Source organism: Aegilops tauschii, chromosome 3 (assembly GCF_002575655.3).
Source record: "Aegilops tauschii subsp. strangulata cultivar AL8/78 chromosome 3, Aet v6.0, whole genome shotgun sequence".
Taxonomy (NCBI): domain Eukaryota; kingdom Viridiplantae; phylum Streptophyta; class Magnoliopsida; order Poales; family Poaceae; genus Aegilops; species Aegilops tauschii.
Window position 1 is genome coordinate 493,900,344 of NC_053037.3, and position 71,796 is coordinate 493,972,139.

The 71,796-nt window shown below is 46.9% G+C and overlaps 4 protein-coding genes and 1 long non-coding RNA gene across 6 annotated transcripts; 3 read left to right on the forward strand and 2 right to left on the reverse strand.

Annotated features, from left to right (window-relative positions):
- The first annotated feature begins 27,424 nt into the window (after window positions 1-27,424).
- Window positions 27,425-29,984, forward strand: LOC109741469 (uncharacterized). Its single transcript, XM_040404473.3, has 2 exons — window positions 27,425-28,690; window positions 29,760-29,984. The coding sequence occupies exons 1-2, from the start codon at window positions 27,988-27,990 to the stop codon at window positions 29,780-29,782; spliced, it is 726 nt and encodes a 241-aa protein (XP_040260407.1). The 5' UTR covers window positions 27,425-27,987; the 3' UTR covers window positions 29,783-29,984.
- Window positions 29,985-30,637: 653 nt separating this feature from the next.
- Window positions 30,638-31,843, reverse strand: LOC109741535 (septin and tuftelin-interacting protein 1 homolog 1-like). Its single transcript, XM_020300628.2, has one exon. The coding sequence runs from the start codon at window positions 31,841-31,843 to the stop codon at window positions 30,734-30,736; it is 1,110 nt and encodes a 369-aa protein (XP_020156217.1). The 3' UTR covers window positions 30,638-30,733.
- A 416-nt stretch (window positions 31,844-32,259) lies between these two features.
- On the reverse strand, window positions 32,260-32,613 carry LOC141043046 (uncharacterized). Its single transcript, XM_073511964.1, has one exon. The coding sequence runs from the start codon at window positions 32,611-32,613 to the stop codon at window positions 32,260-32,262; it is 354 nt and encodes a 117-aa protein (XP_073368065.1).
- Window positions 32,614-35,431: 2,818 nt separating this feature from the next.
- LOC109741457 (uncharacterized) lies at window positions 35,432-38,742 on the forward strand. Of its 2 annotated transcripts, none has more exons than XR_002227606.4 (2): window positions 35,432-37,422; window positions 38,520-38,742. XR_002227606.4 is itself a non-coding variant. In XM_040404472.3 (2 exons), exons 1-2 carry the CDS (start codon window positions 35,518-35,520, stop codon window positions 36,621-36,623), a joined length of 741 nt encoding a protein of 246 aa, XP_040260406.1. In that variant the 5' UTR covers window positions 35,432-35,517; the 3' UTR covers window positions 36,624-38,742. The 2 variants fall into 2 exon arrangements, 1 of the variants encoding a protein (XP_040260406.1); XM_040404472.3 differs by having other exon boundaries at window positions 35,432-36,199; window positions 36,565-38,742.
- A 455-nt stretch (window positions 38,743-39,197) lies between these two features.
- On the forward strand, window positions 39,198-42,593 carry LOC141042471 (uncharacterized). Its single transcript, XR_012205429.1, has 2 exons — window positions 39,198-41,074; window positions 41,241-42,593. It is a non-coding gene; the product is annotated as an uncharacterized lncRNA (long non-coding RNA).
- Window positions 42,594-71,796: the final 29,203 nt, after the last annotated feature.

The following is a 71,796-nucleotide window of genomic DNA, read 5'->3' on the forward strand; positions in this document are numbered from 1 at the left end:
TCACAGCTTCGCAAGTGCTTCAAGACTCCCGAGCGCACCATCAACTTTGAAGAGATTGACCTCCAAGAAAATCTGTCTGATCATGAGCACCCCGTTGCTATTCTTGAAGAAACTGAGCGCAAGACTCGCAACAAGTCAATCAAATTCCTGAAAGTGAAGTGGTCGCACCATTCCGACCGAGAAGCCACCTGGGAACGCGAGGACCATCTCCGTTCCGAATATCCGGAGTTCTTTCAGCCCTAGATCTCTGGACGAGATCGTCTCGTAGTGGTGGAGTGTTGTAACACCCCGGATGTAACTTTCCATATTTGTAACTCCAACTCTTGCCATTTTCGGCTACGTGTTATGATATTCCATTCGTGGTCGGGTTTTTGTTTTTTGTTTTGCATTTTGTTCATGTCATGCATCTCATTTCATGTCATCATGTGAATTGCATTTGCATACGTGTTCGTCTCATGCATCCGAGCATTTTCCCCGTTGTCCGTTTTGCAAACCGGCACTCCCATCTCCTCCGGCGCACCCCTCTTGTTTTCTTTTCGTGAGCGGGTGTTAAACATTCTCGGAATGGACCGAGGCTTGTCAAGTGGCCTTGGTATACCACCGGTCAAGTTTCGTTCCATTTGGAGGTCGTTTGGTACTCCTACAGTTAACCGGGTAACCGCAAAGTCCGTTTGTGTGTTGCAGCAAAACCCCTCTCTAAACAGCCCAAAACCCCTCTAAGTCACTTCCATGCTCTAGGTCGTTCGATCACGATCGTGTGGGCGAAAACCGTGCTCAATTTGGACTCTCCTAGCTCCCTCTACCTATATATACACCTCCCCCTCCGAAATTCGGGCGAAACCCTAGATCATTTTCCCCTCCGCGCCGCCGGACGCGTCTTCCTCAGCGCCGGACACGTCCGCCGCTGCCTCCTCGTCCAATCGCACGCTGCCACGTCCCCCGACCCGCCGCCCGTACGCCCGCGCCGCCCGCGGCCCGCCGAGGCCCGGGGCCGGCCCCCGCCTCCTCGACGGCGCCTCGCGCACCCGCCTCCTCCGCCGGCGCCGCCGCACCTCGCCGCCCTCTGCCGTCCCCGCCGCCATCGTCGCTGGCCAGAGCCGCACCACCGCCGCCGCGGATCCAACCGCACCGCCGCCTCGGTGCCCGCGCCGCCGCCTCCTCCTCCGCCGTTCGCCGGCGCCGCCCCTCCTCCGAGCTCCCCTCCTCCTCTCGGCCCGAGCCGGCGTCTCCCCGCCGGCCGCCGCGCCTTCGAACTCCAGCCAGATCCCGATCCAAAGCCCTCGGTGTCGTGGAATTGTCACGGCAGATGTCCTTAGTGTCAGACTTAGTCGCGAGGCCAACGCATCTATGTGGTAGCTTGAGAGGGGTTGAGCGGAATCGAGAGACGCAACACAAGACAAGGATTTAGACAGCTTCGGGCCCCGGGAAACATCATCCGGTAACAACCCTACATGCTGTTTGAGGCTAGGTCTCATTATGATCACGGGAGAGTCGCTGGGGACCGGCTCTCGATGTCTAGCCCTAGAGATTGTTTCTTGTTCCCTCTTTGGGGTGCCCTGCCCCTCCTTATATAAGTTAGAGGGGCGGGTTACATGCGGAGTCCTAGTAGGACTAGGACTAGTCTATCTTTTCTTACAAGTTGAATACAAGTCCGGGTCTTGCTTCCTCGTAAAGGAAATATCCGTCATCCCTTTCTCCTTAAGCCGGCCCACCATAACATGAGCCGGCCTTCTCGGCCTTGGGCCTAGTCCTCTATCTGACCACCGTCTGGGCCATCAGTGAGTCACCAGGCTCGTGATTCGTCAGACCAGTAAGCCGCCAGACTCGTGAGTTGCCAATCCTCCGGCGGGTTACCAATGAAACGCCAAGTCCCAGCCGGGTCATATATCCGGCCGGGTCATACCGCGGGGTATATTCCCGACATTAGCCCCCAAGTTTAATTTGGATTTATCCATGTTAAACTGATCTGCAACATAAACACAAGAACAAATTGACAGGTTGTACTCCGGGTTAAATATTCTTGTAAACCGGCACCTGATCATCCTTGATTCCTTGACATTTTCTCCTGGAATATCCGGGTCAATAGGCCAGCTTAATAACCCATTTTCTGATATTGGCTCTTGTAAATAAAGAATCCATTTGAATCGGCCTTCAATGCTCTGACTTGACAAAAATATTAGTCTCTGAAATATTCAACTAATATCCAGCCGGCTTGAAGATGTAAAACTTGCCGGTTTATGATTCCAGCATTGTCGGGTTATAAAAGCTGACAATTCCGGGTCATGATTGTTGCCAACGCCGGTTCATGATTATTGATGACGCCGGGTTGTAGACACAGGGTCATAATGATTGGTGACGCCGGGTCAATCTGGTTTGCTCAAAATAGAGAATTTGAAAATATTTCTTTAATAATAATATAATACCTGTAGCCCCCAAGTCTTGAGTAGAAGAAAGTGATGGCTTAAGACTTGCTTCAATATAAATGCTGCCACTTTGAAGAAATCCATATTGTTCATCTCAGTCACTAGTAAAAACTGAATACTCCATATTATGTAGCCCCCAAGTGCCGGGTTGTCATGCTTGCAGCAACCTGGGACTTGTAATTGCCTTATGCTCATATAAACTTCAACCAGCGTAGCCCCCAAGGGCCGGGTCATTATGCAATAATGAGCAGGGACTTTGTAAATATGATCATGTAAACTTGACCAGCAATGTGTAGCCCCCAAGGGCCGGCTTAGTAAGATAATACTGAGCTGGGACTTTGTATATAATTTATTGATAATAACGTCATATAATACAATCTCCACCATGGGGCTTGAACCCACGTCCACAAGGTTAAGAGCTATGTACTCTACCAACTGAATAGTGGACAGTTCAATATAATGGATTAATGCTTGTGTACCTTGAACTTTTGACAGGACCAATTGGTAGCCCCCAAGGGCCGGCTCATTTAGAATGTGATGGGTCGGGTCTTCAATAAGTTTGAGCAAAAAATGTCTTTGCATTAGCCCCCAAGTGTCATGGTGCATGCTGGCAGTGACATGGGACTTTGCATATTCGATGTAATCTCAATTTGAATAATGTAGCCCCCAAATGCCGGGTTGTAAGCCTGCAGCGACTCGGGACTATTCCTTTCATTGTAGAATAAATCATATCCATTGATAAAATAATAGCCATTGCGCCAAAGCGACTTTGAAAACCTCAATCATAATATTAGTTACTGATAACCATAATAAAAATCCAGCCATGTTGGCTATTAAAAATTTGAATAACCCGGTTTGTGAAAATCTTCAAATTCAATATCATAGTGAAAATCCAGCCAGGTTTGGCTATTTGAAGACAAATACCTTATCTGTTGATAAGTAAATCCGGAGTTTTAAATACCGGGGGCCCTTGGCCGATGGCGATTTAATACGCCTCCATTGTAAGCCGGAATTTTTATAACCCGGCGGTTTATAGCCTTTGAGAAAATCCAGAACGGATAATCATTTTGAAGCATCGATTTTAATGATGAGCTTGGACTTGAACATTTATATAAGTCATAGTTCTACAAATCCTGCACAGAGTTTAAACAACATACGCCCTGGCGACTTAATGTCAAAAGCCAGGGCGGGTAACTACCCAAATGTAGTCTTATCCTGCACACAAGTAGATCACAAGAACCCTTGGCGGTTTACCGCAGGGCGGGTCATAATATCTTACATATGACCACTGATGTGTAAAAAAGGAGTCACAGATAAGCCTGTTATGAATCATAACTTTGAAACATAACTATAATATCATACTTGTGATATTGAATTTGCATTTGTCGGTTTATATGACCTGCACAATAAGGGTGATAACCCAATCTTTAATACGCGCATGATTCCAATGGCGCAATTCAAAACATACCGGCGGCTTAAAGTCCATAGCCAGGGCCAGTTTAAACATAATCATGTATAAACAATATCATACCTGTGATATTGAATTGTACTGCCGGCTTATGATACCTGTGTAGTAAGTGTGATAACCCAATCCTTAGAAGCCAATGCTTCCACATAGACGATGATTGTCATAAGGCGGCGACTTATCATCAAAAATCAAGCCGGTTTTAAATAGAAACCACTCATATACACTTTAGATGTGTTCAAAAGAGGTTAAAATAAAATCCCAAAAATTATTTGCAAAAAGAGACTTAAAAATTTTTGAGGCTTCTGATTCGAATACGATCAGAAAACCGTCCCAAAGGGGTTAAGCTAAGATTCGGATACGATCATATAGCCCCCAGTGGCTTTGGCGTTGCCGGTCAAGAGGGTACCGACAGCTATGTTCTCTTTGGTTCGAATACGACCTATGTTTGAACAGGAAGCCCCCAAATGACCTTGAGAGTTGTTTAACGACGCTGATTCGAATATGATCCATGTCGGTTCCCAAGAGGGGTTGAGCTATGATTCGAATACGATCAAGAAGCCCCCTAGTGAGCTCGGCAGTGTGCCGATCAAGAGGGTACCGACAGCTATGTTCTCTTTGGTTCGAATACGACCTATGTTTGAACAGGAAGCCCCCTAGTGATCATGAGAATATTTAACGACTCTGATTCGAATACGATCAGGGTCACACCCAAAAGGTTAAGCTAAATTCGAATACGATCAGCTCCCAATGGTCATTAAAGCAGGGTATCTATATTTGAGTTGTGCTTTGTAACAGACTCTCTTTGGTCCCTTTAATTTTTCCTGAGAACTCGAACTTTGCGAGAGACAACTTCTTTTTGAACCGGAAATTTGTAAACCGGATATTGAGAGCTTCAAAGCTTTGTAAGATATAAACTTACCTTGAGCCGGATGTTTGAACCGGATTTGAGAGCTTCAAAACTTTGCGGGAGAGAGATATCTCTTGAACCGGATTTTAAACCGGAATCTTTATTTTGAACCGGCAATTTTCTGACGGCCTTCAAATTTTCATCAATATGGTAGTAGTCTCCAGAACCGGGTTATCATTCCCTCCAATGACTCGGAATTCCCGAGTCATGCCATCGTAGCCCCCGAGTCTCAAGACGACTCGAAGTGTTGGCTTAAGATTCTCCATATTTGACCATAGCAGAAGGTGTATATCATTGGCATTGATAGCATGATGTGAATCCACAGAAGGTTGAGGTGACTGCGGGGGGTTTATAAATGATCCCGTATGAGCCGTGTCAGCAACTCGGCCAATGGTTCCTTCCAACTGGCTGTTTGAAGTTTAACCAAACTATAGTGGCGGCGACTTGTGCGCCTGCCCATTGAGCCGTCCAGTGCAAATGGCGGCTGATAATACATGATAATTTGCCTCCAATTTGTTGGAAGAAAACCGGGCTTCCCAAGCAGTGACTTGCTCATACTCAATAAACAGCTAATGCAGACAGGTGCGGCCCGGTGTGTTGATGTAGACCAGGCCGCGGGAGACGGACGGTAAAGACGACCGCAACATCTGAGGCGGCACAGACAGATGAACCGGCCGTGGCGTTGTAAGCCGGTGTGGACGGGCAAGTTGTCCTCCTTGTTGTAAGCCGGCGTGGTCGCAGTTGACTGCCACGGCGTTGTAAGCCGGCGCGGTCGCGAGAGACGGCCACGGCATTGTAAGCCGGTGCGGGAGTCCGTTGAGTAACGACGACCACCTATGCCCGAAGATGTTGGCACGCCTCCATCTCCGCAGTATAACATGTCATAAATAATTGCCCTGCATAAACAATATTGCAGACCAGGCAAAGACAAACTTGTTCTTTGACAAAAACAACATGTGCTAATAAAACAAACTCGGATGGATATCACCTGATTTGTTTGGACGACGGATGACCCGTTTATCGCGACAGAGGTAGCTCAGACAGACCAGCGATTCAATATAGTTCCGGCGGCTCAGGCAGACCGGCGACTTAATATAACCCCGGCGGCTCAAAGCGGCAAGGGCGGCTCAACGCGGCTCCAGCGGGTTGATGTAGATTAAGCTGCATGGGTGGCGACTTACGCACACCTGTTCCATCAGTAAGCGGGCGCAGACGCCGGTGCGTGATGGTGCTGACGTACACTTCAGAGGCACAACACGGCACCACCTTTGCTGCACATAAAAATATACAGACCAAAGTAATTGTTCTTTTGACAAAAATAAATATATGCCAGAAAGTATACTTAGAGGGATGTCACCGGATTCGCCCGGACAACAGATGAGTCGGTCGCGGTATTGTCAGACTAGTAAGCCGCCAGACTCGTGGAATTGTCACAGCAGAAACCCGCAGAAGGAGGCGAGGCACGCTCGGACGGGTAGATCGCCCATAGTGTTGTAAAACGTAGCGGACGAGCGAGTTGTCTTCCATGTTGTAAGCTGGCGCGGACACGTGAACCGGCCGCGAGGGCGGACGGGTGAGTTAATGCAGACCGGATCCGCAGATGTGGTGGCTTTGTGCACGTCCATTGAACAGCAATCAAACGCGATCCCGGCAAGTCGATGTAAACCGGGCTGCAAGGATGGCGACTTGTGCGCGTCCATTCAACGGGTAACATGTCCCGGACTATCGCCGGGCGGAACATTATCAGCTCGTGCTTCATACTCGTGGTATAAACCACATTTGTAGTGAATGATTGTCCTGTATATAAAAATACACAGATCAAAGTAATTTTTCTTTGACAAAAAATAATATGTGCTAATAAAATAGACTTTAGATGGATAGCACCTGGTAATTTTGTCGGATGAGCGCAGACGCTGATAACAAAAAGATGGATGAAATACCACTCCACTGGGACTCCTGCCCAGGGCCGGAGATCAATCATGATGGCAGGGTGCAGGGCACCGGCAACGACAGCCAGGTAATAGACCGATTTAACTCCTAGTAACAGAGGATGGAAACGACACGGCGGGTCTCAGCTGCGCCCGCTCAGCGCGTGGCGGCGGCGGCTGAAACAAAATTGCAGGGTGACCTCGGCGACTTAGCACAGTCGTAGCAAAAATCCGACTTTGTGTGATCCAATCCCTCTCCGGGTCATGGTCACATCCGCGGTAGTAGCGGAGTCTTCGACGCGATGACGGCTCGAAAGTGGCTCCGAGGCGCGCCTACGGCCACAATAGCAGAGGCAACAGGCACTCAAAGCTAGAGCATGGGCCTCAACGGCGGTTTAGGACGGAGGTGGCGCTACAACGGCTCGGACGCGGCCAAGGATGAACGAGTCTGAAGCGACGGCGATCGGGGCGGCTTGTAGTCCGGGTCGGAGTGCGTACCGCCGGGCGAATCCGAGGCGAAGTGCGTACGGCTTATCCGTTTACGGTCGTGGCCTCTGGCCCCCTCCCTTCCTTCTTTTTTGTTTAGTGATTTTTGTGAGCAGACCGAACATGGCTTTGGCAATTGAGGAATAGTGAATCACAGCCTAGTCCTTCACGTGAGATGAACTGTTAGGCCATAATTGGCCTGGAAACTCGTGCTTTTGTCGATTTGCCTCTCCTTGTAGCAGACAGATATATAAAAAGTGCAACTTGACTTTGCACGACTCGGTATTTACGCCAGGGAGCAGTACGCTCAGTTTTTTTTGTTGGTCTCAGCGATTTGATCCTTGCGCTGATCAATCTCAGATAGGTCCTCGACTTGCAGCAGCGACGGCGCATCTGATGCAACCCTAATTTTCCTTAAACTTCCAAACCATGAATCTGGACCGATGAACTCGAAACTGATGCAGATCTTTTTCAACCGACTCTTCTTCATCCGGAAATTATGAACTTCTCAATCCCTATAAGAGATCCCTTCAAGAACTCAACACCACCGTGCGCAAGCCCCACGGTGGGCGCCAACTGTCGTGGAATTGTCACAGCAGATGTCCTTAGTGTCAGGACTTAGTCGCGAGGCCAACGCATCTATGTGGTAGCTTGAGAGGGGTTGAGCGGAATCGAGAGACGCAACACAAGACAAGGATTTAGACAGCTTCGGGCCCCGGGAAACATCATCCGGTAACAACCCTACATGCTATTTGAGGCTAGGTCTCATTATGATCACGGGAGAGTCGCCGGGGACCGGCTCTCGGTGTCTAGCCCTAGAGATTGTTTCTTGTTCCCTCTTTGGGGTGCCCTGCCCCTCCTTATATAAGTTAGAGGGGTGGGTTACATGCGGAGTCCTAGTAGGACTAGGACTAGTCTATCTTTTCTTACAAGTTGAATACAAGTCCGGGTCTTGCTTCCTCGTAAAGGAAATATTTGTCATCCCTTTCTCCTTAAGCCGGCCCACCATAACATGAGCCGGCCTTCTCGGCCTTGGGCCTAGTCCTCTATCTGACCACCGTCTGGGCCATCAGTGAGTCGCCAGGCTCGTGATTCGTCAGACCAGTAAGCCGCCAGACTCATGAGTTGCCAATCCTCCGGCGGGTTACCAATGAAACGCCAAGTCCCAGCCGGGTCATATATCCGGCCGGGTCATACTGCGGGGTATATTCCCGTCACTCGGGTTGACTTTTCTCCCTCTCCCGAATATTCTAAGTCCTAATATTTTTACAATATGTGCACATGTTCATGACATCATAACTCTCTGCATATAGCTTCGTTTCGCGCGTGTAATATATCGAAATGTTCGCCTCGTGATGCTCTTCATTTTGTTCCATTATGCCATGTTCATTTGATTCCATCTTGATGCCCAAATCTCTGGTGCAAGAGTGCTAGTTGCTGTTATCTGTTGTTACTTATCAGAACTTGAGGATTTATTATTTTTGTTGCATTTAATCTGTGCATCTTATGAGTAGGAGCTCTACATGTGTTTTGATGTATGTCATGCCATCTTTACAGAGGTGTATGCTATGTATTTTTGTGATCTATGTGGTGACTAGCACAAGCATGCAAACTAGGCCTCGTGATGTTTCTGATTTCAGGGACTTCGTAATTTCTCTCTGACTTCTGTTATTTTGTTGCTATGTATCCATGTGGCTACAGAGAGATCCATGCTTATTTTGGAGATGTTCAGTAAGGATGTTTTGTAGATATTGATGTAGTTGATCCATTCATGCCCTTGTTTGCAATTATGGAGTGCCATAGCATGACTCAATCTTGCTCTACTCTTGCTATAAAATATTTCTGGCAGATTGTTAACATGATATTCAAATTTGCCAAGCTGGTTGTAGTTGTTTCATACATGCTATGTACTTGATCTTGCCATGGATAGCTTCATAAACATGCCATATTGCTGTAGATATGCTTGTTTTGTCATGCATTGATTTGTGGTGACTTCATCACGCTCACAAATATGCCCTCATAATGTCTATTTCTGCCATGCTCTGTTTTCTGCCAAGTCTGAAACCTGTTAACGGAACTTGCTATGGTTACATGGTTGCCATCATGTCTTCTGGTCCTTTTTGTCTTATGGTCAGTAAGGTACTTTTGTCATATGCATTTAGTAGATTCATGCCATGCCTTGTTTTGCTATGTTAAGTTCCTGTAGCATGTTGATTTCTTGCTCTTAACATTGCTACCTGATGCTGTTTCAGGCATGTCCAGTAATTTTCACCAAGTCTGTGAACCTGTTATCTGTTGCACTTTTGCCATGCTTGTTTGAACCTGCTGTGGTGTGATCTAGCCGTAGCTCAGTGTTCGTCTTTTGTCAAGCATCTCCTGTAGATTACTTCCATATGCTTTGTTGCTATGTTGGGATGCTGTAGCATTGTTACTTGTTGCTTTTTAAATGCTATCATGCTGTTAATCGCAGATTCGCGTCATTCTTGTTTTGCTTCCCATTTGCAAACCGTGCATTCGTTTCCGATGATCTTTATATCGATTTCGACCGAAATCATCTCATCTTTCCAGTGGCATCCTTGGTTTGCCAAGTTACTACCTTGTTCATCAATTTTCCTCCGGAGCACGCATATGCATCGCATATCATATCTTGCATATCATTCATGTATTGCATCATGTTACTTGTGCATTTCCCGTGATTGATTGTGGTTCCATTGCTTGTGTTCTTGATGTGGATAGAGCCGGGAGACGAGTTCGTGAACGAGGAACCTGTTGAGTACGCTTACGAGGATCAAGCTTTCGACAACTCTGAGAACCTTCCAGGCAAGATGACCATACCCTCGAGATCACTTCTATCTTTGCTTTGCTAGTTGTTCGTTCTATTGCCATGCTGCGCTACCTACCACTTGCTATATCATGCCTCCCATATTACCATGTCAAGCCTCTAACCATCCTTTCCAAGCAAACCGTTGTTTGGCTAAGTTACCGCTTTTGCTCTCTTTGCGTATGTTAGCCACCATATATGCTTATTGCCTGCTGCAGCTCCACCTCTTTACACCATCCTTTCCTGTAAGCTTAAATATTCTTGATCTCGCGGGTGTGAGATTGATGAGTCCTCGTGACTCACAGATTCTACCAAAACAGTTGCAGGTGCCGACGATGCCAGTGCAGATGATGAGATCGACCTCAAGTGGGAGTTCGATGAGGAACGTGGTCGTTACTATGTGTCTTTTCCTGATGATCAGTAGTGGAGCACAGTTGGGACGATCGGGGATCTAGCATTTGGGGTTATCTTATTTTCATTTGGATCTGACCGTAGTCGGTCTATGTGTGGATTTTGGATGATGTATGAATTAATTTATGTATTGTGTGAAGTGGCAATTGTAAGCCAACTCTCGTTATCCCAATCTTGTTCATTACATGGGATTGTGTGAAGATGACCCTTCTTGCGACAAAACCACAATGCGGTTATGCCTCTAAGTCGTTCCTCGACACGTGGGAGATATAGCCGCATCGTGGGCGTTACAAGTTGGTAATCAGAGCCATCCCCGACTTAGGAGCCCCCTGCTTGATCGAATCACTGGCGTTGTTGAGTCTAGAACAAAAATGTTCTGAGTCTTAGGATTATATATATCAGAGAGTAGGATTCTTTTTACTCCTCAGTCCCTTCGTCGCTCTGGTGAGGCCTCCTGACGTAGAAGTTTTGACTCTTCTCTCCTCAAATTTCACTAACAATTTTTTTAGGATCACGCGGGTATCTTGGAATCGTTCCGATGGTTTTGTGACGAGAACATTGTTCTTGGTGCCTCCTGACATTTAGGGGTTGTGGCAGTGTCCCGGGGAGTTGAGCTCCGAGCTGTTGTCGTCACAATTTTATCGTTGCAGTTCTGGAATACCTGAGTTTCGCCGACATCGAAATCTCTTTTATGCAGTTGTTGGTGAGATCACCTCGACGCCACCCAGTACTGGGGCGGGAGTTCGGGAGTATTGCCATAAATCGTATAACGGATGCTTTTCGAAGGTTGAGGTACACGATTTCCGAAGGTTTCTTGGTTATGTGTTGACGGATGGATACAGCTGGATCTAGGGATTGCTAGTTTGGGTGATATATTTTGTGTCCCCTATATCCCCAACACCAGATTGCATAACCAGAAAGTTTCGGGAGTTTATAAGTGGGAATTCAAGTAGCTCCTAGGATATCTTTCCGACAAACGCATGATATGAGATTGGGGTTCGACGTCTAGTGGTCCGCCTTTCGACGGTTGGTTTTACAGTGGTCTTGTAGTGTCTTAAAGAGTCCTTGGCTATGTCGACTCAGGGACGCTTCGTATGTCATGTGCACAGCCTTGTACATGATGGTGCTGTACGATCGAGCCCGTGTGGGCCCCACCACAAAAACTTCGGACGAAATCTCTATCATATGTTTGTTCCGGCTTATGCTGCAAGCCAATACTTTGTTTTGTTTTGAATTGTGGTATCCGAGTTGCTTCAAAGTCAAATGTTGATTCCACACTTTTTTTTCTAAGTGGCTTCTCAACTTAATGGAAGTGTGATGATTTACTATGGAATTCATTCGGCCATCCTCGTTCGAATGTTTATTGTGAAGACTATATGTTGCAATTTCTATCCGTTGATTCTACTTGTCTATTTGTCTATCAAGATGCTAACGGATGTCACCCTCTTTAGGATGGCTCCGCCAACGCGTCAGAATCCGGAACGCAATGATGGGAGTCAGGCGAACCCTCCGCCACCACCTCCGCCTCCGGAGGCATGGCAAGCTATCATGGCAGCCACCAACGCCAATGCTCAGATGATTCTGCAACTCTTGCAAGAACGCACCCAAGGGCAAGGCAATCAAGGAAATCAAGGTCAAGGCAACAATCAGCCTCACTTCGCTACCTTCAACCAGTTTCTCGCAAATCAGCCCAAGTCTTTCAGCTACTGTGCCGAGGCCACGAATGCCGATGATTGGCTCGTGGACATCAACAAGCATTTTGAATGTAGCAATGTCAGGCCTGAGGACTATGTCAAGTTCGCTTCTTTTCAGCTCAAGGACCAAGCTGCTGATTGGTATCAACAATACAAAGATTCCAGAGGAGGTCGTGTGATCACTTGGACTTAATTCTGTCGGGACTTCAAAGCGCACCACATTCCACAAAGTGTTGTTGAGAGCAAGCGTGAGGAGTTCCGCAATCTCAGCAAGGCAACATGTCTGTGTATCAATTCAACATCCAGTTTCAGAAACTTGCTCGCTTCACTAAACAAGACGTTCCTGATGAAAAGAGCATGATCTATCACTTCAGAGGTGGCCTTAGAGAGGATCTGCAGTTATCTCTCGTTCTTGTTGAGCCTACTCAGTTTGATCAATTCTATAACATGGCACTGAAGCAAGAAGCTGCTCAGCTCAAGTGTGAGGCTTCTAAGAAGAGAGTCAGGGACGCAGTTCAGTCTTCTTCTTCCTCACTTGTGGCAGCTAAGCAACAGAAGTTCTGGTTGCCTCCTCCTTCTCCGTTTCGTCAGCCTTACCAGCAGAAGAACAAAGGTGGCCATGGATCTTCCCACTCTTCCAACTCTGGCTATCAGAACAAGTCTCATAATCAAGCTCCAAAGTCGAATGCTCCTTATCATCGTCCACTCTCAGAGGTGACTTGCAACAAGTGTCAGCAGAAAGGTCACTATGCTAACAAGTGCTTCAATCAAAGGCACCTTCCGCCTCCTCCTCCTGTCAGATCTTCCAGCAATGCAGTGGTCAAGCATAATCCCAAGTCTGCAAAGGTGAACATGATGAATGCAGCTCAAGCAGAGGAATCTACTAATGTGATAATGGGTAATCTTCCTGTTAATGATATTCCTGCAAAAGTTCTTGTTGACACTGGTGCATCGCATTGTTTCATGTCAAGATCATTTGTTGCAAAGCATGATTTCATTTCGGAAATGTTGGAAAAACCCATGGGAGTTGTTTCTCCGGGTTCTTCTATGAGGGCTACTACAATGATTCCGGATGTTTCTATCAAGATGGGCAACTATAAATTTCTGTCTAAACCTTTTGTTCTGGGTGACTCGGATATTGATCTTATTCTCGGGATGGACTGGCTTTCTAAGCACAAGGCTCAACTTGATTGTGCTGCCAGGGAAATTCAATTGACACACTCTTCTGAGGATGTTATCATTTATGCCGCTCATGATGAAACCATTCGGTTGTTTTCTCTCAATGAGAAGGGCGAATTGAATGCCATCTCTCAGATTCCAGTCGTTTGTGAGTATCAAGATGTCTTTCCAGAAGAGCTTCCGGGTATGCCTCCTCACCGGCCAGTTGAGTTCGTTATCGATCTTGAGCCTGGCACTGAACCCGTTTGCAAGCGTCCTTACAAGCTTGGACCCAAGGAGCTGAAGGAATTGAAGAAACAGCTCGATGAACAAGAGCGTCTGGGTTTGATCAGACCAAGTTCATCTCCATGGGGTTGTGGTGTTCTTTTTGTCCAGAAGAAGGATGTCAATGCTCCTCCAACTTTCTCTCGGATGATGAATTTCATCTTCAATCCCTATACCAATGAATTCGCCCTGGTGTATCTCGATGATATCTTGGTCTTCTCCAAGAATAAGAAGGATCATGCCAAACATTTGAGATTGGTGCTCGACAAGCTCAGAGAGTATCAATTTTATGCGAAGTTTTCCAAATGTGAGTTTTGGCTTGATGAAGTTCTTTACCTTAGTCATATCATCTCTGCCAAGGGGATCGCTGTTAATCCCGAGAAGGTGTCCGCAATTGTGAATTGGGAACCTCCTCAGAATGTCAAGCAGCTTCGCAGTTTTCTTGGTCTTGCAAGCTATTGCCGAAGATTCGTTGAGAATTTCTCTAAGATTGCAAAGCCTCTTTCCAAACTCCTCCAGAACCATGTGAAGTATGTCTGGTCTCCTGAGTGTGACGTTGCTTTCAACACTCTCAAAGAGAAACTCGTCACAGCTCCTGTCTTAACTCCTCCTGACGAATCCAAGCCATTCGAAGTTTTCTGTGATGCTTCTCTCCAAGGTCTCGGTGCTGTGTTAATGCAAGAGAAGAAAGTTGTGGCCTATACCTCTCATCAGTTGAAGCCCAACGAAAAGAACTACCCCACTCACGATCTTGAGTTGGCGGCAGTTGTCCATGCATTAATAACGTGGAGACATCTCTTGTTGGGAAGACAAGTGGACATATTCACCGATCACAAGAGTCTCAAGTACATCTTCACTCAGCCCAACCTCAACCTCAGGCAGACTCGATGGGTCAAAATGATTCAAGAGTATAATCCGAGTATTGAATATACTCCAGGCAAGGCCAATGTCATTGCAGATGCTTTGAGCAGGAAGGCTTATTGCAACAGCTTAATCCTCAAGCCATTCCAACCGGATCTTTGTGAAGCTTTCCGCAAGCTGAATCTCCAAGTTGTTCCTCAAGGCTTTCTTTCCAACCTCATAGTCTCTCCTACTTTGGAAGATCAAATTCGTGAGGCACAACTCCTGGATACCATGGTGAAGAAGGTGAAACGTGGTATCGAAAAGGGTCTTTCCAAATACAAGTGCTATCGCATTGATGACAGAGACACTTTATTCTTCGAGGACCGGATTGTGGTTCCTAAAGGTGATCTAAGGAAAGTCATTATGAACGAGGCGCACAATTCTCTTCTTTCCATCCATCCTGGAAGTACGAAGATGTACCATGACCTCAAGCAGTCGTATTGGTGGACTCGAATGAAGCGAGAAATCGCTCAATTCGTGAATGAATGTGATGTCTGTAGAAGAGTGAAAGCAGAACACCAACGATCAACTGGTCTCCTCCAACCTCTTGCTATCCCAGAATGGAAGTTTGATCATATCGAAATGGACTTCATGACTGGATTTCCAAAGTCCAAGCGCGGAAATGATGCTATCTTCGTTGTCATTGACAAGCTGTCTAAACTGGCTCATTTCCTTCCAATCAAAGAATCTATCACAGCAGCTCAGTTGGCAGAGCTATACACCTCCAGGATTGTCTCCTTGCACGGCATTCCACAATTGATTTCTTCAGATCGTGGAAGCATCTTCACTTCTAAGTTCTGGGACTCCTTCCAGAAGGCCATGGGCACCACCATTCGCTTCAGCACAGCTTTCCATCCTCAAACTAGTGGCCAAGTCGAGCGATTCAATCAAATTCTTGAAGATATGCTCAGGGCTTGTGTCATTTCCTTTGGCATGAAATGGGAAGATTGTCTTCCATATGCCGAGTTCTCCTACAACAACAGCTTCCAAGCGAGTTCGGGCAAGGCCCCATTCGAGATTCTCTATGGCAGAAAGTGTCGTACTCCTCTCAATTGGTCAGAGACTGGCGAATGCCAACTTCTTGGCAATGACTTAATCACAGAGGCTGAAGAAATGTGTAAAGTCATCCGTGAGAATCTCAAAGCCGCGCAATCGCGCCAGAAGGGTTACTATGATAGTAAGCACCGTGATGTGGCTTTTGAGATCGGAGACCATGTCTACCTCCGCGTCTCTCCAATGAAAGGCACTCGTCGCTTCGGTATCAAAGGGAAGCTTGCCCCTAGATACATGGGTCCTTTCAAGATCGTTGGCAAAAGAGGCGACCTCGCCTATCAACTTGAGCTTCCTTCCAACTTCGCGAACGTGCACGATGTGTTCCACGTGTCACAGCTTCGCAAGTGCTTCAAGACTCCCGAGCGCACCATCAACTTCGAAGAGATTGACCTCCAAGAAGATCTGTCTTATCATGAGCACCCCGTTGCTATTCTTGAAGAAACTGAGCGCAAGACTCGCAACAAGTCAATCAAATTCCTGAAAGTGAAGTGGTCGCACCATTCCGACCGAGAAGCCACCTGGGAACGCGAGGACCATCTCCGTTCCGAATATCCGGAGTACTTTTAGTCCTAGATCTCGGGATGAGATCCTCTCGTAGTGGTGGAGCGTTGTAACACCCCGGATGTAACTTTCCATATTTGTAACTCCAACTCTTGCCATTTTCGGCTACGTGTTATGATATTCCATTCGTGGTCGGGTTTTTGTTTTTCGTTTTGCATTTTGTTCATGTCATGCGTCTCATTTCATGTCATCATGTGCATTGCATTTGCATACGTGTTCGTCTCATGCATCCGAGCATTTTCCCCGTTGTCCGTTTTGCAAACCGGCACTCCCATCTCCTCCGGCGCACCCCTCTTGTTTTCTTTTTGTGAGCGGGTGTTAAACATTCTCGGAATGGACCGAGGCTTGTCAAGTGGCCTTGGTATACCACCGGTAGACCACCGGTCAAGTTTCGTTCCATTTGGAGGTCGTTTGGTACTCCTACAGTTAACCGGGTAACCGCAAAGTCCGTTTGTGTGTTGCAGCAAAACCCCTCTCTAAACAGCCCAAAACCCCTCTAAGTCACTTCCATGCTCTAGGTCGTTCGATCACGATCGTGTGGGCGAAAACCGTGCTCAATTTGGACTCTCCTAGCTCCCTCTACCTATATATACACCTCCCCCTCCGAAATTCGGGCGAAACCCTAGATCATTTTCCCCTCCGCGCCGTCGGACGCGTCTTCCTCAGCGCCGGACACGTCCGCCGCCGCCTCCTCGTCCAATCGCACGCTGCCACGTCACCCGACCCGCCGCCCGTACGCCCGCGCCGCCCGCGGCCCGAGCGCCCCGCGCGCCCGCCTCCTCGCCGGCGCCTCACGCGTCCGCCTCCTCCGCCGGCGCCGCCGCACCTCGCCGCCCTCTGCAATCCCCGTCGCCATCGTCGCCGGCCGGAGCCGCACCACCGCCGCCTCGGTGCCCGCGCCACCGCCTCCTCCTCCGCCGTTCGCCGGCGCCGCCCCTCCTCCGAGCTCCCCTCCTCCTCTCCGCCCGAGCCGGCGTCTCCCCGAGCTCCGGCCGCCGCGCCTTCGAACTCCGGCCAGATCCCGATCCAAAGCCCTCGGGTTGACTTTTCTCCCTCTCCCGAATATTCTAAGTCCTAATATTTTTTCAATATGTGCACCTGTTCATCGCATCATAACTCTCTGCATATATCTCCGTTTCGCGCGTGTAATATATTGAAATGTTCGTCTCGTGATGCTCTTCATTTTGTTCCATTATGCCATGTTCATTTGAGTCCATCTTGATGCCCAAATCTCTGGTGCAAGAGTGCTAGTTGCTGTTATCTGCTGTTACTTATCAGAACTTGAGGATTTATTATTTTTGTTGCATTTAATCTTTGCATCTTATGAGTAGGAGCTCTACATGTGTTTTGGTGTATGTCGTGCCATCTTTACAGAGGTGTATGCTATGTATTTTTGTGATCTCTGTGGTGACTAGCACAAGCATGCAAACTAGGCCTCGTGATGTTTCTGATTTCAGGGACTTGGTAATTTCTGTGACTGCTGTTATTTTGTTGCTATGTATCCATGTGGCTACAGAGAGATCCATGCTTATTTTGGAGATGTTCAGTAAGGATGTTTTGTAGATATTGATGAAGTTGATTCATTCATGCCCTTGTTTGCAATTATGGAGTGCCATAGAATGACTCAATATTGCTCTACTTTTGCTATAAAATATTTCTGGCAGATTGTTAACATGATATTCAAATTTGCCAAGCTGGTTGTAGTTGTTTCATACATGCTATGTACTTGATCTTGCCATGGATAGCTTCATAAACATGCCATATTGCTGTAGGTATGCTTGTTTTGTCATGCATTGCTTTGTGGTGAGTTCATCAAGCTCACAAATATGCCCTCATAATGTCTGTTTCTGCCATGCTCTGTTTTCTGCTAAGTCTGGAACCTGTTAACGTAACTTTCTATGGTTACATGGTTGCCATCATGTCTTCTGGTCCTTTTTGGCTTATGGTCAGTAAGGGACTTTTGTCATATGCATTTAGTAGATTCATTCCATGCCTTGTTTTGCTATGTTAAGTTCCTGTAGCATGTTGATTTCTTGCTCTGAACATTGCTACCTGATGCTGTTTCAGGCATGTCCAGTAATTTTCACCAAGTCTGTGAACCTGTTATCTGTTGCACTTTTGCCATGCTTGTTTGAACCTGCTGTGGTGTGATCTAGCCATAGTTCAGTGTTCGTCTTTTGTCAAACATGTCCTGTAGATTACTGCCATATGCTTTGTTGCTATGTTGGGGTGCTGTAGCATTGTTACTTGTTGCTTTTTAAGTGCTATCATGTTGTTAATCGCAGATTCGCGTCATTCTTGTTTTGATTGCCATTTGCAAACCGTGCATCCGTTTCCGGTGATCTTTATATCGATTTCGAACGAAATCATCTCATCTTTCCAGTGGCATACTTGGTTTGCCAAGTTACTGCCTTGTTCATCATTTTTTCTCTGGAGCACGCATATGCATCGCATATCATATCTTGCATATCATTCATGTATTGCATCATGTTACTTGTGCATTTCCCGTGATTGATTGTGGTTCCATTGCTTGTGTTCTTGATGTACATAGATCCGGGAGACGAGTTCGTGAACGAGGAACCTGTTGAGTACGCTTACGAGGATCAAGCTTTCGACAACTCTGAGAACCTTGCAGGCAAGATGACCATACCCTCGAGATCACTTCTATCTTTGCTTTGCTAGTTGTTTGTTCTATTGCCATGCTACGCTACCTACCACTTGCTATATCATGCCTCCCATATTACCATGTCAAGCCTCTAACCATCATTTCCTAGCAAACCGTTATTTGGCTAAGTTACCGCTTTTGCTCAGCCCTTCTTATAGCGTTGCTAGTTGCAGGTGAAGTTGAAGTTGGTTCCATGTTGGAACATGGATATTCTGGAATATCACAATATCTCTTATTTAATTAATGCATCTATATATTTGGTAAAGGGTGGAAGGCTCGGCCTTATGCCTGGTGTTTTGTTCCACTCTTGCCGCCCTAGTTTTCGTCATACCGGGATTATGTTCCTTGCTTTTGCGTTCCTTACGCGGTTGGGTGATTTATGGGACCCCCTTGACAGTTCGCCTTGAATAAAACTCCTCCAGCAAGGCCCAACCTTGGTTTTACCATTTGCCACCTAAGCCTTTTTTCCCCCGGGTTTTCGCGAGCCCGAGGGTCATCTTTATTTTAACCCCCGGGCCAGTGCTCCTCCGAGTGTTGGTCCAAACTAGAGCACCGTGCGGGACCGTCCCTTGGCAACTTGGGTTACGTTGGTACCTGTACGCTTAGCTTATCCGGTGTGCCCTGAGAACGAGATATGTGCAGCTCCTATCGGGATTTGTCGGCACAGCGGGTGGTCTTGCTGGTCTTGTTTTACCATTGTCGAAATGTCTTGTAAACCGGGATTCCGAGACTGATCGGGTTTTTCCGGGAGAAGGTTTATCCTTCGTTGACCGTGAGAGCTTATAATGGGCTAAGTTGGGACACCCCTGCAGGGTATTATCTTTCGAAAACCGTGCCCGCGGTTATGAGGCAGATGGGAATTTGTTAATGTCCGGTTGTAGAGAACTTGTCACTCGACTTAATTAAAATACATCAATCGTGTGTGTAGCCGTGATGGTCTCTTCACGGCGGAGTCCGGGAAGTGAACACAGTTTGAGTTATGCATGAACGTAAGTAGTTTCAGGATCACTTCTTGATCATTTCTAGCTTCGCGACCGTTGCGTTGCTTCTCTTCTCGCTCTCTTTGCGTATGTTAGCCACCATATATGCTTATTGCCTGCTGCAGCTCCACCTCTTTACACCATCCTTTCCTGTAAGCTTAAATAGTCTTGATCTCGCGGGTGTGAGATTGCTGAGTCCTCGTGACTCACAGATTCTACCAAAACAGTTGCAGGTGCCGACGATGCCAGTGCAGATGATGAGATCGACCTCAAGTGGGAGTTCGATGAGGAACGTGGTCGTTACTATGTGTCTTTTCCTGATGATCAGTAGTGGAGCCCAGTTGGGACGATCGGGGATCTAGCATTTGGGGTTATCTTATTTTCATTTGGATCTGACCGTAGTCGGTCTATGTGTGGATTTTGGATGATGTATGAATTAATTTATGTATTGTGTGAAGTGGCGATTGTAAGCCAACTCTCGTTATCCCATTCTTGTTCATTACATGGGATTGTGTGAAGATGACCCTTCTTGCGACAAAACCACAATGCAGTTATGCCTCTAAGTCGTGCCTCGACACGTGGGAGACATAGCCGCATCGTGGGCGTTACAGTTAATCTCAGTCAATGACATGCGGACCCACACGTCAGTTTGACCCAGTCAACACCTCTGTTGACTGCTGACGTCATGCTGATGCAATAATGCTATTTTCAAATTAATTCAATAATAATAATTTAGAAATTGATTAAAACTTTGAAAATTAATATAAAATAATCCGTAGCTCGGATGAAAATACTTAGTATATAAAAGTTGCTCAGAACGACGAGGCAAATCCGAATACGTAGCCCGTTCGTCCGCCACACATCCCTAGCATAGCGAAAACGCAACTTTCCCACTCCGGTTCATCTGTCCGAAAACGCAAAACACCGAGGATACTTTCCCAGATGTTTCCCTCCTTCGCCGGTATCACCTAATACCGCGTTAGGGCACACCTAGCACAGTTACTTGCCATGTCGTGCATCGTCATGCATATGTGTGCATTATATTTATTGTTTCTTCCACCTCTTCTCTCGTTAGACACCGAGACCGACGCCGCTGCTGACCCGATCGACTACGGTGTTGACGACCCCTCCTTGCCAGAGCAACCAGGAAAGCCCCCCCCCCTTGATCACCAGATATTGCCTATTCCTTCTCTCTACTACTTGCATTAGAGTAGTGTAGCATGTTACTGCTTTCGGTTAATCCTATTCTGCTACATAGCTTGTCATTGTTGCTACAGTTGTTACCCTTACCTGCAATCCTAAATGCTTAGTATAGGATGCTAGTATTCCATCAGTGGCCCTACATTCTTGTCCGTCTGTCATGCTATACTACCGGGCCGTGATCACTCGGGAGGTGATCACGGGTATATACTTACATACATATTATATGATACATGTGTTGACTAAAGTCGGGTCGGCTCATAGAGTACCCACAAGTGATTCCGATGTGGGGGCTGAAAGGACAGGTGGCTCCATCCCGGTAGAGCTGGCCTGGGTTCCCGACGGCCCCCTACTGTTACTCTGTGGCGGAGCGACAGGGCAGGTTGAGACCACCTAGGTGAGAGGTGGGCCTGGCCCTGGTCGGCGTCCGCGGTTACTTCAAAATAACACGCTTAACGAGATCTTCGTATTTGATCTGAGTTGGGTCGTTGACCTTATACGCACTAACCGCCACGTGGGACAAGATATGGGCAACCGGCGTCGTGGTATCAGCCAAAACTCTTTTTGACGTCAGCGACTGAGCGGCGCGCCGGATTGGACTGGAACGCCTGCTCTTGTATTAAGGAGGCTAGGTCTGCTTCCGGCCGCCCTCGCAACGTGCAGGTGTGCAATGGGCGATGGGCCCAGACCCCTGCGCCATAGGATTTAGACCGGCGTGCTGACCTCTCTGTTGAGCCTAGGTAGGGCTGCGACGTGTTGATCTTCCGAGGCCGGGCATGACCCAGGAAAGTGTGTCCGGCCAGAGGGATCGAGCGTGTTGGATAATGTGGTGCACCCCTACAGGGAAGTTGATCTATTCGAATAGCCGTGTCCACGGTAACAGGCGACCTGGAGTTGTACCTTGACCTTATGACAACTAGAACCGGATACTTAATTAAAACACACCCTTCCAAGTGCCAGATATAACCCGGTGATCGCTCTCACACAGGGCGACGAGGGGAGGATCACCGGGTAGGATTATGCTATGCGATGATACTTGGTGAACTTACCATCTACTCTCTTCTACATATTGCAAGATGGAGGCTGCCAGAAGCGTAGTCTTCGACAGGACTAGCTATCCCCCTCTTATTCTGGCATTCTGCAGTTCAGTCCACCGATATTGCCCCTTTAGACAGATACCCATGCATATGTAGTGTAGATCCTTGCTTGCGAGTACTTTGGATGAGTACTCACGGTTGCTTTGCTCCCTCTTTTCCCCCTTTCTCCTCTTCTTCTCGGACGTCGCAACCAGATGTTGGAGCCCAGGAGCCAGACGCCACCGTCGACGACGACCCCTACTACACCGCGGGTGCCTACTATTACGTGCAGGCCGTCGACGACGACCAGGAGTAGTTTAGGAGGATCCCAGGCAGGAGGCCTGCGCCTCTTTCGATCTGTATCCCAGTTTGTGCTAGCCATCTATGGCAACTTGTTTAACTTATGTCTGTACTCAGATATTGTTGCTTCCGTTGACTCGTCTATGATCGAGCACTTGTATTTGAGCCCTCGAGGCCCCTGGCTTGTATTATGATGCTTGTATGATTTTTTATTTTAGAGTCGTGTTGTGATATCTTACCGTGAGTCCCTGATCTTGATCGTACACGTTTGCGTTTATGATTAGTGTACGATTGAATCGGGGGTGTCACAGACATCATGAAAAAAACAAAAATCGGTCAAACAGGCATGCACTAAAGTGATTCTCCAGCTGTTGACCTCACGAGTTTCTCATGCCAACAACTACACCTTTTTTCAATTTTGTCAACCACACAAGACCAATGTTTATCTCTAATTCTAGTATCAGGAACTTGCATTCCCAAAATATTTCATGGGTAAACTTCCCATTTTATATGTAAATATTTCCTGATAAATCTCTCTTTTATTATTAGCCTCCCCAAAAAGGAGGAGCTCGCTTTTATGGAAATTAATTATAAGCCCAGTCATTTCTTCAAAGTCACTCAATATGAATTTCAAGTTCTTAGCATTGTCGACATCATCCTGCAACGGGAAAAATGTGTCATCGGCATATTGAAGCATGTTTACTCCCAAATTTAGATGATTATTAAGTACACCTTTCACAAAACCATGTTCTTTTGCTATTTCCATAATTAGAGCTAAAGCATCCGCAGCCAAATCAAACTGGAGAGGGGACATGGCATCTCCCTGTCTAAGGCCTTTAAAGGTTTTATTAAAGTAAGGTCCAATCCTATCATTAATTTTTCACCCCTACATGCCCCCCTGAAGGAAATATGCCCGAGAGGCAATAATAAAGTTGTTATTTTATATTTCCTTATTCATGATAAATGTTTATTATTCATGCTAGAATTGTATTGATCGGAAACTTACATGTGTGAATACATAAACAAATACAGTGTCCTAGTAAGCCTCTACTAGACTAGCTCGTTGATCAAAGATGGTTAAGGTTTCCTAACCATAGACATGTGTTGTCATTTGATAATGGGATCACATCATTAGGAGAATGATGTGATGGACAAGACCCATCCGTTAACTTAGCATAATGATCGTCAGTTTATTGCTATTGCTTTCTTCATGTCAAATACATATTCCTTCGACTATGAGATTATGCAACTCCCGAATACCGGAGGAATGTCTTGTGTGCTATCAAATGTCACAACATAACTGGGTGATCATAAAGATGCTCTACAGGTATCTCCGAAGGTGTTCGTTGAGTTGGCATAGATCGAATATCGGAGAGGTATCTTTGGGCCCTCTCGGTAATACACATCATAAGTTTGCAAGCAAATGACTAAGGAGTTAGTTACGAGGTGATGTATTACGGAACGAGTAAAGGGACTTGCCAGTAACAAGATTGAACTAGGTATAGAGATACCGACGATCGAATCTCGGGCAAGTAACATACCGATGGACAAAGGGAACTACGTATGTTGTCATAACGGTTCGACCGATAAAGATCTTCATAGAATATGTAGGAGCCAATATGGGCATCCAGGTTCCGCTATTGGTTATTGACTGGAGGCGTGTCTCGGTCATGTCTACATAGTTCTCGAACCCGTAGGGTCCGCACGCTTAACGTTCATTGACGATATAGTGTTATATGAGTTATATGATTTGGTGACCGAATGTTGTTCGGAGTCCCGGATGAGATCACGGACATGACGAGGATTCTCCAAATGGTCGAGAGGTAAAGATTGATATATAGGACGATGGTATTCGGACATCGGAAGGGTTTCGGGATGCACTGGGTAGCCATCGGGTCACCGGAAGAGGTTCCGGACACCCCCTCCCGGTAGGTATATGGGCTTAATGGGCCAAGGGAGGCTCAGACCAGCCCATAGGGGGATGGTGCGCCCCTCTCCCTGGTCACCAGCCCTAGGGAAGGAAATGGGAAGGGCTAGCCCCTCCCGCCTTTCCCTCTCATTAGAGAAAGGAAAAGGGGGGGCCTCCCTCCCCTGCCTTTCCCCCGCACCTATACATGGTAGGGGGACGCCACTTGGGAAGAGACCCCAAGTAGGATTCGGCCAACTTGGGGCGCCCTCCTGGCTGCTCCCTCCTCCCCCTATATATGTGGGGAGGGGGGCGCCTAGCACACCACAACATTGTCTTAGCCGTGTGCGGCGCCCCCCTCCATAGTTTACACTCCCGGCCATATTTTCGTAGTGCTTAGGCGAAGCCCTGCGGAGATAACTTCACCATCACCGTCACCACGCTGTCGTACTACCGGAACTCATCTACTACCTCGTCGTCTTGCTGGATCAAGAAGGCGTGGACGTCACCGAGCTGAACGTGTGCTGAACGCGGAGGTGCCGTACGTTCGGTACTCGATCGGTTGTATCACGAAGAAAGTTCGACTACCTCAACCGCGTTGTCAAACGCTTCCGCTTACGGTCTACGAGGGTACGTAGACACACTATCCCCTCTCGTTGCTATGCATCTCCTTGATAGATCTTGCGCGTGCGTAGATTTTTTTTGTTTTCCATGCTATGTTTCCCAACACCCCCCCCCCCAGTCGTGGTCATCATTACCCAATCACACAATTTATCAAGAAAACCTTTCATTTTCAACATTTATATTACGAAAGACACTTTATTTATCACATGCTTTTTCAAAATCTACCTTGAATATCAGAGCATTCTATTTTTTTAAGTGGATGGAATTGAGTGCTTCATGTAGTACCACTACTCCCTCCATAATGTATCTCCCCTTGACAAATGTTGTCTGGGTGTCTGGGTTGAAGAAATGACAGGAAAGCCAATCTTGCTCAATCTATTCATTAGCACTTCAGTAATAATATCGAAACTAACATTTAGCAGACAAATTGTTCTTAACTTTTGGGTTTGCTTGGCATCAACAGTTTTAGGGACTAGAGTGATTCCATAGTTTGGGGCGTCTTCTGAACCACTCCAACTTGTCAAAACTCCACAAATCCAGCTTCTCGCTTCACCTAACGATTCCAATGTGTTCGACTCGCTTGGCAGCTTCTCCCAGCACATGTACAATAGCATCATCATGACCGCCATAGGGAAGAAGCAAAGGCGAGATGACCTTGGGTTGGGGTGAGGGGGCGAGGGCGAGGAGGCTAGCTCAGAGGACGACATGGTGAGTATCGGCATCAATGGCGTCAAGCTGGGAGTCTCCTGCCGGTGGGTTTACTGCTCATGTTTGGTGGCGGGGGAAGTGCTCCTTCGGGATGGGATCCGAAGCGGGCGGGGATAGAATGGTCGGATCTACCAGTGGAGAGGCTCGCCGGCTAGTGAAGGGGTCGAATTGGGCGTGGCAACGACAACCGACATTGCTAGGTAGGTTACGAGCGGAAGAGATGTCGAGGGAGAGAGCGGTTGCTGCATACTGATTCAGGGAACATGCGTCATGGGAGAGTCGTGTGAATCTTTTTTTACTTGGCGGTGGCATCCCCTTGTAAATTATGCCAAATTCCTCGCTTCTCAATTTCGTGAAGCTGGGCTTAGCAACTTCGGCATTTTGCACTAGAGGATCGCAACGCTCCGCGAAGCTCACTCTGCGGAGCTCAAACGTTCGGTCCGACTCCGCACCTGGAGTTGAAGAAACAAGGAACAGGAGGAGTTCCGAACTGCCCCTTAATCTGGCAATATCTAGTTTTCGAGAGGCAAAATCACCCACTAAATCATTAAGTCCCACTCCACCAAATCCCAAAACTCTTGAAATGGTAGAGTTTCTGGGAAAAAGAAAATGGGAAATGTCTCCAGCCGGCAGTCCGGCCGAGTCTTCGGCCGGACGCGTGCGCTTCGTTCGATTGCTTCGTATCCTGCGGCCGCGCGCGCCCCTCCTCTAAATACAGTTTGACTAATTGCCTGGGCCCGCCATCAATCGTTTCTTTTTTTCTCTCGTTTTCTTTCTTCTTCCTCTTGTTTCTTTTCTTCTCTCTCCTGCGCAGGACGACAGCAAGGCGCAGGTCGCTTGTGACGGATCTGGACTCCCCGTGCTGCAACCGCAGCGCCTGCGGCGCGACAACTCGGACGATTTTTTATGCCTCCTCTTCCCCTCGTTGCTGCCTGCCCACGCACCACTGCGAGGACGATGCAGCAGTCGCCATTGGTGCGTCCATACACAACTTCTTCTTCTTTTTTACGGAGTGTTGCAACCGGTCGTGGGAGATGCTGCATCGGGCGGCGAGGGATGTTACAACCGACATTTTTTTTGTTAGAACCAACAACATGATTTGTCGCTGATATTTATTTTGCTGGAACCAGTGTCTTGTTTGGCTACTACCGGCGGCTTCATTTGCTACTACTGGCGACAACGTTTTTTTGCGACATAATTCGTGAAGATGATGCAACCTCGATGACGGGCGACAACGTTTTTTTGCTGCAAACTATGAAGTTTTTTGCTATCACCTGCTACAGGGTTTGTTACCACCATACACAACGGTCGGCCGACGTTTATTTTGTTTTTGCTACAACCACGTCAATTTTTTTGCTGCAACCGGCAACCACAAAAGCTACATCCAGTAAACATTTTTGCTACAATGACGACGGTGAGCTTTTTTTGCTGGAAACGATAAACTTTTTTGCTACAACCGGCATCGTTTTTTGTTGGAACCAGCAAGAGCCTCGGGCGGGCACACGGCGAGGTACGATGCGACCTCAATGACAGGTGCTGCGGCCGGCAGCCGGCACCACCGGAGCTGCGGCCATCTCCCCCGGAGCTGCAACCACAAGTGCATGTTGTTGCATGCATGGAGCCGGCGAGAAACGCCAGCGACGAGGGCGGCCACCGGTGGTGACCAACGACGAGGGCGGCGACCGGTGGTGACCGACGGCGAGGGCGGCGAGCGGCGGCGGTTCTTTAAGGTTGGCTACATCGGCCATCCATGGCGAGTGTTGGCGGCGGCGCTGCTTTTGTTTTTTCCTCCTTGCTTTATTTGGAAAGAAAACGATTGGTGATCTGACGGTTAAATATAATCAAATCAAACGGCCGCGCGGTGTCCAACCGAAAATATACCCATGGAAGAGTTTCTGGAAAAAAAGAATCTACTCAGCTCAGGCGACCATTCCCCACTCTCCACTCTCCCCTCTCCGCTCCCAAGACCCCGCGGACAACATGGGCCGCCGCCGCCGCCAACCCTCCTCACCGTCGCCGGCGGCGGAGCATCCGCTGTAAGACGACGACCTACTACGCGAGATCCTCCTCCGCCTACCCCCACAGCCGCCCTACCTCCTGCGCGCCTCCCTCGTCGCCAAGCGCTGGCGACACATCGCCATCGACCCCAAGTTCCTCCGCCGCTTCCGCACCCACCACCGGAAGCCTCCCCTCCTCGGGGACTTCTCATATGAGGAAGGAAAACTCTCGTTCAGATCCACCCTGGACCTGCCCTACCGCATCCCTCCCGACCACTTCTCCCTACAAGTCAACAGCCGCAAGCCATGGAGGTTGGTCGACTGCCGCCACGGACGCGTGCTCCTCAAGAACAATGAGAGGCGTCAGGTCATTGTGTGGGACCCCATCACCGGCGACCGCTCCCTCTTGTCCGTACCGCGGGAGTTTGACGACATGCACACCGCGGCGGTGCTCTGCTCTGCCGGCGAGCAGGGCCACGCGCATGGTGCCTGCCACTCGAGCTCTTTTAAAGTGGTCGTGGTGGACTGCTACGAGCACGACTATGATGCCGTTGCCTTCGCAAGTGTTTACTCTTCAGAGACTGGCGTATGGGGTGATCTCCTCTCAACACCGCTTCCATATAGTGGTATTACTGTTGTTAATCCCAGTACACTTGTTGGTAACACCCTTCACTGGTTGCTTTCTGGGTATAGCGGCATACTTGAGTTTGATTTCGATAGACAGACGCTAGCTGTGATCAATAGGCCACCAGGCGCTCGTTACAATGACAGGGTTCAGATCGTCCAGGTAGATGATAATGGTGTTGGCGTCTCTGCTTTGTCGTGCGCCCACTGCCAGTCTGCCTACTGCTCCCACCAACCCTGTTTACATATCTGCGATAGGAAGGTCGATTGCTATGGTGTTGCCGTATGGGTGTTGCGGAAATCGATTGATCTGCAGAAGCTACTTGGGTTGGGGTTTAAGATTGAGATGAAGAGGTCACGTATACTGCGTTATGCTGAGGATGTTCGTGCATTATTTTTATGGCTGCACTCATCTCTCTTCATGATTCAGCTTGAGTCAATGCAGCCCAAGGAGCTTTTCAAAAGCGATAATGTGTACACCTATTATCCTTTCACAAGTTTCTACAATGAAGGTAACTGTTGGAATTCAATTTATTTTCCATGTATGGTTGATGGAATACATTACTGTACTTTTGAAGTGTTCAAAATCTCCCAGTGAACTTATTTATAGCCATGTTCGTTTCTATGTTAGCGTCTTGAGCATTAGCTCTCTGCAAAACTAGCATGGTAGTGTACTATTGTTCTTTTGTACCACTACATGTGAATTGCTGAATCAGGAAACAAGCCATCTCATAGGAGATGGAATAATAGTTCTGTTGTTGGTTTCTTTTACAACATTTGTGTTATTAGCTGGACCCTGCAATTTATATTTCTGATTTTGTTTGATGCTCTGCTTTTCTTGTCTTGTGCTTGTGTACAGTACAGTCAGGTCATATCAGGCTATAAAAGAGAGAAATTAGCAAGATAATAAGACCAATGATTCTGCACCAGCTTGAGGCCTTTCTTACTTGCTAAATTAGCATTTACATTTTAACTCTATAATTTCCTTGTTTGACAGATCAATTCACTTTGACATTACCAATGTTATTTTTGTGTGGCCATGAATTCTGTGGTTGCTGCCAGATTTAATAAACTACTTAGTGCCTAATAGATGTAAAATGGTGATGCTCATACTGGGGAGTTTCAGTCAGTAATAATACAAGAAAAGATTGCTTTTGTCCTCCATGTAATTATTCTAGGATAGATCGGTGGTTTTTATGTGTATATTGCTACTGATCTTATAGCATACTTAGGTTGAAGCATGACATGACCAATTGTAATTGGCAACATGATACACTGAATAATTAGTTTGAAGCATGGTATGGCCAATTTGTAACCTAACTAGTCCATTCAAGCTTAAAACAAGTTACATGTTTGCATCTAAAGAATCTACGTCGTTTTCAAGATAGTTTTGTATTTCAGGTAGATCATGTGTTAATATTTACCTTTCCTCTTTCGTTCTTATTTTCCATTTTCTAGTTGTAATTAGTAATTTACCTAGTAATGGTGAAATGATCAGGTTTGAAATATTTACAAGTTACGCGAGTCTGAAGTTAATACTGTTGATTTAACTACTGAGCTGGATTTGTCATCTATGCACAGGTATCAGTGGTTTGAAGCAGTAGTTTACTGGTGTACTGCAGCATCGAATGCCGACTCTTGCGGAGTCACTATGACCATCTATGGTAGTTGTCAGCTTGCTTAACTTGTAGTAGAAACTATTTAGTGCTGGTGTGTTATTTTCAGCTATCCTATATGCAATCGTCAAATGAACTCTGAAATGCCTAGTTCTATTCGGCAGTTTTTAGTATTTATTTTTCCAATCGATTGGAGTCTCTTCCAGTTTGATGCAATATTTTGGTTTGAGCCTCATTCATGTAGAGAGAGAAAATTTCCTTCTTCTGAAACCGCTCCTGCACTTTGCAAATCCTCTCTCTCACCTGTGACTGCCCGCCTGTTGGAGCACGGAGGCTCGAAAGACGGGTGTGCAGGGGCGCATCAGCCCGCCCTTGCCAGCCGGGCTATGCCTCGGTCCACTGTTTGCAATACTATGAAATCCGATGTCCAGATGACCGCCGGTTTATCTCATTTTTTCCCAGGATGATAACGCTTCTTTCTGCAATATACCCCTTCGATCCATATTACTTGTCACTTAAACGGATGTATCTAGGAGGGAGTACTATACACCTCTGTTTGTGACTTATATCTCGTGTTGTTTAACCAAGTTGGTTATTGAGAAACACAACATTATCTTAATCTCCAATATCTTTGACAAAAGTTATTCCATGAAACAACTTTTCTTTGGAAGATAATAATGGGAAACCACGTCTTTACAATACCAGTTGCTAAAGGAGCCACTACATCTGTATTACTCCCTCCGTTCCTAAATACTTGTCTTTCTAGGCATTTCAAATGACTATCACATATGGATGTATGTAGACATATTTTAGAGTATAGATTCACTCATTTTACTCCGTATGTAGTCACTCGTTGAAATACCTAAAAAGACAAGTATTTAGGAACGGAGGGAGTACAATTTACAAGACAAACTTGCAGTAGATGTAGACTACAAATTGCTAAAACAGACCATCGAGGTCTTGCATTGCACGATCGACAATGTCAAGGCCAGCTTCGAGGTGTGCGAGCACGCGTTTGTCGGCGAGCAGCTCCGGCGTGAACAGCTTCTTCCAGCCGGCGCACCACGCGGTGGCCTCCCCAAACGAGGGCTTCGTCGCCCCTGCCTGCAACCAGTGTTGCAGCGCGCCTTCCCATTTGTCAAAAAACTGCTCGGCCTCCAAGATCGACACCACGTCTTGAGCGTGCACGAGAGGCGCCCACAGCATCACGGCCCGGAACGAGGAGTCGGTTTGCTTGGGCGGCGTGATCCTCAGCCCCCGTACTAACCGTGTCAGCTTCGGCAGGATGTGACGCTTGCTGAAGGTGTCCCATTGCGCCGGGCTAAGGTATTCCTTCCATGGCGAGACGACCTCGTAGTCGCCGCCGCCGAGCTTGCTCTCCACGGCGCCGTAGAGGCTCTCCGGCAAGTGGCCGATGAGGGGGATCAGCGGGCGCAGCCAGTCGTGGCAGTCCGGGTCCCATGATGGGATCCACTCTCGCACGTCGACAGCCATCCTCGGCGTGATCACCTGCTCGATTATGTAGCGCGTGGCGGAGGAAGGCAACCGGGCTTTCAACGTCCCTGGCACGCGCTTCCCATGGCGCCCCTTCTTCCTGGACCGGACGATGGCCGCCAGCGCAGCCGCCGTCTTCGCGTTGCTCTCCGCCTCAAGCCTCGTTTCACGTAGCAGCACGAGGATCTTCTCGCGGCACTCCGCTTCAAGTCGGAGAGCCCGTAAAGCATCCTCCAACTCACGCAACTCTTCCACGGGCGGCGGCGGCGGCACGTCGAGACCATTGTCGTAGGGTTTCTCACGGTAGCCGAGCCCAGCCTTTGGACGGCGCCGCACCCGCCCGCCGCCGGCTTGTATGGGCACGACGATCCCTTGCCCCTGCGCGCCGAGGCCTGAGCCTTCCCGGTAGTTCCACCGCCGCATCATGTTCGCCACCGCCCGGCTGGGGAAGGGGAAGACGAAGCCGCCGGACAGATCGGATGGCTTGTTTTCGCCGGAGTCGCTCCCGTCGAGCAGCAGCGTAGGGACGTGGATGGTGGACTCTAGTATCGCCATGCAGACTGCCGAGCAAGCGGAAGGAAAGCGCCTGGTGCAGCCAACGAAGAACATGGTGCGTGCGCGTCTATATATGGCCTGGACGCCTGGCGCAGCCCAAAATCCGAGTCGGACAGGGACAGAAGGCGAAACCTAAGAGCATCTTCAATAGATTGTTCAAAATTTGACGGTTCAAAACTGGAGATGTAAAATTTGGACCGACAAAAAATACGTTTTGGAGCTTCGAAAAAAGTTCAATTCCAACAGATGATCCAAATTGATGGTCCAAAAGAGCAACTCTAATAGATGGTCCAAAATGAAGATGTAAATTTCTTAAAACGACAAACAACTAGTCCATTTAACATAGTTTCAACATCAAATTCAACATAGTTTCATACATGAACTTTAACTACTACTTATTCAAACTACTAGATAAACTACTCCTCATCGTCGGAGCTGCGGAACTGCGCCCAGAACTCCTTCTCCGGGTCGTCGCACCCCTCCTCCTCCTCCTTCAAGAAGTCTGACCAGTCCTCCTCGAAAGAGGACTCGATGGGGATCACCGTCGAGGGACCGGCCTCGTCCTCCTTCTTTGCCTCCTTCTTCTTCTGCTCCGCCTCACGCTTCCAGTAGTACTCCAGCTCGGCCTGGACATACTCCGGATGCTCCCGAGCAAACCTCGCCATCGCCTCCTCGTCGGTCTCGCCGGCACTGACGACAACCGACGGCTTCTTCGTCGTCTTCTTCTTCGTCGGGATCTCCTTCATCTTGGTGCCCTGCGGCACAAGCATCTCCGCTTCCGCCCGACTCTCGATCTCTGGGAAGTTGAGGTGCCCCCGAGGCCTCTCGGCACGCCACACCACCGATCCACCAACGCCTCCCGGCAACGGAGAACTCCACTCCGAAGTTACCGGAGGGCTTCTGCCTCACGCCGAAGAAGCCCGACTTGCCCTTTGGCGTCTTCTTCGGCATCATCGGAGAGCGGTGAGAGTGGTGGAGCGGCGGCGGCGTGCGGCCGGGGCGGTGGCGGACGGAGCCGGGTGGGGCTGAGCTGAGGGGCGGTGGCGGACTGGGCGGCGGCGTGTGCTGCGGCCGCGGCTGGATCCACGGCGGGCGGGCGGCGGGGCGGCGTGGAAACAGCGGCGGGGTGGGCGGGGCGGGGCCGGATCTGATGTAGGCGGCGTGCGGCGGGGCGGCGGCGGGGCGGCGTCGAGGCTGTGGCGGACGGGTGAGAGGTCGCGGGCAGGCGGGCGGGAAAGGAAAGGAACTGGCGGTTGGGCGTATAACCCGAAAACCGAACGACCGAACCGAGTTAACCTGAACCGAAGCCGAAATGACCGAAACCGATTTGTTCGGTACTGTCCTCGGTTAGCGATTATGAGAAACCGAATTTACTTTGGTAATTTCGGTTAACCTGAACGTAAGCTTGGTGATTTGAGCTAGATGACAACAAGAGAAAATAGGGACACGGTGGCTACCCAGGTTCAGGCCCTCTTGATGAGGTAAAACCCTACGCCCTGCTACTATTGATTATGATGAGGTACAATGTACAGATTGATCTATCTCGAGATCATATGAAAGAGTTCTAAGCTCTAGACCTTGTATTCGCATCTCTATAGACTAAACCGCACGGCTTATATAGGCACCAGGGGCATTTAGGGTTTACACATGGTCGGTTACAATCTAGGGATAAGTATGACATTCGTTCAGATATGCTTGAAGTGTATGCCAAGTCTTCAGGAGATCTTCATCCTTATTATGCCAAGGGCCAGGGCATGTGTGGCCCATTCATCACTCTTTGATGGGTCCTCGGCCCGGCCCGTACACGACAGACCAACGTGGCAAGTCCCCCCTAATCCAGGGCACTAACAGTAGCCCTGAACTAGTCTTCAAGCTGAGGGCATTGGGCACCCTCGAGTCTTTGGCTTCATAGGCGAGTTCCATCCTCCACGTCGGCTCCCGATTCCAAGGAAATGCTCGGCTTCGAGGTCTGCTTGGCCTTCCCGATCGCAACCATGTGTTCAGAAATAATAGGGAACATTATTTAATAAGCCCTTCACCTTCTCAGCCTACTACAACCAACGAGGTCGATGTATCTTTTTAACTTAGCCGCAAAGGCTGACCACGGGAGGTTTGACCAGGTCCAACCCTAACAACTTTTCCAGTTGAGAACCGAGGCGTTATCTCTCCTGGCACAGTCAAATCGTCTTGCCAATAGTCATTATTGAGAGCAATGTAGCTCAAGGTCGTTTCCACTGGCACGTCCTGTCAAAAAAGAGATCGTGCTTCTGGATTTCTAGCGGTGTCATCAAAGCCCCCGCCTTCATCTCTGTGAACATAGACTACATGAAGCATTGGCAAACGGTTATCCATTCCTTAGGGCGAAGCGACCCAAGGCTTTAACTGCCCTATAAAAGAGGCGAATTGGTAAATCAATCCTACCAACCTTCACAGCCCTTGCTCTCGTGCGAAGAATCTATCGCGGCCATGGTCGCAGCGAAAACCTCAACTTCGTCGCGGAGCAGCGTGCGATCTATGAGGTCGTCCACGCTCAAGCCATCGCTGAACAGAAAGAGGCCGCCGCGAAGGCGCATCTGCAGGCGATCGCGGACGAGAACAATGCCAGATGCGCCTCCTACGCGGTCGCCGACGAAGTATTGGGCGGGCCAGTTCAACGACGATAGCGTCGGTGCCACCATTTCCATCGTGGACCTCACATCCTCTGGAGACGGGCAGGTTGCGGACTCCTCCGAGGATGAGTAGGACACAGGAGGCGTCGGGGCCTTGTGTCCCATGTGGGTCGGTCCATCTCCCGACTCCCGTGTTCTACTTTTTCTCGACGTAGACCGCACCTTCACTTCACAGGTCTTACCGCCGTCGTTTATGCAGACGGCAGATTGAGGATGTGGTTATCGACACGGAATAGAAATGAAGTTGGACGTCGGACGGCCGCCGCCGTTGGATAGGTTTAGGGTAGGGTTTATTTTGTTTGTTCTAAATGTTTGAAATGTAATGAAAATTCGATGCGTTTGCATGAATCTCGTTCGGTTTATATGAAAAATCGTTGTGTTTGCACGAATTCCATTCGGTTTATGAAAAAATATTTGAAATTTATGCGGGCAGCGTTGGATGGCGGCCTCCAGCATCCGTGTCCGCGGATTGGTACCCTCGTCCGCGGACGGATGCGGAAGGAAATTTGCGGGTCGATGTTCGAGATGCCTTTAGCCAACGAAGCAAGGTTAAAACAATGAATATCGTGAAATCTTGTTCCTCTCCTTTCCATTGGTTTACACATTTTCTAAATCACACATTTCACATTCCTCTCTTTTTCTTCGGCAGAATAGAAAGTAGACACCTTTGTCTGAAAAGAATGTACTCCCTCCGTTTTTATTTACTCCGCATATAAGCTTTAGTCAAAGTTAAGTTTTCTAAACTTTGACAAAGTTTATAAAAGAAATATTAACATATCAATACAAATAGATTCATTATTGAATATACTTTCACATTATATAGATTTGTTATAGTAATATTTATATTCTTTTCTATAAAGTTGGTCAAACTTTAGTAAGTTTGACTTCAGCAGGCTCATAGCTGAGGCGACCAATGTTTTTTGTTTTCTAAATCACACATTTCACACTCCCCCAACAGCCCGTCTCCACTCTCCGAAACCCCACCCAAATCCGTAGACGGCGAACATGGGCCGCCGCCGCCGCCAACCATCCTCGCCGTCGCCGGCGGCCGAGCATCCGCTGGAAGACGACGACCTACTGCGCGAGATCCTCCTCCGTCTACCCCCACAGCCGCCCTACCTCCTGCGCGCCTCCCTCGTCGCCAAGCGCTGGCAACACATCGCCACCGAACCCAAGTTTCTCCGCCGCTTCCGCATCCACCACCGGAAGCCTCCCCTCCTTGGGGACTTCTCGTATGAGTACGGAAGACTCTCGTTCAGATCCACCCTGGACCTGCCCTACCGCATCCCTCCCGGCCACTTCTCCCTACAACTACAAGTCCACGGCCGCGATCCATGGAGGTTGGTCGACTGCCGCCACGGAAGCGTGCTCCTCCTCAACAGGGAGAGGCGTCAGGTCATTGTGTGGGACCCCGTGACTGGCGACCGCTCCCTCTTGTCGGTTCCGACGGAGTTTGAAGACATGCATACCGCGGCGGTGCTCTGCGCTGCCGGCGAGCAGGGCCACGCGCATGGTGCCTGCCACTCGAGCCCTTTCAAAGTGGTCGTGGTGGACAGCTACGAGCATGATAATGAAGCCGTCGCCTTCACAAGTGTTTACTGCTCAGAGACTGGCGTATGGAGTGATCTCCTCTCAACACCGCTTCCATATAGGGGTATTACTGTTGTTAATGCCGGCACACTTGTTGGTAACACCCTTCACTGGTTGCTTAAGATGCATAGCGGCATATCAAGATGGGAATGGGTCGACCCGGCCCTGGCCTTGGACCCGGCCCTGGTGGCCTCAGGGCCAACTTAAGAGGCCACGGGTCGACCCATATCGTGAATAGTAGTGGCCTTGTTGGCCCGATGGGTATTTCGGGTCGACCCAATTATTAGTGACGTGTGCTGCTCTTTTTTTGTGATATGCTGATAGCTAAAATCCTAATAGAGTAGTAATCTAGGAATAGAAGAAAAAAATTATACGGAGATTCAAGTGGTCTAGCTACTGCATCTGTTCATTGTACATGCATACATTACCTAGACCATAGTAAGCTCGTGTGTTTGTTTCCAGGCATTGTACAGAGATGCATCCATGCGGGTGAATTGTGTCTAGCCATCGGATGCCGCTAGTACTACTAGTTGACATCAGACTGACGCTCTACCTAGTCTCAAATTTACACTAGAGAGCTGGACGGCGCACGGAGGACGGGCTAACGGTGAGCTGGATAATGAGCTGGACATGACTGGGACGATGAGCGGGAGGCAGCACCACCGGCACGGCAGAGATCGGCGAGGGCGATGATTGGGACATAGCTGTCGTGAGAATAGAGACCACGAGGTGGGCCGATCCCGCTGACCCAACGGGTCACTTGGTGCCGGCTCTACTGACCCAGAAAAATTTGAGGGTCGACCCATGTGACCCATCGGCCTCTAATTTTTGGATCGGGTCGGCGACCCAGCGGGCCGACCCGGCCCGTTCCCATTTTGAGCGGCATACTTGAGTTTGATTTGTATAGACAGACGCTAACTGTGATCCATAGGCCACCTGATGCTTATTACGGTGACAGTGTTCAGATCATCAAGGTAGATGATGGCGGTGTTGGCTTCTCTGCTTTGTCGTGCACCCGCTGCCCGTTTCCCTGCCACTACCAACCCTGTTTCCGAATGTGGGATAGGAAGGTCAATTGCAATGGGGTTGCCGTTTGGGTGTTGAGGAAATCCATTGAACTGCAGAAGCTACTTGGGTTGGAGTTTAAGATTGACAAGGCGAGGGCACGTATAGTGCGTTATGCTGAGGATGTTCATGCATTACTTTTATGGGTGCACTTATCTCTCTTCATGGTTCAGCTTGAGTCAATGCAGCCCAAGAAGCTTTTTAAAAGCGACAACGTGTACTCCTATTATCCTTTCACAAGTTTCTATGATGAAGGTAACTGTTGGAATTCAATTTATTTTCAATATATGGTTGATGGAATACATTACTGTTGTTCTGAAGTGTTAAAATCTCCCAATTAACTTATAGCCATGTTCTTTGTTGTGTTAGCAACTTGAGCATTAACTCTCTGCGAAACTACCATGGTTGTGTACTATTGTTCTTTTATACCGCTACATGTGAATTGAGGAGTCAGGAAACAAGGCATCTCATAGGAGATGGAATAATACTTCTGTTGTTAGTTTTTTTTACAACATTTTTGTTATTAGATGGACCCTGCAATTTTATATGTCTGATTTCTTTGATGCTCTGGTTTTCTTTTCCTGTACTTGTGTACAGTGCAGTCGGGTCATGTCGGAGTATAAAAGAGAGAAATTAGTAAGATAATACAAGACCAATTGATTTCTGCACGGGCTTGAGGCCTTTCTTAATTGCTAAAGTAGCACTTACATTTTAACTCTATAATTTCCTCGGGTCAAAAGAAAAAAAAACTCTATAATTTCCTTATTTGACAGATCAATTCATTTTGACATTACCAATGTTATTTCTTGTGTGGCCATGAATTCTGTGGTTGCCGCCAGATTTAATGAACTACTTAATGCCTAAGAGATGTAAAATGGTGATGCTCATACTGGGGAGTTTCAGTCAGCAATAATACAAGAAAAGATTGCTTTTGTCCTCCACGTAATTATTCTATGGTAGATTGGTAGTTTCTATTTGTATATTACTACATTACTGATCTTATAGCATACTTAGGTTGAAGCATGATATGACCAATTTGTAATCGGCAACATGATACACTGAATACTTAGGTTGAAGCATGATATGGCCAATTTGTAACCTGACTAGTCCATTCAAGCTTAAAACGAGTTACACTGTTGCATCTAAAGAATATATGTCGTTTTCAAGATAGTTTTGTATTTCAGGTAGATCATGTGTTAATATTTACCTTCCTCTTTTGTGCTTGTTTTCCAGTTTATAATTATAATTTACCAAGTAATGCTGAAATGATCTGGTTTAAAATTTTACAAGTTTCATAAATCTGAGGTTTACTGTGGATTTAACGAGTGAGCTGCTCCATCCTTTGTGCACAGGTATCAGTAGCTTGAAGCAGAAGTAGTTTAGTGGTAAACTGCAATATGGAATGCTGACTCTTGTGGGAGTGACTATGACCATCTATCGTAGTTGTCAACTTGCTTGACTTTGGAGAAACTATCTGTTGCTCTGGTGTTATTTCCAGCAATCCTATGTAATCGTCAACTGAACTCTGAAATGCCTGGATCTATTCGGCAGTATTGAATTGAATTTTTTTTATTCTATCGATTGGAATCTCTTCCAGTTTGATGTCAAATTTCGGTTTGAGCCATATTCATATTGAAATATGCTCATTTTGCGGTGGCATGGAGCAAGAAAATTTTGTTTATGTGTTTTGTATAATTGCATCAGGGCTGCTGCCATGGCCATGGCTGTCGATATGCCATTTGCGGAACACCAGCCGGCTTGTTTGGTTTGGCCATGCGCAGCGTGGCGGTGAGCCATGGCAGCAGTAAGCTGAGATCCTTGGCTTCTACCACCATGAACGCGAGGGCTTGCGGTGTTTAGTGTACCAGTTAGATTGTCTCATTAGCTTATTTGGGCAAAACCAGTTGCTGTAATGGCTTGTTTTGGATAGACAAGTTCCTTCATATAGGTAGAGATTTTATGCAAGTTGTCTACCGCTGGCACCAACTTATCCAAACAAGCTCTAAGTTGGAATTGGGAGAAAGCTCATGTTTACACTGAATTAGATAGGACAGAGGAAACTCCTATCAATTCCAAGTCCAATAGCTGAAACCGAATACATGACTTAGTTCACATGCCTTGGAGCATCTCTAGCAGAGCTGCTATGCTATATCCGTCGCCGATATACGGTACCGGGCCCAAAAAACGGCCCGAACAGGTACCGTATATCCGGTTGTCCCGATAAAATTAATTACGGCGAGCTCTAAAAATCGCCCTTCGGCCGCCAAATCTGACGTTTCCCCCTTCTTTGCGGTTTTCTCTATCCCACGCGCGTCTTGGCAGGAGGGAAATTTCCTCGAGCGCGTGCCCGCCGTTTCGCCGCCGCCCCCTCCCCAAATCTCTAGCAACTCTTTCTTCCTCCGGCCCCCCTAGAGTGTCTCTAGCTTTGATCGTCCTCGCCCGCATCTCCTCCACCAAGATTCGAGCTCGAGGGGCGTCATTTCTTGCCGCGGGCAGGCTGCAGTTGCCACCATCATGGATCCGGCCGGGAGCTTCGATTGGTGTGCCGGTGGACCGGCTGCTCCGGGCACGATTGAGTAGCTGCCGTCCACGCGGGCCATAGGAAGGCGAGCGGAAGTAGGGGAGACGGCGGCTGCGGGGGTGAAGAAGGGGGTTGCGGCGGCCGCACTTTCGGCCGGCCATGGAGGAGAAGGGCGCCGTTGAAAGGTAAGATTTGCAACTTTTCTACCTTTTTCAAATCGGCAGATGGGCGAGTTTTGATGTAGTCTAGAAAATTTTTCGTAGATGGATGATATTTCGAGTCCTTCCTCGACGTTAGTCAGATGATTCCAATATAGAGGAGATACTTTTTGATGATGATGCGGAGCACCTCCTCTTGTCGCGGTACGGGTTTGCGGCATCAGTTCCGCCCAACACCGAGCAGTACTGCAAATCCCCGAGATTATAGCAGCTCTGCTAGAGATGCTCTTCGAACATGGTGATCCAACAGATGGACCAACCTAGAAAGGCTTCATGGGAGAAGAACAATGTGCATCAGTTGTCATCTGAACCCCTAAGTAACAGGTACGACATATGGCAATCCAACCAATTGGCAGATGGGAGCACCGACAGCACCGTGACCGGAGCCTTACAAGCCTTTGTACTACTACGCCGCCAAGCAGCTCGGAACCCCCGCCGGTACGGTGCCTTACATCGTCGACGTTAATGCAGTGCCACTCTTCTCTGAGTATTCTTCGTCGTCGCTCGTCCGGGCGTGGCCGACATCCGAGGAGCAGATGGGTGCCCGCACGCTGTTCGCTGCAATGCCCAAAGCGGGGGAGTCGGCGTATGACACGGACAGGCAGATGCTCGACATCATCCACGACGGAGGCGGGGGAGGAGGAGGGGGCTATGAGGATGGGCGGGTGGAAGACTCGGATCCCACCCGGTCCGGCAACTACCAACAGCAACAGTCCTACACCCAGACGGCCACGCAGCAGTCTTACATCTAGACCGATGATGGCACACAACAGCAGCAACATTGGGCCGTCGGAGAGCAGTGTCCGGAGGGGGGAGGAGGAGGAGGACGGCGACGGAGATGATCCGGATGATACAGCCGACGATATGAAGAAGAAAGGTAGAGGAAAAAGCTTCAACATGCGTGAGGACGAGCTGTTGTGCGATGCATGGTTGGCCACTAGCGTTGATCCTATCCACGGCATGGAGCAAAAGGGCACAACCTTTTGGAGGAACATTCACATATGGTTCCATGAGCACAAACATTTCGCCCCGACGCGTTGATCCGCAACCGTGAGTGGAAGTCCCTCAACCATTGATGGTACACCATCCTAGAGGCCATCTCCAAGTATTGCGGGCACTTGAAGCATCTCATCCATGGTGGCCTAGCGGTGCACAAATCACCGAGCAAGTAAGTTGATCAATAACTGGATATGCTTTAGTTTTGCTGATCACTAGCCGGATATTCTTTAGTTTTGTTGATCGCTACTTGGATATGCTTTAGTTTTGTTGCTCACTAGCCGGACATGTTTTGTTTTTTTGCTCACTACATGTATATGCATTGTTTCATTATGTAGCCTACTCGTGCTTGTGTGGTGTACAAGAAGTTGGAGAAGAAGTCCTTCACCGTCATGCATTGTTGGTTGAAGTTGAATGAGCAATCGAAGTGGAGCCTTTTCATTGCCAAGACCGCCTCCCAAGCCAACGAGGAAGAAACCGGTGACCCTACCAACCCAACCCAAAAACCGCCGAAGAAGGTTAGAAGAAATTTACGGGGCAAGAAGTGGGAGGAGGAGAGGGCGAAGCGAGAAGGTGCGGCGGCCAAGCTCACAGAGAGGTTCGAGGAGATCTTAGCGAAGAAGGAGACATGCATGCGTGCTCAGACATCAAGGACGAGAGGAAGATGAAAAGGTTCAAGCACTTGATGGAGGCGATAGAGAAGAAGATCAAGCTCGAAGAGCGGAGGACCATGATCGAAGAAAGGAAGACGACGCTCGAGGAGAAGAAGGCCGCGCTCGAGGAAAAGAGGGTGAAGGTCGCTGCCAATGCGGAGGGCGCCAAGATGTTGACCTTGAATATAGACTCTTTGGACTCCGAAGCTGGAATTATCCTGCAATCCGTCCGCTACCAGATGTTGGAGCGGCAGAAAGATGAGTTGGCGGCGGCGGAAGATGAGGACGCGGCGGAGGTGGACGCGGACGTAGAGGTGATACGTCTCCAACGTATCTGTAATTTATGAAGTATTCATGCTATTATATTATCCTTCTAGGATGTTTTATATGCATTTATATGCTATTTTGTATTATTTTTGGGACTAACCTATTAACCTAGAGCCCAGTGCCAGTTTCTGTTTTTTCCTTGTTTTTGAGTATCGCAGAAAAGGAAAACCAAACGGAGTCCAATTGACCTGAAACTTGACGGAGCTTATTTTTGGACCAGAAGAAGGCCATGGAGTAAAAGAGTTGGGCCAGAAGAGTCCCGGGCTGCCCACGAGGGTGGGAGGCGCGCCCACCCCCCCTGGGCGTGCCCCCTACCTCATGGACAGCCCGGAGACCCCCCTGACTTGTTCCCGACGGCAAAACCTCTTATATATATACAGAAACCCCCAGAACATAACCTAGATCGGGAGTTCTGCCGCCGCAAGCCTCTGTAGCCACGAAAAACCAATCGGTGGAGGAGGGATCCATCACCGGTGGCCATCTTCATCATCCCGGCGCTCTCCATGACGAGGAGGGAGTAGTTCATCCTCGGGGCTGAGGGTATGTACCAGTAGCTATGTGTTTGATCTCTCTCTCTCTCGTGTTCTTAAGGTGGTACGATCTTGATGTATCGCGAGCTTTGCTATTATAGTTGGATCTTATGATGTTTCTCCCCCTCTACTCTCTTGTAACGGATTGAGTTTTCCCTTTGAAGTTATCTTATCGGATTGAGTCTTTAAGGGTTTGAGAACACTTGATGTATGTCTTGCATGTTCTTATCTGTGGTGACAATGGGATATTCACGTGATCTACTTGATGTATGTTTTGGTGATCAACTTGCGGGTTCCGTAACATTGTGAACTTATGCATAGGGGTTGACACACGTTTTCGTCTTGACTCTTTAGTGGAAACTTTGGGGCACTCTTTGAAGTTCTATGTGTTGGTTGAATAGATGAATTTGAGATTGTGTGATGCATATCGTATAATCATACCCACGGATACTTGAGGTGACTTTGGAGTATCTAGGTGACATTAGGGTTTTGGTTGATATGTGTCTTAAGGTGTTATTCTAGTACGAAATCTTGAATAGATCGATCCGAAAGAATAACTTTGAGGTGGTTTCGTACCCTACAATAATCTCTTCGTTTGTTCTCCGCTATTAGTGACTTTGGAGTGACTCTTTGTTGCATGTTGAGGGATATTTATATGATCCAATTATGTTATTATTGTTGAGAGAACTTGCACTAGTGAAAGGATGAACCCTAGGCCTTGTTTCAACGCATTGCAATACCGTTTTCGCTCGCTTTTATCATTAGTTACCTTGCTGTTTTTATATTTTCAGATTACAAATACCTATATCTATCATCCATATTGCACTTGTATCACCATCTCTTCACCGAACTAGTGCACCTATACAATTTACCATTGTATTGGGTGTGTTGGGGACACAAGAGACTCTTTGTTATTTGGTTGCAGGGTTGTTTGAGAGAGACCATCTTCATCCTACGCCTCCCACGGATTGATAAACCTTAGGTCATCCACTTGAGGGAAATTTGCTACTGTCCTACAAACCTCTGCACTTGGAGGCCCAACAACGTCTACAAGAAGAAGGTTGTGTAGTAGACATCAAGCTCTTTTCTGGCGCCATTGCCGGGGAGGTTAGTGCTTGAAGGTATATCTTTAGATCTTGCAATCGAATCTTTTAGTTTCTTGTTTTATCACTAATTTAGTCTATAAAAGAAAACTACAAAAAATGGAATTGAGAGTGTCTCATATGCTTCATCTTTTTAATATCTTTCATGAAAATGATGGAAAGGATAATTGTGCTCAATTGCTAGAGGAAGAATGCATTAAAATGTTTGGCACTAAATCTTTGAATGATGAGCATGATTGCAATGTTGTTAGTATGAATTCTTTGAATACCCATGATTCTAATGATATGCAAAACCACAAGCTTGGGGATGCTATGTTTGATGAAGATGATATGTTTAGTCCCCCAAGTTTTGATGAGCAAATTTATTATGATGAAAGCATGCCTCCTATTTATGATGATTATTGTGATGACACGTATGCTATAAAGAATAAAGATAACCATGAAACTTGTCATCATGATTTTAATTTTCAATTGGATTATGCTTCACATGATAGTTATTTTGTTGAGTTTGCTCCCACTACTATTGATGAGAATAAATTTGCTTATGTGGAGAGTAATAAAAAACTTATGCTTGTGGCTCATGAAAAGAATGCTTTATGTTATAGTTATATTGTTGAATTCATTCATGATTCTACTGAAAACTATTATGAGGGAGGAATATATGCTTGTAGGAGTTGCAATAATATCAAGTTTCCTCTTTATGTGCTTAAAGTTTTAAAGTTATGCTTGTTTTGCCTTCCTATGCTAGTTGATTATTGTTCCCATAAGTTGTTTGCTCACAAAATCCCTATGCATAGGAAGTGGGTTAGACTTAAATGTGCTAGTCATTTTCTTCATGATGCTCTCTTTATGTTTCAATTCTTATCTTTTAGGTGAGCATCATTGAAATCATCATGCCTAGCTAGAAAGGCATTAAAGAAAAGCGCTTGTTGGGAGACAAACCAATATTTAACCCTACTGTTTTTGTGTGTTCACATGATTAAGCTACTGTAGTAATCATGTTTTATAGCTTTTGTTTCAATAAAGTGCCAAGTAGAACCATTGGGAAGACTTGGGTGAAGTCTATGTGATCTTGCTGTAAAAAAACAGAAATTTTGCGCTCACGAGATTACCTGTCATTTTTTACAGAAGAGTGATTTTAAGTTGATTATTTTTGCAGATGATTAATAGACAAATTACTCAGGTCCACCAATTTATTTCAGAATTTTTGGAGTTGCAGAAGTATTCGAATGATACAGATTACTACAGACTGCTCTGTTTTTGACAGATTCTGTTTTCTATGTGGTGTTTGCTTATTTTGATGAATCTATGAGTAGTATCGGAGGGTATGAACCATAGAGAATTTGGAATACAGTATATATTACACCAATATGAATTTATATTGAGTTCACAACAGTACCTAAGTGGTGATTTATTTTCTTATACTAACGGAGCTTACAAGTTTTCTGTTGAGTTTTGTGTTGTGAAGTTTTCAAGTTTTGGGTAAAGATTCGATGGACTATGGAATAAGGTGTGGCAAGAGCCTAAGCTTGGGGATGCCCAAGGCACCCCAAGGTAATATTCAAGGACAACCAAGAGCCTAAGCTTGGGGATGCCCCGGATGGCATCCCCTCTTTCTTCTTCGTTCATCGGTAACTTTACTTGGAGCTATATTTTTATTCACCACATGATATGTGTTTTGCTTGGAGCATCATTTTATTTTGTTAGTTTTTACTTGCTGTTATTTAGAATAATGTTTTGCATCTCTATTTTCAATAAATATGTCAAGGATAGCCTTTACCATGCTTATTTTGCAAGTATACATGTTGCTGTTTCAAAACAGAAAGTTTATCGCTGTTGCAAAAATTCCCTAGAAAAGCCAGAATGTGATAAAATGTTGAAACTTTTTGCATAATAAGCTCTGATAAATTTTCTACAGTGTGGTATAATTTCATAATGTTTGGAGTTAGGGAAGTATGATGAATCTTGCATTCTTTACAGACTATACTGTTTTGGCAGATTGCTGTTATGTTTGCATATGTTTGCTTGTTTAATGATTCTATTTGAGGATAGGAGTATTAAATATGCAGAGGCATTTAGTATGCAATGTTGAATAATAATTTTTGTGATTTGCTACAGTAGAGAATGATAAGGTTTTTGCATTGGTTTATACTAACTTATCTCACGAGTTCTTGTTGAGTTTTGTGTGGATGAAGTTTTTGAGATTTAGGGAAACCGAGATATAAAAGGAATTAAGGAGACGCAAAAGCTCAAGCTTGGGGATGCCCAAGGCACCCCAAGATAATATTTCAAGAAGTCTCAAGCATCTAAGCTTGGGGATGCCCCGGTAGGCATCCCACCTTTCTTCTTCAACAATTATCGGTTAGTATCGGTTGAGCCTAAGTTTTTGCTTCTTCACATGATGAGTGCTATCCTTGAAGTGTCGTTTTATTTTGTTTTGCTTTCTGTTTGATTAATATCCCAAGATCTAAAATTCTTAAATGAGAGAGAGTCTTCACATAGCTACATAATTATTTAACTACTCATTGATCTTCACTTATATCTTTTTGGAGTAGTTTGTCATTTACTCGTGTGCTTCACTTATATCCTATGAGTAATGGTTGAATGATTTGAATATCATAAATCTGAAATTATATATGTTTCATATGCTTATCCCATGGGGAGTAATGACTTCACATATAAGAAGTAGAGATGGTAAATTTATTGAAGGTTAGCAAACATTGTTGGTCACTTGAACAATTCATGAAAGAATATTGAAGGAAGAGAGATCTCACATATAAATATACTATCTTGGACATCTTCTATGATTGTGAACCCCATTAATTATTTTCAAACCTGAGCAAATTAGTTGAAGTTGGACAAGGAAGACAACATAATGAGTTATGCTTGAGTATATTTGTATAGAAGTTATATTGTTATGGATCCTCTAACATGTGGTGCTTGCTATTTAGAATCCTTTGCTAGCCAAAATATCTGTACTAAGCGGGAATACTGCTTGTGCATCCAAATTCCTTGAACCAAGTTTATTCCATGAGTGTCCACCATATCTACCTATATGCGGTATTTACCTGCCGTTCCAAGTAAATTTGCATGTGCCAAACTCTTAACCTTCAAATAATAATTTGTTTTGTATGCCCGAATTGCTCATGTAGCGACTATGGGTTGTCGGTATCTTCCATGCTAGGTGGGTTATTCTCATGATGAGTGGACTCCGCTCATCATTCACGAGAAAATGGCTGGTAACTGGGGTGCCCAGTCCTATGATCAAAAGATCAAAAACAAAATCGCAAACAATTTAAACAAAACTTCCCCAGGATTGTTGATAGTTGGACGGCACCCGTTGTTTTGGACAAGCCGTGGAGTGTGATTGTTGGTGGAGGGGGAGTAAAAGCTTTACCTTTCTGCTTGGGAACCGCCTATAATGTATCTAGTATGGAAGATATTGGGAACTCTTGGTCGTTATGTTGACAATGAAAGCATACCTCTCAAAATTATTTTCATCTCCGTTTTAAAGCTTCGAGCTCTGGCACCTCTACAAATCCCTGCTTCCCTCTGTGAAGGGCCTATCTTTTGCTTTTATGCAAGAGTCGGTAGTATTCCTTCTCATTCCAACCTACTTTTTAGTTGGCAAGCATCATGTGGTGGAGAAAGATCTAAGCATATATGGCCATTCAAATATATTTGATCATGAATTATTATTGTTGACATTACCCTTGAGGTAAAAGGTTGGGAGGCGAAACATTAAGCCCATATCTTTCTCTGTGTTCGATGAATGCTATTTGTTCTAAAAATATGCTTTGAGTGGTAGAAATCATGGAAGACTATATGATAGTTGAGTATGTGGGTTTTGCTAAATCAAAGCTCTTACATAGACCCTTCCTGAAAATAAGATGAATTGCAATTGTTTGATGACTGAGAACATAGTTTGTTAGTTTTCAAGAAAGTTTATGGTCTATGCTTTAACATGTGAATAGCTTGTTACTTGATCATGAAAAGCTTTATGATATGAGCTACTGTTATGATATATAATGATGCTAGAAAAAGTGATTGGAACTATCATTGATCAAACTTATGCACTTGCTAGCATTCGCACTTCATAAATTATTTGTTTTATCATTTACCTACTCGAGGACGAGCAGGAATTAAGCTTGGGGATGCTGATACGTCTCCAACGTATCTATAATTTATGAAGTATTCATGCTATTATATTATCCTTCTAGGATGTTTTATATGCATTTATATGCTATTTTATATGATTTTTGGGTCTAACCTATTAACCTAGAGCCCAGTGCCAGTTTCTTTTTTTTCCTTGTTTTTGAGTATCACAGAAAAGGAAAACCAAACGGAGTCCAATTGACCTGAAACTTGACGGAGCTTATTTTTGGACCAGAAGAAGGCCATGGAGTAAAAGAGTTGGGCCAGAAGAGTCCCGGGCTTCCCACGAGGGTGGGAGGCGCGCCCACCCCCCTGGGCGCGCCCCTACCTCGTGGACAGCCCGGAGACCCCCCTGACTTGTTCCCGACGCCAAAACCTCTTATATATACAGAAACCCCCAGAACATAACCTAGATCGGGAGTTCCGCCGCCGCAAGCCTCTGTAGCCACGAAAAACCAATCGGGACCCTGTTCTGGCACCCTGCCGGAGGGGCGATCCATCACCAGTGGCCATCTTCATCATCCCGGCGCTCTCCATGACGAGGAGGGAGTAGTTCACCCTCGGGACTGAGGGTATGTACCAGTAGCTATGTGTTTGATCTCTCTCTCTCTCGTGTTCTTAAGGTGGTACGATCTTGATGTATCGCGAGCTTTGCTATTATAGTTGGATCTTATGATGTTTCTCCCCCTCTACTCTCTTGTAACGGATTGAGTTTTCCCTTTGAAGTTATCTTATCGGATTGAGTCTTTAAGGATTTGAGAACACTTGATGTATGTCTTGCATGTTCTTATCTGTGGTGACAATGGGATATTCACGTGATCTACTTGATGTATGTTTTGGTGATCAACTTGCGGGTTCCGTAACATTGTGAACTTATGCATAGGGGTTGACACACGTTTTCGTCTTGACTCTTTAGTGGAAACTTTGGGGCACTCTTTGAAGTTCTATGTGTTGGTTGAATAGATGAATCTGAGATTGTGTGATGCATATCGTATAATCATACCCACGGATACTTGAGGTGACTTTGGAGTATCTAGGTGACATTAGGGTTTTGGTTGATATGTGTCTTAAGGTGTTATTCTAGTACGAAATCTTGAATAGATCGATCCGAAAGAATAACTTTGAGGTGGTTTCGTACCCTACAATAATCTCTTCGTTTGTTCTCCACTATTAGTGACTTTGGAGTGACTCTTTGTTGCATGTTGAGGGATATTTATATGATCCAATTATGTTATTATTGTTGAGAGAACTTGCACTAGTGAAAGGATGAACCCTAGGCCTTGTTTCAACGCATTGCAATACCGTTATCGCTCGCTTTTATCATTAGTTACCTTGCTGTTTTTATATTTTCAGATTACAAATACCTATATCTATCATCCATATTGCACTTGTATCACCATCTCTTCGCCGAACTAGTGCACCTATACAATTTACCATTGTATTGGGTGTGTTGGGGACACAAGAGACTCTTTGTTATTTGGTTGCAGGGTTGTTTGAGAGAGACCATCTTCATCCTACGCCTCCCACGGATTGATAAACCTTAGGTCATCCACTTGAGGGAAATTTGCTACTGTCCTACAAACCTCTGCACTTGGAGGCCCAACAACGTCTACAAGAAGAAGGTTGTGTAGTAGACATCAGGAGGCTGCCTACACGGCGGCGACGAATCCTCCTTGATCGGGGAGCAGCTTGTTGTGATTACTGGTCCGGCAGGGAAGAAATGCACGGATAACCGGACTGATGTTCTTTTGGATTCCTTCATGTAAAAACTAAGCATATTTGCCTGTCTTTTGTTGTGATCGGGGATGTGATCCAGTGCGGCTGCGATCCGACGCGTTGTTTGGATCAGCATACATTTGAATTTGAATTTACTGGCGGACATATACATACCACGGCTGGATGGCATCCTCCCGCATCCGTGTTCACGAAGAGGAGGTCCAGTCCGTGGACGGATGCCGAAGAAAATTTGTGGGTTGCCGTTGAAGATGCCCTAAGGCCATAGGCTCATAGGAGAGGCGACCAATGTTTTTTCTACGGAAACACTAACGCCCACACCTGTGGCACTTCTCCAACTCGCCCACACGCCTGAATCGTCGGTGACTATCTTTTGCACGAATCTTGACACAAAAAGATGGATTTGGTGTGCCATGTCGGACAAGCCCCGTGTGTGGTGTGTACGTAGTTCGTCCGCACGCCGGTTTTTCCTCCGACGACAGCGGTTGTGAGTCGGGGCGTGCGGTGGAACTGCCGTCACGCCCGCACGCCACCCTCGACTACGGTTGTCGTCTCCCATGACTCGCCACTCGCTCCCTGTCGCGGTTTCATTACTCCCCTCCCATTCATTACTCCCCCAACCCACCATCCACACCATTTGCATTCGATTGGAGGAGAAACCGAGAGGAGAAGGCGGTGGCGGCGGCGGTGGCGGAAGAGTCGACCGCATTCGCGACCATTGCTGGGGTTCGCCGGACTGGAGCGTCGTCGCCGGAGCAGCCGGAGATTTAAGGTAAGGGTCCCTCCATGCTCACAGTCCTGCCTACGATTTCTTCCCCCCATCCCTCTGTGGTCAATTTCTCCTCGAGTTTCCTCGAGTTTCCGGCCGATTCGCGGTGCTCCGGTGTCCCCGTCAGTGGTGGAGTCGCCTGCTTGCCATTTAGGGTGGCATTGTGCAGTTTCGTCGCCGCCGCGGTGGCAGTCATGCCGGTATGGCTCGCCCGGTCCGCAGCCACATCTGTATTTTGCCTGTGATTGTGCGGCGATTTTCTAGATGCTAGTTCTGATTTGCCTCGAAATGCTATGTCCATCAGTGTAGGGATTTTTTTGTTGTTGAATTCAGGGTATGATAGTTGCGATTGAACCCTAGATCTAGTTAGGTGCATTTCAAAGTGTAGGATAATGACAGACATGGCATTTTCAACAACTATCATCACTAATGGCAACTAATTTTCTGAATCAACCGTGTCAGTTGCTATGTCAGTTGTAGGATAATGTCAGTTTGTGAGATCCAAGTCAGGGAGTAATTTTTGTGTATGATTTCTATCTCTAGGTAGTTGCATACTTAAGTGTGTGATAATGGCAGTCACGGCAATTTTCATTGCATTTGTTTACCCACGACTATGCTTCTAGGTGGCAACTAATTTTGTGAATCAACTATGCCGGTTGCCATGTCATATGCAGGATAATGGCAAATTGACTGTACAATAGACTCAACTGCGTTTTCCATGCTGACCTGTGATAGCTAAACATATTTGAATGTATTACATGGCAACTCATTTTTATATGAGGCCAGGGTGTGAGTTGCCACATTATATGCTGTACAGTGGAAGTTGCCTTCCCTTTTTTTGAAGTGCCTTGTGTTAACATGGCAACTTGAACCTAGCAGATGTGATCTGCACTTTTTATGAAGCCAATGTGTTAGATGCCACATTCATGTCGGACAATCCTAGGGTGGGTGTTCCTCTGCTCTGTGTCATTTGCCACTTTCATTGGAGCCAACATGGCAAGTAGATTCTGCTAGATGGCAACTGCTTCCTTCAGAAGCACAGACGCGTCCAGTTGCCATGTTTATGCAATTGCTTTTCCATTTGATTATTTTTTCTGCCTTTTTGTGCATGTTCAGAACATGGCAATTACTGCCCTGTTCAGATGCTTAAACTTTGGGGTAACAATGGAGTTTTCATTTTTGTTCATCGACGATATCCAGTGAATCGGTACTTCATGCATTTCTTTCTGTATCCGTCGGCTGTGTTTTCATTTCACCCTAACGTGGGTTTTGTTCTTACCGTAGCATAATGGCTCGCGGTGACCATCAAGATGATGATGATGACTTCATGGAGTTACCGCAATAGAATCACGCGACCGGTCGGACAAAAGATGGTGATGAGGTCACTTTCCACCCCTCATATGTTTTAATTTGACATTGAGTTTTCAATCTTTCGTTAGAACTAAATTTTCACTACATTGACCATGGCAACAAATGTTCCTTTTTGTGTTACGCAGAAGAAGAAATGTCTGCGCAATAGGGCTTCACAAGAACGCCTGACTATATTGAACGAAGGATTTACTGAGGAGCGGAAGGGAGATCCCGGTGAGATGGGGATGCAGGCTCTAATGAATGTTCGGTGCACGAACCTAGTAAACCCTGTATGCGACTGGCTCGGTGAGATTTATGATCCTGCCTCCAAGGAATTCGTGATTCCGGGACGTGGAAGACTGCCTTTGGATGAGGAATATGTGTTCTGCACTTTGGGTGTGCCCCGTGGAGAAATCAAAGTCCCGCATGAGGTGAATAATAAGATTGAGGAAGCCTTGTTCGCCCGTTTGTTTCTTGGGATGGCATCCATGCCTAATACGACTGTGCTGGAAACTTCGCTGGAGGGCATGAAAACCCGTGGCGAAGTATTTAAGATGAAGCTGCTCATGTACTTGATCTCAGCTGTCTTTGCGCCTACCACATCTCTTCGCCCAAGCAACAAGTGCTTCCCTATCCTGGTGAATGCTCTCTCTCAACTTCTTTTTCCCTTCAATCTTTTGATTTTGATGTCATCTGGAAGCTAGTCACTGGCAGTTTTTTGATGTTTTCGTTTGAATGCTGATGCGACAACTTTTTGTCCTGAAATTGTGTTGTGCAGGCGAAGCTGAAAGACGTTAAGAACATGAATTGGTGTAAATTCATCGCGGACTTCCTGCATGATGCATTCTCAAACAAGATGTACCAGAAGGGCTGTCGCTTGCACCTAATGGTATTTTTTCCGTACTCTCTTGCAAATACTCTTATCATGGTTCATTCCTTTCCTAAATCAACATCGCAGCTGTTGATAAGTGTGAACCAAATTGTTTTGCATTTTTGGTATCTATGTTTGGCCATAGTCTGCCAACCCAAAGTTTATGAATGATCTTTTAACTTGATTTTGTATTTTCCTTTTTTATGGCAACCGTATAAGATCATGCATGGCAACCCTTTGTTTCATTTTTCATGTGAATCTTTTACAAGTGAAAGTGACTTTTGTTTTATCCATGGCATCTGTAGGTGTTGCCTACAAGGCAATAGCATTTTTCTACAACACAAACAAGTGTTCATTTCATACATTCATTCTCTTTTATACAATCTAGAATGGCAACTACCATGTTGAACTGGTGGCAACTACCAGCATAATAGGATGGCAACTGCCAACATAGCATGATGGCAACTAACATAGATAGATGGCAAATCTTTCTTCCTTTCTCTTCAACTTGATGATTCAAGGAAACTACATAAGCTTCTTTTCAACATAGCATGATGGCGACTGACATAGCTTGCTTTTTATTGTGTATACCAGCTCATGTACGTCGATCGTCTTGATCTGTCCACTGTCGACTTTAGAGATAGGAGGCCAGCCGCCTCCACATAAGTTTGCTATCTCTGCATGGACGTATGATGTTGTCAAGTCTGTGCTTGCTGCAGACAGGATATCTGATACAAAATATGGGAAACTGCAGGTTAGTTCTGCCTTCTTTCTTGCAAGGCATTCTTCAATTTCGATGTTGCATAACATATGAAAAAAAATCCCCATACGACAACCATTTACGGCTTACAAGCGATAAATACCTTGGCAGCCATGGTTGTCTGCACATGGCACCCATGTTTGACCCCATACGGCAACTCCACCATTCCGTGTCGAAACTCCTTCTTTTTTCCTCTTTTGCAACACATGAATTGTAGTCAGTGCTCCTTATTTCTTTTGACATCTTAGTTGTTTTTGCTGTTTTTCAGCTGATGGCCAAGCATGCTATAGACTACAGTGTGTTTGGTGGGCCACAAAACTTTGGCAAGTGGATGGATGTGCATTCAGCTTCGTCTTGTCCTGCTGAGGTAATCAAGGGTGTTTATTTTGTTTTTTGAAATTATTCTTCTCTTGCATTTTCATATCTCTCTATGGTTGTTTTGGCTTATCTGTTCTTACGCACGTGACTCTAATATGTTTGGTTATTGCTACTTTTTGTTTTGTGCTCAGGCGAGGGCACCTGTTGAGCATCTAATTGGGCAGTTTGCTTCCGGCATGACCAGCTTGCTCGGGAAGTTGGTTGAGGGTTGGACGGCACTTAATGGCTCTGATAGTGACGCGGTTGCGAGGCAGTTCACATCATTCGTTGGAGAACGGACACATCGACCAACTGGTTGTCGTGGCCGGTACAACTACAACAGCTCTCAGGAGCTCCCTGACACACAAGATGAGCTAGATGGAGATGCTGGTCACGACAAGGACGATGACGATGACATGGAGAATGTGCAACATGAAACCGACGACGATGAACATGTTGAAGTTCGTGTAGGTGGTAAGAAGGATAAGGCTGCACCAAATGTCCCTCCACCGGAGGAAGTCATTAAACAAACTGTTGTGAGAGACACGGGGGTGTCGCTCTCAAAGAGGGGCAGGGCTCCAGAGGATGCTTCGCAGGGCTCTGTTGGCAAGAGGTCCAGGACCGATCCCGTAGCTGCTAGGAGGAGGTTCGACGTCTATTTAGTGTTTTGTTTGTCCTTCCTTTTTAACAGACCGACCTTTTTTCATTATTGGCTAAATGTGGCATGATTTTTGTGTCTCACACTTGGTATATTTTTTGCCATTTTTTCTACGTGCAGTGAGGCGACAGCTGGTGGACGAGCACTTAAGAAGAAACAAGCACCAATGCCAACCCGTGTTTCTGCCCGATTGAACAAGGGTGCTCCCAGTGATGGTGACACCACTTCCACTAGGTCGTCTCCTCGTATGTCGACGTCCAACACTGGGGATCCTGTCGTGTCGGAAGACTTGAGGAAGACAATCAAGAAGTGGGTTCTCACTGTTTTTCATTGTCATAGTGCTATTTTTTTGCTTGATGCATTCTAGATCATACACAACTTTTCTACTTGATACATTTCTGTGGCAACTACTGTCTGCTTCTCATGACAGCTGTCTAACTTGCCACATGGGCTACTGCCATCTGTCCCACATGGCAACTGCTATTTTTCATGATCTATTTTTTGCTGCATGGCAACACCTGCTTGTTCTGCATGGCAACTACTAATTAACTAGACCACATGGCAATTCTTTTTCCATTGATATGGCAACTGGAAGCTTTTCCACTAACTTCCACCACCTACATTTTTCATGTGTGCTCATCCATACCTTGTTCTCAAATGGCAGCTCTGGCACATCACACATTTTTCATTTCTATGCTGCCTACCATGGCAATTATTTTGCTCACTTTTTTATACTCTCCATGTGCTTTCTTGCAGGGTGAAGAAGACTACTACACGCGTGACCAAACACAATCCTAGAGACCCACTCGAACGCATTCATTCCAAGCTGTCGACAAGTGGCAACTCAGATGTTCATGAGGCGCCAGTCGACAAAACTGCTGCTCCACCGTCCACTGTTCCCACTAGCTCTGATGCAAGCAGCCAACCATCTCCGCCGGTTGTAGATGTGCAGACTACAACAACAGGCATCCGTACATCTAGGAGTGATGAGTCAGTATCTGCCAAGACTGCTGAGATATTGCCCACGCTGGTGGCAATGAGGGATGTTGTTGTGACCCATGCCACCCGATCAGCAAGTGTTGAAGTGGACGCTCCTGAGATCAACCTAAACAAAGAAGATTCCCGCTCATCTGATACGGATTCCAAGCGTGTGGCTGGTGGCACTTCTGCGCCCACAAAAGAAGGGGTTGCGGCCACAATTCAGAATGAGATGCCATCCACAGGTGAGACTCATGGCACAACAGCTCCAGCTTCTGGTGGTCCAGAGGCTGCTACGGCGATCGTTGCGTGAGCTGCTCTTCCACCTAGGCGGCGTAGGCCCCATAAGCATCATGCACACATATCCAATGCACCAGATGTAGCTAGGAGCAGCAGAGATGACTCTGGTTATGTGCCTGCTTCCACACTGTTCCCATCTCCTGCCAAAAGCAATGTTATGGAGAAAACGGAAGTCCGGAGTACAACTGACGCAGGTGGCAAGTCGTGCACGATTGAAGGAGGTGAATGTCCAGAGCAGACTGCGTCTTTCACCGCCGTGGAGAACCCCAGCTTAAATCTGCGCACTTCTAAGCTCCTAGTCAACATTGGTGTCCCCTACAGCCAAACAAGGAGATTTGCAAGAAAGTTGCGATTGACACCGCTGACGGCATGCCCCGCCCTACTAATAAGCCTGATGATTCTGCAGCAGACGAGGCAGAAATGTTTGTTGATCTGTCACCCCTAGATTCTGCCAAGCAACTTGTTCGCGATCCGACTGGTAGGCAGGAAAGGCACCCAATGGCTTTCACCCCACCGAGCTTTAGCCTTGGCATCGATCGTAGTCAAGATGAACCCGTGGTGCAAGATCCTATGCCTGTTGCCTTTGCTTTCCCGGCAGGCACGGCCCCAATGATGGCGCAGCCAATGGCTGATGGCAGGAAGGCTGTGAAGTTTGCAGAGCCGATAGTGCAAGGTACAGTTTTTGTGTGTTTATCATTTGTTTCTATATTTTTTTTAGTCTGACATTTGTCACAAGCTTTTTTGGTTTCTTACTGGTGATGGCAAATCTCAGGAGATGCACATGGCAACTGGAGTTGCTGCAACATGGCACCCACAGTTGTTGCCATGTGGCAATTTCATTCGCAAAGCATATGGCAACTGGAGTTGCTGCAACATGGCAACTCCAGTTCAATGTACTTGGCAACTGCAGTTGTTGCCACATGGCAACTATAGTGCAATGCACATGGCAACTGGAGTTGTTTCCACATGGACACTTTCTAATTTGCACCTACAGTTCACATTCTGCACTTTTTTCACAATAACTTGTTGTTTCCAAGTTTCCTAACCCACTGTTTGATCCTTGCAGCCACCCCTGAGGAGATTTCGCCATCACTTGATGAATCTTATCGCAAGATTGAGGAGGAAGCATTGAAGAGGAGGTCCTCACGGGGTCAGGGGCAATCAAGTTCTAACGTGCCCGCTGAGTCGGTATCCGAGGATATCGTTACAAGTGCCACCCCTGGATCTGTGAGGCAGCATAGGGTAGTTCACGCACCACCCGTGGATGACTATGAGCCCGAAGTTAAGGCCACAGAGGAGCAGAACCATTTGTACGATATTGTCAAGCGTTTTGGAAATGCGAGGTCGAACAGCAAGCACATGAAGGAGCTGAAAGCGTAATGTCCACACCACATAACCCCTCACTTGCTTTTCTCTGATATTTTTCCTTTGCTATTCCAGCCATGCATTGTTTATGTTTTATTTCTATTTTTATTTAGTATACATGATTCTTTCATGTTATATCATTTTCATACAGCTCATGTGTCACGCCCAATATGCGATACTATCCTAAAGAGACTCGAAGGTCCCACCAAGGATAGAACCGCATATTGACACGCCTTTGCAAGGTGGATATCATTACATCAACATTACATAATAGATGGGGATACATACAAGAGGCATAAAATGCCACATGAATACATCTATACATCATACATAAGATCCACATCCGACTACGGATGAAACACAAACAGAAGCTCAAACGACATCCACCCTGCTAGCCCAGGCTGCCGACCTGGAACCTATCCCTTGATCGAAGAAGATGCAGAAGAAGAACTCCAAAACAAATAACATCGCTCTCGCGTCATGATCATCGCAAAACCTGTACCTGCAACTGGTGTTGTAGTAATCTGTGAGCCACGAGGACTCAGCAATCCCATTACCATGGGTATCAAGACTAGCAAAGCTTAAAGGGTAAGGAAGGGGTAAAGTGGTGAGGTTGCAGCAGCGACTAACCAATGTATGGTGGCTAACATACGCAAATAAGAGCGAGAAGAGAAGCAATGGAACGGTCGTGAAACTAGCAATGATCAAGAAGTGATCCTGAACTCCTACTTACATCAAACATAACCCATAAACCGTGTTCACTTCCCGGACTCTGCCGAGAAGAGACCATCACGGCTACACACGCGGTTGATGCGTTTTACTTAAGTCAAGTGTCAAGTTCTCTACAACCGGACAAATTCCCATCTGCCACATAACCGCGGGCACGGCTTTTGAAAGATAATACCCTGCAGGGGTGTCCCAACTTAGCCCATTATAAGCTCTCACGGTCAACGAAGGATATTCCTTCTCCCGGGAAGACCCGATCAGTCTCGGAATCCCGGTTACAAGACATTTCGACGATGGTAAAACAAAACCAGCAAAGCCGCCCGATGTGTTGACAATCCCGATAGGAGTCGCACGTATCTCATTCTCAGGACACACCGGATAAGCTAAGCGTACAGGTACCGACGTAACCCAAGTTGCCAAGGGATGGTCCCGCACGGTGCTCTAGTTTGGACCAACACTTAGACAAGCACTGGCCCGGGGGGTAAAATAAAGATGATTGTCGTTGATTTGTCACGACAGATGTCCTAGTGTGAGGACTTAGTCATGAGGCCAATGCATCTATGCGGTAGCTTGAGAGGGGTTGGGCGGAATCGAGAGACGCAATACAAGACAAGGATTTAGACAGCTTTGGGCCCCGGGAAACATCATCCGGTAATAACCCTACATGCTGTTTGTGGCTAGGTCTCATTATGCTCACGAGAGAGTCGCTGGTAAGCCGGCTCTTTGTGTCTAGCCCTAGAGATTGTTTCTTGTTGCTTGTCCCTCTTTGGGGAGCCCTGCCCCTCCTTATATAAGTTAGAGGGGCGGGTTACATGTGGAGTCCTAGTAGGACTAGAACTAATCTATCTTTTCTTACAAGTTGAATACAAGTCCGGGTCTTGCTTCCTCGTAAAGGAAACATTCGTCATCCCTTTCTTATTAAGCCGGCCCATCATAAACGTGAGCTGGCCTTCTGGGCCTTGGGCCTTGTCTTCTATCTGACCCGCCATCGGGGCCATCCATGAGTCGTCAGGCTCGTGAGTCGTCAGTCCTCTGGCGGGTCATCGGTGAAGTGCCAAGTCCGGTCGGGTCATACTTCTGGCCGGGTCATACCGCGGGGTATATCCCCGACATTAGCCCCCAGTTTAATTTTGGATTTATCCATGTTAAACTGATCCTGTAAAACAATCACAAGAACAAATTTGACAGGTTGTGCTCCGGGTTAAATATTCTTGTAAGCCGACACCTGATCATCCTTAAGTCCTTGACATTTTCTCCTGGAAAATCCGGGTCAATAGGCCAGCTTCATAATCCATTTGCTGACATTGGCTCTTGTAAAGAAATATTATAAGAAATAATCCATTTGAGTCGACCTTCAATGCTCTGATTTGACAAAAGTATTGGTCTTGAAATATTCAACTGATATTCAGCCGGCTTAAAGATGTAGATCTTGCCGATTTATGATTGACAAAATTGCCGGGTTATAAATAAATGATGCTGGGTCATGATTGTTATAGACACCGGGTTAATCTGGTCTGCTCCAAACCGAGAATTTGAAGATTTTTTCTCTCTTATATGCATATCACCTGTAGCCCCCAAGTGCCGGGTTGTCATGCTTGCAGCAACCTGGGACTTGTAATTGCCTTATACTCATGAAAAATTCAACCAGTGTAGCCCCCAAGGGCCGGGTCATTATGCCATAATGAGCAGGGACTTTGTAGATATAACCATGTAACCTTGAACAGCAACGTGTAGCCCCCAAGGGCCGGCTCAGTAAGATAATACTGAGCTGGGACTTTGTATATAATTTATTGATAATAACATCATATAATATGATCTCCACCATGGGGCTTGAACCCACGTCCACAAGGTTAAGAGCTTTGTACTCTACCAACTGAGTAGTGGACCGTTCAATATAATGGATTAATGCTTGTGTACCTTGAATTTTTGACAGGAGCAATTGGTAGCCCCCAAGGGCCGGCTCATTTAGAATGTGATGAGTCGGGTCTTCAATGAGTTGAGAAAAAAATGACTTTGCATTAGCCCCCAAGTGCCATGGTACATGCTGGCAATGACATGGGACTTGCATATTCGATGTAATATCAATTTGAATAATGTAGCCCCAAAGTGTCGGGTCGTAAGCCTGCAGCAACTCGGGACTATTCCTTCCATTGTAGAATAAATCATATCCATTGATAAAATAATAGTCATTGCACCAAAGCGACTTTGAATACCTCATCTGCTGATAAGTCAATCCGGAGTTTAAATACCCGGCGGCTCTTGGCCGATGGCGATTTAATACGCCTCCATTGTAAGCCGGAATTTGTACAACCCGGCGGCTTATAGCCTTTGAGAAAATCAAGAATTGATAACCCTTTTGAGACACCAATTTCAATCTATGATTATGGGCTTGAATTTAATCATTTATGTAAGTCATAGCTCTATAAATCCTGCAGAGTTTAAACAACATATGCCCTGGCGACTTAACGTCAAAAACCAGGGCGGGTAACCACCCAAATGTAGTCTTATCCTGCACACAACTAGAGCACAAGATCCCTTGGCGGTTTACCGCAGGGCGGGTCATAATTTCTCACATATAACCATTGATGTGTAACAAGGAGTCACAGATAAGCCTGTTATGAATCATAACTTTGAAACATAACTATAATAATAATATTATACCTGTGATATTGAATTTTCACTGCCGGTTTATGTGACCTGTGCAGTAAGGGTGATAACCCAATCTTTAGAAATCAAGACTTCCAAATGTTTATGATTGTCATATGATGGCGACTTATCATCCAAAGTCAAACCGGGTTAAATAGCAACCACTCATATACACTTTAGATATGATCAAAAGAGCTTCAAATAAAATCCAAAAATTGTTTGCAAAAAGAGACTTCAAAAAATTTGAGGCTTCTGATTCGAATACGATCAGAAAACCGTCCCAAAGGGGTTAAGCTAAGATTCGAATACGATCATATAGCCCCCAGTGGCTTTGGCGTTGCCGATCAAGAGGGTACCGACAGCTATGTTCTCTTTGGTTCGAATACGACCTATGTTTGAACAGGAAGCCCCCAAATGACCTTGAGAGTTGTTTAACAACGCTGATTCGAATACGATCCACGTCGGTTCCCAAAAGGGGCTGAGCTATGATTCTAATACGATCAAGAAGCCCCCTAGTGAGCTCGGCAGTGTGCCGATCAAGAGGGTACCGACAGCTATGTTCTCTTTGGTTCGAATACGACCTATGTTTGAACAGGAAGCCCCCTAGTGATCATGAGAATATTTAACGACTCTGATTCGAATACGATCAGGGTCACACCAAAAGGGTTAAGATAAATTCGAATACGATCAGCTCCCAATGGTCATTAAAGCAGGGTACCTATGTTTGGGTTGTGCTTTGTAACAGGCTCTCTTTGGTCCCTTTAATTTTTCCTGAGAACTCGAGCTTTGCGAGAGATAAATTCTTTTTGAACCAGATCTGTGAGAGCTTCTCTTGAACCGGATTTTGAACCGGATATGTGAGAGCTTCCCTTGAACCGGATTTTGAACCGGAATTCTTCATTTTGAGCCGGAAATTTTCCGACGGCCTTTAAACTGGCAATATTTACTGAGCCACATCCATGTAGCCCCCGAGTCTCAAGGCGGCTGGAAGAGTTGTCTTTGAGATTCTCCATATTTGACCATAGCAGAATGTTGAGGTGACTGTGGCGGGTTATAAATGATCCCGTATGAGCCGTGTCAGCAACTCGGCCAATGGTTCCTTCCAACTAGATGTTTTGAAGTTAACCAAACTATAGTGGCGGCGACTTGTGCGCCTGCCCATTGAGCCGTCCAGTGCAGACGGCAGCTGATAACACATGATAATTTTCCTCCAAGTTGTTGGAAGAAAACCGGGCTTCCCAAGCAGTGACTTGCTCATATTCAATAATCAGCTTACACAGACAGGTGTGGCCTGGTATGTTGATATAGACCAGGCCGCGAGAGACGGACGGAAAAGATGACCGTAGCATCAGAGGCGGTACAGACAGATGAGTTGGTCACGACGTTGTAAACCGGTGTGGACGGGCGAGTCAATCAGAGGTGCGGTAAACCGCGCGGATTGGCGAGTCAACCACATCGTGTTGATGTAGTGAACAATTGTCCTGATATGTCAGGCCAGAAATTATCCACCGCGGAGTTGATGATCATCACAGTGAAGCTGAAACCAATCACGGTCGAGTCGGCCGCGGGGGGGGGGGGGGGGGCGGGTAAGTTGTCCATCACATTGTAAGCCGGCGCAAACGTGTGAGCCGGCTGCAAGGGTGGACGGGCAAGTCATCCGTGGCATTGTAAGGCGGCGCGGATGGGCGAGTCGGCTGGCGCGTTGATGTAGACCGGACCGCAGGGGCGGCGACTTGCGCCCACCTGTTGACCAGTAAGCGGTCGCAAATGCCGTTGCATGATGATGCTACCGCACACTCCATGGATACGACATTACACCATCTTTATGATGAATCATTGTCCTGCACATAAAAGTGTACATAGCAAAGTGATTGTTGTTTGACAAAAAACAATATGCACTTAATAAAATAATCTTAGATGGATATCACCTGATTTGTTCGGATAACCGATGATCCATTCAATGCAACAGAAAACGGCTCAGGTAGACCGGTAACCCATGGCGGGTCAACACAGCAGAGGCGACTCAACGCAGCCCCGGCGGCTCATCACACGGCAGGTGCAGCTCAGGCTTAAATCGCGGCGGGCGGTTCAGAAGCGGAAACCTGTAAAGGTGTCGGCGGCTCCATGCGCGGTCGTGGAGATGGCAACTGGTAGCCCAAGGTGCGGCAATTGTCATGTATAAACAATATCGCAGACCAAGGCAGAGATAAACTGTTCTTTGACAAAAAATAATATGTGATAATAAAACAAACTTAGATGGATATCACCTGGTATTTTTTGTCCGATGAACAAGGATCCTGTAATATCGTGCCAAGCTTCCACGTGATTATAACACGGCAATTAGCTAGCCCTTGGCCATTTGTTTCTTTCACAGTAGCCATCCTGATGTGCATATAGCAGTTTTCATGAACAACTTGAAACGGACTCGAGTCGACCCGGGGGCAGGCTGCAGCCCATCGTATGATGGCAGCTCTCCGGCGGCGGCTCAACGCGGGTAGGCTCTCCGATGGCGGCTCAAGGCGGGACAGCCCCAACACGGCGAGGGCGAGCAAGTGTTCGTCGAGTATTATGGCACGGTCAGATGCTAGAGCACAATAATGGTAGTGCGAGCTATACATCCATGACACAACCATTGCTCTTGCAGTGAATAACTATCCTGCATAGAAAACATCGCGAACCAAGTAATTGTTTTTTGACAAAAACAATATGTGCTAAAAAATAAGCTTAGATGGATATCACCTGATGTTTTGTGACTGAAAGATGATCTGCGCAGGACGGCAGCAGAGGAGCAGAGGCCTGCCCGGCGACTCCGCAGAGGTCACGGCGGCTTGTGGAGACATATTGAAGTGGCTGAAACAGTCGGTGACATACCACGGGGCCGCAGCAGAAAATGGCACAAGGCTCGCTGGTCAACAGGTCGGCTCGTCACGGGAGCAGCTCAGAGGAAACCAACAGAGGCGACCCGGTGATTTGACGCGGCAGGCCAGCTCGCAAGTGGAGGCGGACCCGGACTCGGACATGGAGCGCCCGATGGAGACCAGTCAAAACGAGGCCGGCTCGATGGCAGAGACCGAGGTTCACGCCCAAACTTCCAGGTCGTGGGTTTTTTTTATCCGACTCGGATTAGAAACCTATGCGCTGCTTCCGACCAGGACACCTCATGCGTACAAATACGAGTGGCAAAACAAATCCTGATTGATTCCTCCACGTACTTCTTCAGGCTGGAGTAAAGTAATGATAGTAGCACTAGCATTAATTGACTAGTAGTAGCAATTGGCCAACCTTGAGTTGATGTTACGAGCCCCTGTCTTTATGCATGTGTATCAGGATTTTGATGGACGCCCCCTTTTTTTAACTCTTTAACGCATGTGGCTGTAGAAACAACTCGAACATCACTTTTTTATGGCTGATCCGATAGACGCTCATGACGCGAGGCTCCGTACACGAGCAGAACTCCGTCAGCGTTTATCTTCTGGTTTTCCATAATGCGCGAGCTTTCGGATGGTTGGGCGTGATCCTGCACGTGCGCTGCTGAAGGTATCATCGATTGGTTTGCAGAGATCTTGCCGGTTGCTCCTGCCGGAGATCATTATTCTTTCGAAACGCCACAGGGTAAATCAGATCCAGGGATTGCCCGCCGCCGCACAAAACGGAACCCTAAATTTTCTTGACCTAAAATTTCACATATCTTAAATCTGGACGGATGAACTTGAAGCTGATGCAAATCCTTCCAAAACCGGCTCTTCTTCATCTGAAAAATTGCATACTTCTTGATCCTGGGGAAGATCCCTCCAAGAACTCAACACCACCATGTGCAGGCCCCACGGTGGGCGCCAACTGTTGTGGATTTGTCACGGCAGATGTCCTAGTTTGAGGACTTAGTCATGAGGCCAACGCATCTATGCGGTAGCTTGAGAGGGGTTGGGCGGAATCGAGAGACGCAATACAAGACAAGGATTTAGACAGCTTCGGGGCCCGGGAAACATCATCCGGTAATAACCCTACATGTTGTTTGTGGCTAGGTCTCATTATGCTCACGAGAGAGTCGCCGGTAAGCCGGCTCTTTGTGTCTAGCCCTAGAGATTGTTTCTTGTTGCTTGTCCCTCTTTGGGGAGCCCTGCCCCTCCTTATATAAGTTAGAGGGGCGGGTTACATGTGGAGTCCTAGTAGGACTAGAACTAATCTATCTTCTCTTACAAGTTGAATACAAGTCTGGGTCTTGCTTCCTCGTAAAGGAAACATTCGTCATCCCTTTCTTATTAAGCCGGCCCATCATAAACGTGAGCCGGCCTTCTGGGCCTTGGGCCTTGTCTTCTATCTGACCCGCCATCGGGGCCATCCATGAGTCATCAGGCTCGTGAGTCGTCAGTCCTCCGGCGGGTCATCGGTGAAGTGCCAAGTCCGGCCGGGTCATACCGCGGGGTATATCCCCGACAATGACCCTCGGGATGCGCAACTCCCAAGGGAAAAAGGCTAGGTGAGGCAAATGTAAAACCAAGGTTGGGCCTTGCTGGAAGAGTTTTATTCAAAGCGAACTGTCAAGGGGGTCCCATAAATCACCCAACCGCGTAAGGGACGCAAAATCAAGGAACATAACACCGGTATGACGGAAACTAGGGCGGCAAGAGTGGAACAAAACACCAGGCATAAGGCCGAGCCTTCCACCCTTTACCAAGTATATAGATGCATTAATAATATAAGAGATATTGTGATATCCCAACATAAACATAATCCAACATGGAGCAATCTTCATCTTCACCTGCAACTAGCAACGCTATAAGAGGGGCTGAGCAAAGCGGTAACATAGCCAAACAACGGTTTGCTAGGAAGGGTGACAAAGGTTAGAGGTTCATGGCAATTTGGGAGGCTTGAGAAGCAAGTGATAGGTAGCGCAGCATAGCGATAGAACGAAACAACTAGCATAGCAATGATAGTAGTGAGATCCAGGGTAACGGTCATCTTGCCTGAAATCCCGCTAGGAAGAAGAACGAGTCCATGAAGAAGATGAAGCTACGAAGACGAACGAATCCTCATGATCGCAACGACACGGGAACTATCGAGAAGAAGCACACAACATGGTAAACACACCACACATGAACAAGGCATGAAGCTCGATCAAGTATGATGCACGACAAGACTATATGAAGCTGCTCATGGCAAGAGATGATGCATACAAGAGCAACACATCAAAGCAAGTTTAAATGAGGCCGGAAACAACATATAACAATTCCGGTAAGTCCTCATATGCAAATTTCAAAATTGGTCCAGAACTGAATAAACCTTATGTTCAAATTGTTAAACAGCAAGTTAAGATGCACCAAGATGATCTACACGAAATTCTAGTCAAGTTACATATAAAGTTCATTAGATTCGGAGCTACGGCCTAGAAGATATGAGTAAAACAAGTTAAACATGGCATTGATGCAAAATGCATTCAAACATCAAGCAAACACACTCAAAACAAGGATGCAACACGGGAATATGCAACTACATGCAAAACTAAGCAAGTTTCATATAGAGCATGCTCAAAACGGAGCAACGGTGCAACACATACACTCCAAACAAGACATAGCAACAATCTGTCCAAAACAGCAACTAGGCATCTTGCAAGCATCAAAATAATATACTACAGCACCTCAACATGATAACAAAAGGCATGGACATGATGTACAGGTAAAGCATGACAAAACATGAACACTGAGCTATCTCCAGAAATCACTACAACATGCTCAAAAGGACATGGCAAGATTGCAACTAAAAACAGATTCACAGACTTGGCAGAAATCACTGGACATGGCAGAAATAATATCAGGTTGCAAAGTTTAGAGCTATCAAACAACATTCTACAGGAACAAACCATGGCAAACAAAGGCATGGCATGAAGCTACTAATTGCATAGAACAAAAGTCTCTTACTGAACATGAGCCAAAAAGGCACAGAAGATATGATGGCACCCAGGTAAACATAGCAAGTTTTATTAACAGCTTCAGACTTGGAAGAAAACAGAGCATGGCAGAAATAACAATAAGTAGGCATGTTGGTGAGCTTGAATCACTCACCACAGAGCATTTCATGGAATGTGAAGTCAACCAACAGCAAGCAGGCATAAATATGAAGCTACACATGGCAAGAGCATAGTCATAGGGTGCATGGATCACTAGCAAAACACATGTCAAAATTGAACTTCATGTTAACAGTCTGACAGCAACATTACTTAGCAAGTTTGGAGCATGGTTACGACAAGCTACAGCAGGCTATAAATGCAAACAAGGGCATAGATGGGTAGAACATAACATGTGTAACAAAACATCCTTAGTGAACATCTCCAGATCATGCATAGAATGACTTGTAGCAGCAGGTTTACATGGAATCACAACATAACGACTCGGACTTAGCAGAAATGACCAAGTCACAGAAATCAACAACATCATGGAGGCTACTTTGCATGCTTGTGCTAGTCACCACATAGACCACAAAAATATAATACAAGCACCTCTGTAAAGATGGCATGATTTAGTTCAAAACACATGTAGAACTCATGCTCATAGGATGCACACACAAAATGCAATGAAAAAGACAAATCACCAAGTTCTGATAACAGACCACAGTTAACATCATATAGCACTCTTGCAACGATGATAAGGGCATCAAGATGGAGGCAGACGCGGCGCGGGGAGGCGGGGATGGCGCGGGTCAGGGGAGGCCGAGCACGGCGGGAAGGCGATAGATCCGGCGCGCCTCGCCGGGATCTGGTCGGGGCAGGGACCGGCGAGGCCTCCGGCGGCGGCGCACGGCGAGCTCGGCGGGAGCCGACGGGAGGCGGCGGGAGGCGGGCGTGACGGCGGCGGGGATGAAAGGCGACCGGGGCGGCGAGGTCGGGGGTCGCCGGAGGAGCCGAGGCGGCGAGGCAGAGGGGCTCCGGCGACCCTGGCGGCTGGGCGGAGGAGCGGGGTCGGGCACTGGGCGGCGGCGCGCGCGGTCGGGCGCGGCTGGGAGGCGCGCGGGCCCCAATGGGCTTCGCGGGCCTGGGCGGGCCGGCGGCGGCGGGGAGTGGGCAGGGGCGCGCTAGGGACGCGTGGCGCCTCCTGAGTGGAGGAAAACGGTGGTGCAGCGGCTGGAGGCCAATGGCTGAGCGCCAAGTGGCGCCTGTGAGGTGGCCGGCGGCGGATCTGGAGGGGGAGGCGACGGCGCGGCCCCCGAGGTGGGAGGAGGCACTGAAAATGAGGAGGGGAGAGATTAGGGGGTAGGTTTTAGCCCGAAATGGAAAGGAGGGGGTCTATATATTGCAATTTTTGGCTAGGGTTTTGTCTAGGGGGGGGTCTTCGGACCCTCCGATCACGATCGGGCGGTTCCGGAAGCGAGGAGGGGTAGGCTGGGCCTAGGTGGGCTGTGTAGAATGGTTTGGGCTGTGTGAAGAGAAGAGAGGGCAGCCCGGCACGGGTTTCTGGAGACCGAAAACGTCCGACGAATAAACTGGCAACGGTGCCGCTACGGATGACAGTTGGGCTATCAAACGGACTCCGAATGCGATGAAATTTGACACGCGGTCTACCTACACTATAATAAGACCGCACGCCAACTTTCACCCCATTCCGAGAACACTTTTATGCCACTTATAAAATAATATTTCGGAGGTGTCGGGGCGCGTGCGAGTGTGTCGGATCACGAAACGGACAACGGGGAAAAGGACCGGATGCAAGTTTTGAAAAACATGTAGATGAAATGCAGATGATGACATGGCAAAATGCAACACGCAAGCAAAAGACATGGCAACGACGGCGAATAACTGGGTGACACCTGGCGCATCGGATCCGGGACGTTACTGTTGGAAATATGCCCTAGAGGCAATAATAAAATGGTTATTATTGTATTTCCTTGTTCATGATAATTGTCTGTTGTTCATGCTATAATTGTATTAACTGGAAACCGTAATACATGTGTGAATACATAGACCACAACATGTCCCTAGTAAGCCTCTAGTTGACTAGCTCGTTGATCAATAGATGGTTATGGTTTCCTGACCATGGACATTGGATGTCATTGATAACGGGATCACATCATTAGGAGAATGATGTGATGGACAAGACCCAATCCTAAGCATAGCACAAGATCGTGTAGTTCGTTTGCTAGAGCTTTTCTAATGTCAAGTATCATTTCCTTAGACCATGAGATTGTGCAACTCCCGGATACCGTAGGAATGCTTTGGGTGTACCAAACGTCACAACGTAACTGGGTGGCTATAAAGGTGCACTACAGGTATCTCCGAAAGTGTCTGTTGGGTTGGCACGAATCGAGACTGGGATTTGTCACTCCGTATGACGGAGAGGTATCTCTGGGCCCACTCGGTAATGCATCATCATAATGAGCTCTATGTGACTAAGGAGTTAGCCACGGGATCATGCGTTACGGTACGAGTAAAGTGACTTGCTGGTAACGAGATTGAACAAGGTATTGGGATACCGACGATCGAATCTCGGGCAAGTAACGTACCGATTGACAAAGGGAATTATATACGGGATTGATTGAATCCTCGACATCGTGGTTCATCCGATGAGATCATTGTGGAACATGTGGGAGCCAACATGGGTATCCAGATCCTGCTGTTGGTTATTGACCGGAGAGTCGTCTCGGTCATGTCTGCATGTCTCCCGAACCCGTAGGGTCTACACACTTAAGGTTCGGTGATGCTAGGGTTGTAGAGATATTAGTATGCGGAAATCCGAAAGTCGTTCGGAGTCCCGGATGAGATCCCGGACGTCACGAGGAGTTCGGGAATGGTCCGGAGGTAAAGATTTATATATGGGAAGTCCTATTTTGGCCACTGGAAAATGTTCGGGATTTTTCGGTATTGTACCGGGAAGGTTCTAGAAGGTTCTGAAGTGGGGCCCACCTGCATGGGGGGGACCCACATGAACGTGGGTAGTGGGGGAAAGGCCCCACACCCCTGGTCAAGGCGCACCAAGATCCCACCTTAGAAGGAATAAGATCATATCCCGAAGGGATAAGATCAAGATCCCTAAAAAGGGGGATAACAATCAGTGGGGAAGGGAAATGATGGGATTTCTTTCCCCCACCTTTGCCAACGCCCCAATGGACTTGGAGGGCAAGAAACCAGCCCCCTCCACCCCTATATATAGTGGGGAGGTGCATGGGAGCAGCACCCCAAGCCCTGGCGCCTCCCTCCCTCCCGTGACACCTCTTCCTCCCCGCTTGCGCTTGGCGAAGCCCTGCCGGGATCCCGCTACTTCCACCACCACGCCGTCGTGCTGCTGGATCTCCATCAACTTCTCCTCCCCCTTGCTGGATCAAGAAGGAGGAGACGTCCCCGCTCCGTACGTGTGTTGAACGCGGAGGTGCCGTCCATTTGGCGCTAGGATCATCAGTGATTTGGATCACGACGAGTACGACTCCATCAACCCCATTCTCTTGAACGCTTCCGCTCGCGATCTACAAGGGTATGTAGATGCACTCCTCCCCTCTCGTTGCTAGCATCTCCTAGATTGATCTTGGTGACACGTAGGAAAATTTTGAATTTCTGCTACGTTCTCCAACAGTGCTATCAGAGGTAGGTCTATGCGTAGATTCTATGCACAAGTAGAACACAAAGTAGTTGTGGGCGATGATTTGTTCAATTTGCTTACCATTACTAGTCTTATCTTGATTCGGCGGCATTGTGGGATGAAGCGGCCCGGACCGACCTTACACGTACACTTACGTGAGACAGGTTCCACCGACTGACATGCACTTGATGCATAAGGTGGCTATCGGGTGTCTGTCTCTCCCACTTTAGTCGGATCGGATTCGATGAAGAGGGTCCTTATGAAGGGTAAATAGCAATTGGCATATCACCGTTGTGGCTTTTGCGTAGGTAAGAAACGTTCTTGCTAGAAACCCATAGCAGCCACGTAAAACATGCAACAACAATTAGAGGACGTCTAACTTGTTTTTGCAGGGTATGCTATGTGATGTGATATGGCCAAAAGGATGTGATGAATGATATATGTGATGTATGAGATTGATCATGTTCTTGTAATAGGAATCACGACTTGCATGTCGATGAGTATGACAACCGGCAGGAGCCATAGGAGTTGTCTTAATTTATTGTATGACCTGCGTGTCAATGAAAAACGCCATGTAATTACTTTACTTTATTGCTAACCGTTAGCCATAGTAGTAGAAGTAATAGTTGGCGAGACAACTTCATGAAGACACGATGATGGAGATCATGATGATGGAGATCATGGTGTCATGCCGGTGACGAAGGTGATCATGCCGCGCCTCGAAGATGGAGATCAAAGGCGCAAGATGATATTGGCCATATCATGTCACTTTATGATTTTCATGTGATGTTTGTCATGTTTACATCTTATTTGCTTAGAACGACGGTAGCATAAATAAGATGATCCCTCACTAAAATTTCAAGAGATGTGTTCCCCCTAAATGTGCACCGTTGCGAAGGTTCGTTCTTTCGAAGCACCACGTGATGATCGGGTGTGATAGATTCTAACGTTCGCATACAGCGGGTGTTGACGAGCCTAGCATGTACAGACATGGCCTCGGAACACAAGCAAAACACTTAGGTTGACTTGACGAGCCTAGCATGTACAGACATGGCCTCGGAACACAAGAGACCGAAAGGTCGAACATGAGTTGTATAGTAGATACGATCAACATGGAGATGTTCACCGATGATGACTAGTCCGTCTCACGTGATGATCGGACACGGCCTAGTCGATTCGGATCATGTATCACTTAGATGACTAGAGGGATGTCTGTCTAAGTGGGAGTTCATTAAATAATCAGATGAACTTAATTATCATGAACATAGTCAAAAGGTCTTTGCAAATAATGTCGTAGCTTACGCTTTAGTTCTACTAAGATATGTTGCTAGAGAAAATTTAGTTGAAAGTTGATAGTAGCAATTATGTGGACTGGGTCCGTAAACTGAGGATTGTCCTCATTGCTGCACAGAAGGCTTATGTCCTTAATGCACCGCTCGGTGTGCTGAACCTCGAGCGTCGTTTGTGGATGTTGCGAACATCTGACATACACGTTTTGATGACTACGTGATAGTTCAGTGTGTGATGCTAACGGTTTAAAATTGTGGCACCAAAGTCGGTTTTGAAACGTCGCAGAACATATGAGATGTTCCAAAGACTGAAATTGGGATTTCAGACTAATGCCCACGTCAAGAGGTATGAGACCTCTGACAAGTTTCTTAAGCCTGCAAACTAAGGGAGAAAAGCTCAATCGTTGAGCATGTGCTTAGATTGTCTGAGTACTACAATCACTTGAATCGAGTGGGAGTTAATCTTCCAGATGAGATAGTGATGGTTCTCCATAGTCACTGCCACCAAGCTATTAGAGCTTCGTGATGAACTATAACATATCAGGGATAGACATGATGATCCTTGAGCAACTCGCGATGTTTGACACCGCGAAAGTAGAAATCAAGAAGGAGCATCAATTGTTGATGGTTAGTAAAACCACTAGTTTCTAGAAGGGCAAGGGCAAGAAGGGATACTTCATGAAACGGCAAATCAGTTGCTGCTCTAGTGAAGAAACCCAAGGTTGAACCCAAACCCGAGACTAAGTGCTTCTGAAATGAGGGG

What these genes read in the sequence shown, in the direction of transcription:
- LOC141043046 (XM_073511964.1), bottom strand. Translation starts at nt 32,613, where the DNA reads ATGCTTGTGCCGCAGGGCACCAAGATGAAGGAGATCCCGACGAAGAAG.
- LOC109741535 (XM_020300628.2), bottom strand. Translation starts at nt 31,843, where the DNA reads ATGGCGATACTAGAGTCCACCATCCACGTCCCTACGCTGCTGCTCGAC.
- LOC109741457 (XM_040404472.3), top strand. Translation starts at nt 35,518, where the DNA reads ATGGGCCGCCGCCGCCGCCAACCATCCTCGCCGTCGCCGGCGGCCGAG. An exon ending in TAATGCCGGCACACTTGTTG is followed by an intron (nt 36,200 to 36,564) that starts GTAACACCCTTC and finishes GTTTGTTTCCAG; the next exon opens with GCATTGTACAGAGATGCATC.
- LOC109741469 (XM_040404473.3), top strand. Translation starts at nt 27,988, where the DNA reads ATGCACACCGCGGCGGTGCTCTGCTCTGCCGGCGAGCAGGGCCACGCG. An exon ending in CACAAGTTTCTACAATGAAG is followed by an intron (nt 28,691 to 29,759) that starts GTAACTGTTGGA and finishes ATCTATGCACAG; the next exon opens with GTATCAGTGGTTTGAAGCAG.